This window comes from Phalacrocorax aristotelis, chromosome 5, assembly GCF_949628215.1.
Source record: "Phalacrocorax aristotelis chromosome 5, bGulAri2.1, whole genome shotgun sequence".
Lineage (NCBI taxonomy): Eukaryota > Metazoa > Chordata > Aves > Suliformes > Phalacrocoracidae > Phalacrocorax > Phalacrocorax aristotelis.
In genome coordinates, this window is record NC_134280.1 from 31653354 (window position 1) to 31711395 (window position 58042).

The 58042-nt window shown below is 39.2% G+C and overlaps 3 protein-coding genes across 5 annotated transcripts; 1 reads left to right on the forward strand and 2 right to left on the reverse strand.

Moving 5' to 3' along the window:
- Nucleotides 1-4443: 4443 nt before the first annotated feature.
- MAIP1 (matrix AAA peptidase interacting protein 1) lies at nucleotides 4444-10925 on the reverse strand. The gene is made up of 5 exons (XM_075093854.1): nucleotides 10569-10925; nucleotides 9537-9608; nucleotides 7632-7758; nucleotides 6516-6666; nucleotides 4444-4705 (listed from the first exon to the last, which is right to left on the reverse strand). The coding sequence occupies exons 1-5, from the start codon at nucleotides 10902-10904 to the stop codon at nucleotides 4627-4629; spliced, it is 765 nt and encodes a 254-aa protein (XP_074949955.1). The 5' UTR covers nucleotides 10905-10925; the 3' UTR covers nucleotides 4444-4626.
- Nucleotides 10926-11168: 243 nt separating this feature from the next.
- On the forward strand, nucleotides 11169-20530 carry TYW5 (tRNA-yW synthesizing protein 5). Of its 3 annotated transcripts, none has more exons than XM_075093850.1 (8): nucleotides 11169-11286; nucleotides 12083-12237; nucleotides 15282-15351; nucleotides 16233-16277; nucleotides 16802-16939; nucleotides 17851-17938; nucleotides 18453-18569; nucleotides 20156-20530. In XM_075093850.1, the coding sequence occupies exons 1-8, from the start codon at nucleotides 11200-11202 to the stop codon at nucleotides 20410-20412; spliced, it is 957 nt and encodes a 318-aa protein (XP_074949951.1). In that variant the 5' UTR covers nucleotides 11169-11199; the 3' UTR covers nucleotides 20413-20530. The 3 variants fall into 3 exon arrangements, with proteins under 3 accessions (XP_074949951.1, XP_074949954.1, XP_074949952.1); XM_075093853.1 differs by having other exon boundaries at nucleotides 12083-12218; XM_075093851.1 differs by lacking the exon at nucleotides 18453-18569.
- Nucleotides 20531-24212: 3682 nt separating this feature from the next.
- C5H2orf69 (chromosome 5 C2orf69 homolog) lies at nucleotides 24213-32825 on the reverse strand. Its single transcript, XM_075093848.1, has 2 exons — nucleotides 32436-32825; nucleotides 24213-31132 (listed from the first exon to the last, which is right to left on the reverse strand). Exons 1-2 carry the CDS (start codon nucleotides 32736-32738, stop codon nucleotides 30293-30295), a joined length of 1143 nt encoding a protein of 380 aa, XP_074949949.1. The 5' UTR covers nucleotides 32739-32825; the 3' UTR covers nucleotides 24213-30292.
- Between the last annotated feature and the right edge of the window lie 25217 nt (nucleotides 32826-58042).

Consider the following 58042-nt stretch of genomic DNA (forward strand, 5'->3'; position numbering starts at 1 on the left):
TCAACTTCAATAGGAGGACTTTATATAAGGAAAAACATATGTAATTAAAAAATACTTTTAAGAGAGAGTTGTGTCAAGCGGGTTGGGGGCGGGGTGTCACAGTGCTGTAGATGTAGAGTGACTTACTCAACCTCCATCCTATTTGGCAGGACCGTAAAAACCCAAAAGAATAGCACATCAATAACAGAAAAAAATGGTAGAAAGCGGTAAACCCCTATGACTTACTGCGGTCAGTACTCATTGTGCAACTCCATTTGGCCCAGCTGCCTTTCCCTTAATACAATTAAAGCACAGCTATGTAGGCAATGCTTTTTTTTTTTTCCCCTAATAGCCAAGTACCTTTTCCTGTGCACAGTCCAGTGCTTAGAGACCAGCTGCCACATCCATGCATCAATCCTGTTACACACACTTTTATCCCACCTCATGTAAGCTGGGAGCCACCATGTGACTACAGCCTGTGAGGGATCTCAAAGGCCCCCACCTGCAGCCGGTGTTTTTTGCACATGGGGCAAAAAACAAGTTTAACCACACAACTGAAAAGAGAAGCACAGGACTTGTGAAGTTTTGAAGGAGTATAATCGCTATTGTGACAAACAATATGACTTTTACTACAAAACAGCTTTCCAGCCACAAGACCTGAAAATAATTAACTAAATATAACCTGAAGTGAAGGTAAGGTCAAGCTTGAACATGTCTTAAAAACTGGAGAAAGCTGAATGTGGCCCCCAAATTAACCAGACAATGCTGGGACAGAAGGGAAAGGAACCACAATCAACACGACAAACATGCTTTAAAATGTGAATACAGAACTACAGTTTGCTACTGTCAGACACTAAGGTGCCTGTGTGAATTCAGATATACAACTCCTCTTTCCCTATTAAGAACACTGTTAAATTGCCACTTTAAAATGGGTAGGCACTGCAGAGAGAACACAAGGCACTATCGTTGACTCAATGAAAGCCAGTAAGAGTATCAAGATTTTTTAATAAGACAAGCCTATATTATATAAATAGCACTTAAATGAGAATCAATGCCTCTACCATTTTAGTCTTTATTCCTTACACTCATTAATGCCAGTCACTTCCCAGCCACAATAGCTTTGTGACCAAGGCCATCTACTGGTGAGTGGGGTGTGCAAATTAATGGGGTTTTTGTTGGGCAGATTTAATTAGTGCTTGTCGAGATTCAGACACATGCATTGAAATTGTGCCAGGCAGCTGTTTACAGTTGAGCAGTGTCAGTAATTAGTAAACATGACCACAGTTTTGGATGAACAAATAAATAAAGGCTTCCCAAACTCCACATGAACCTAAAGAAACATGATTTCGCCCATGGGAGAAGAACATGGTACTTTGAATCTTCATCCCCAGTTCAAGAGTAGCCCAGACACCTTGTGACCTCACTGTTCTGTGTAACATGACTCAGAAATGGCAGCATTTCTAATAGAGATATGGATTTTACCCTAAAAATTACTACCAGAGCTGGTAATATTGTTTTCAAGAATTACTGGGGTCCGAATGAGTAAGTCTGCAGGCTAAAACCGCAAATATTTTAAATCAGTATGTATGGGGATTTACAGGCTGTACACCATAATTACAACTGTACTTGTCCTCCTGACTTAAAGCAACAGAAATGGAAGTCAGGCAAGGAAATGGAAGGGAAATAATAAAGCACACCCAAATCCTTACACACTGTGATTTCTAAGGTGATGTCAGAGACAAATCAGCAATAGAATTTAGAAGCACTAGCATGTTGACACAGAGATCCTCACATTGTTCTAGTGTTCCCTGTTTAGCATCAATACTCCTAAATCATGAGACGTTTCTAATAAAGCAGTTCCTTTAGCTCTTTTTCAAAATGCATTAACACTTAAGTTCATGTTATGATTTTTAGAGCAAGGTATCTGAATGGCAGCACTGGAAATCCCTGAATTACAAAACAATATTCTCTTCCCTCTTTGCCTTTAAGTCTTAGATTAGGATGAAGCAAACTTAACTCCTTTTTCCGTGAGAATTTGGGGCAACCTTCATAGTATATATAGAAACGTATTCACTAGGAGCGAGCTTGAAGGCACCAAATTCATCCCTTACCTTAGATAACAGGAGGTTGGGGTAGATATATTTGGCTGGCAACATAGAAACCAGAAGTTCATGTTTTGCCTGAACAAGCAACATGGAAGCAAAGTATTTCCACAAGAGAAAATGTGGATGCCATAAGATGACAAACACCCTTTATTGACTCACTTCAGCTGATTAATTCCTATAATCATCAGACTTATGACACAGAATTTATGGATGGCAGGTAAAAAGGAGGCAAAGCTTCCTGTAAACTTCAATGCCCTCTTCTTGAAGGTGTACATTTGTCCATTCCTTCCAAGCTGGGTTTGGGGTTGTTTTGTGGGTCTTTTTCTTTGGGTGGGGTGGGGGCTATTTCTGAAGCCTATATTAGACTGTAAATCCAGTTTAATTACACCAGTTTCATTCACTGTGGAAGCAAATAACTTTCCAGTACAGTAAGCTTCATAATTTATTAGCCTTTCCGACTTATTTTTGGTACAGTAAGGCCATGGGTAGTTCTGCATCTGATGGAGATTTGTAGTCTCCAGGATAATTTTAAAAATTAAAATTAGAGGGGAAAAAACCCTAAACAACTAACAGCCACTTCCCCCCCCAACCCACAAGACAAACACAACTTTGAAAGAATAAAAATAGTGCATGCAAATTTCCAGTGACAACTCTTTTTTTCAGCAAAACCATGTTATCATCAATTTAGAGCACGTTCATATCAAGTCAATTTTATACTTGTTTTATACTTTTTATATATGCTTTGTATTTTATACAAAACAGAAAACTTTTTTCATTATTAGTTATATAGAAGGGTCTGCTCTGCCTTTGCTTCCAAAAATGGAGCACTCCCTAGTAAAAGGGCAATCCCTCATCAGTCATGACAGAGATTCCTACTTTGATATATCCAATCAAACAAAAAAAGATACTGATAAAGTAACCCAAATTAAAAACTAAGATATACCAGCATTTCTAGGTAGACCTCTGTTCATTGTGAAAGACCTCACTTCAATGTGAAAGCAGACACTCCTGAATATAAAGGTGGCTTCACTGGCTTTTGTCTTCTTTTGCTCTATAATAATGACTTCTAAGTGCATCTGCACACTTCACTAGCGTTCTGCTTGTTTCTCCTGTTACTATGTTAAATATGGCTGACTGCAGCTTCTTGCAGCACGTCCTTCAGTAGCCAAAGACGACATGCTACCATTTAGCATCACTCCAGCAAATGGCCCACAGAGTAATAAACATTTTTCGCTTTGCCTCAAACTTTTCCAGACTGACTGCATACAAAATGGCTATATATAATTTTAAATACAGAATTTTGCTTCTCCCCTGAAGACAAGGCTCTCTTCCAGAGGACAAATCACCGATTCTCCATTATAAGGCCAGGCTGCTGCTGCTAAGGCAGAGCAAAATACGATAACTGTTTTGGCAAGATTTGACATAAAAATTTGTTGATAAGCTTTAAACTTAATGATTTAAACTAATGATTCTCATTAAATCACTGCATCAAAAGAGCTGAACTACAGAAAATTTACTTTTTACTTTTCAACTACAACTACTGTGAATCACAGTAATACTTACTTTACACTTTAAAAATACTGCATGAATCTCTACAGCATGCCTGGGTAGAAAGTTGCTTTATCTTTGAAGTTGAGATAGGGGATTAAAAACCTGTTATGATGATCTCCTGTTGATCTGCATATAAAAAGCTCAAGCTACTTACCCCAGGGATCTCATGTTCCAGAAACAGAGATAATCTGAGAATTGGGAAATTGCTAAATTGCAACATCTATTTTTAATGATTTGTTCATTTCTTCAATAAGCACTTCAGAGGACTTAATTTAGTTTCACTGTTGGGTCCTCTTTTAAATTCATGTTTTCGATTTATTTTTCTTTCATAAACCTCTAAACTTGGAATTGCCTGTATGTTATTGAATTGAAAGGAATGTTGTTTTTATTTTTCAAAATATATATGTATACATCTTTGATCCATTTCCCAGTGCAATGCTAAAAGCTTTTTCTTACTCCAATCTTGTACCAAATACTGATAATGGCTCTAACCTTCTTAATCTCAAATATATTCAAAAGCGAGATTACCTCAAAATGAACTGCTGAGGCTAGACAATCTAAGAAGTCCATCTACCCATATTTCATCTTGCATACTATTCAGTTATATATTGTACGGTCCCTAGGGAAAAAAAGAAACATATGAAAATAACTCGGGCCACCAGCCATGAGAGTGTTGTTTATCTTCTAGTAGTACCATTCCTTCTCAGAATGTAGGAAGTCGACATACCTGTAATACTGGCTTGCATGAAACAGCGCTGTGTAAATGCCTTAGATGAGCATTAGTACTAATTAAACTTGTACTAGCCTGTTCCAGGGAAAAGGATTTATTGTAACGCATATTGTGAATTTCAGGAACAATTCTGGGAAATCAAACATACAAAATTCATCCCTCTTTTGGAGGAGAAAGCAGGAAGGGAAGAGAGACCAAAAAAAGCCCAGTTTGTTATAGCAGAACATTTACAACAATACATAAAAAGACTGCAGAAGGCATTTATTCTAATAGCCTTGGATGCTCAATCCGTGTAATTGTCCAGTCTGGTTTTGCTCCTTCTGTAAATTCCCTTTGGAACCTGGAAAGACAGTAAGTGAAGAGTTGTTAAAATTTAGTAGCTCTTTTAGGATCACCTACAGGAAATCATGAAGAAATATTTTACTTCAAAGTTATTCCTGTAAAAGCTCGTTAGACTCATGCTTATGCCCCAAAATGGAAGATCAAACTTATATCTATAGTAAGATACGAAATGCATGGACTTCAGAGTGCTTTGGTTCAAAACCTACAGATAAGATTAAGCAGCAACAGCAAGACCCTGATATCAAGAAAGTATCCAGTTTTCATAGCAGTAACTATGAATACAGCTTTGTGGCAGATCTTCATCTCTAAATAATGGGTTTCATTTAATGGGATGGTAACTGTATTGTAAAGGGAAATCACATGCTACACATCCTACCTGCAAATTTTCATTTTTACTGAACTGTACTTCAAAAGACAATATATTTTCATAAAAACATTGAAGATCAAGCTAACAGTAATACTGAATCTCCCTGAAAGAAATTTCTGCAGTTGTTGATAGGAAAATGAAAGCATCCATCCCTATTTTCAAAGAATCTTCCTTTAGTTGTCATTAATGTCTTCCTCCCTAAGCACATCAGTTCTGACTGCTTGTCACCTAAAGGGAAGTCTGAGCTTCAAGCTGAGTATTCAAGCTCCCAACCTGCAAACTGGGGACAAGAGCAGTATAATCTCATTGCTTTGCAACTACATGCAGATCCACTCCTGGAAATTGTCTTCTCCAGACACCCAAATACTTAACACTAGGCTTCCAAGGCCTGTAGTATCTTTGCCCATTTCAGCTTAGGTTAGCACTGTAAATAGCAGAAGAAACATTTACTTGCAAAGATCTCTTTGATGAGGATTAGGAACAGGTATTTAGGGCTTTAAGGGGAGGCTCTTGAGGTTAATGGAGCGTCAGAAGCCTCCAACTCTACAAAAGATGCTGAATTCGGCTAAGTGATGGACCCACAAAAATCCATCCAGGCAAAAAGCACTGGTGTCCTCAGTGTGTTTCCTTTGTTTCAGAGCTCCTGATCACCTAGACCCCATAGTCTCTCCATTTCAAACGTGGGCATAAAAGTCATTAATGATATTGCATTTCTCTCACAAAAATCCACACTTTTTCCGACTTCTGAGAATGTTATTTTCAGTACGTTTTGCTAACTATGCAGATATTTCTGCACTGCTTTGAGATCAGTTAAGTAATACAGATCTTACAAGCTTTTCTATAAAAATCCATCTAGCTAATGTGTGCATTGAGGGCTTGGATCAGAGTGGCATGAATTATCTGAACACCAGGTGATGCCTGCTTTGTTCTGCCTTTCTGCAGAAAGCATTTTGGTAAAGAATTTCCTCTTTCATGAGCTACTTTTTCAGTTAATTGCTGCTATGACTTTTGTGCAGGAAGAGAGAAGTCAACAGCACCACACTTGACTGCTTGGCTTGACTGCACTGCTGTTACTTGTGCTACAAGAAATGGGAAACAAGGACTGATACTGGCCTATTTCCTGAAAGCTGTCGCAGAATAGGAAATGATCAGAAACCTCATTCAGTGCTTCAACTGTTGCTTTTCTTGACAGAGAAAGAATTCCCATTAATCTCAACTCAGAAGCAAGGTAATAACATAATGACTTTAAGGTATATTTAAAAAATTTGGCCTAGAATAAAAACTAGAAAGGTGGATGAGAACTGAGATTAGAATCATGGTAAATTAAAACATACCAAGTTCTGCACTGGCACAGTGTGAATGCTTTCAGTTGCCAAACTGCTTTCCGCACAGCCAGCCCATGTACATGAAGGGGGGGGGGGAAGAGGACATGTAAACTTACTCATAGTTTGCTGTTAAAAGATGTCTTTTTTCTTTTGTGCTTTCATCTCCAAACACAATCTGGAAAACTTTGGTTTCACCTGGTACTTCATCAGGTAGGTTAGCACCATTCAGATACCAGAAACGCATCAGAATACTAACAAACTTCCTTCCTGTTGGAAATAAATCAAAGCATAAGGTAGACCTCATTTTTCTCAATGGCCAAATACTCCTATTTGCTATCTAGCATATATTCTAGTGAGACCCTAGAAGAGCAGTTGCCTTCAGCCATAAAGAATGCAAGATATAATAACAAACAATAAAGCTATTTAAAGCCATATTCGTGCTGTTTAGCAACAATAAAAATACACTCTGTAAAAAGGTATGTATTTTATCATGAGTGTTGTGTGACACTACATAATTGAACAGCATGAAGAAACGCTGGTTACCACAAGGTCTAAAGCCAACTACTGATGCTACAAAAGTATGTAGAGTAGTTGAAACTCCAGAGCAAACTAAGAAGAAAAAAACCTTCCTATCCTCAAAGCAGGAAAAAACCTCACTGGGTCTGACAATTTGAAATGCTCATTGGAAGACCCATGGTTAAACTATAAACCATCTCAACTGTGTCCGATAGTGAACTGAGCACATAATGGCAGTATTTAACCAGCTCAAACAAGAAAAACCTGTTTGAGCTCATCACTAGCTTATTAAAAAAAAAAAAAAGAAGTCCTAGAACAAAGTATATTCCATGAAAGCTGAATAGAAGTGAAGACAGCAGAATTTATGTAATTATCCAGCCTTCACTATTCTTCTTGGAAGATACATTTTCATTGCTGAAGCAACAGCTTTCTGCATATAGGAGAATAATTGTTTTTGAGTAGTTTGAGATTGCTAAGGACTAATAATGTAAAAATCTAAAATTACAAAAGAGAAGGAATGAGCAAGACCTAAACAGAAGTCCAAACAGTACCTTATTTACAATAACCTCTCAGGTTCTAGATGAACTAGAAACAATAAAACAAGGAATGAGAAACAGTACTCAAAAAAACACATCTGTAAGGAGGATGCCTGCTTAGTAGCAAAACCAGGAAACAAGGCTGCCCATTGCTGAAATCTTTTAGAATTCTAAACATACCATCATCATCATAGTAAATGCGAACATCTCCTTCTGTTGTGTACATGATTGCATCAATGTCAGCTGCTAAAGCATCCCTGTGGTTGTCAGGGAGCAAAGAAATCTTTTCCTTCAGCACCTGAAGTACCTAAATTCAGAAAAACTGTCAGTTTTTCATTAGGAAATTGAAGTAACAATCTTTTCTGCTGCAGTTAATAAAATGAACTATACCGCTAAAACATCCACACAACATATTCAACAGCAGAAGTGAAAAAGCACTGGGAAGTTTGAGCACTTCCAAACCCTAATTCAGCGACATTAAAGACAACCCATCTAATGGTCAAACCAATGAAAACAAAGTGTTTTCAAAAATGTTTAGAAAAAGCTACTATCAAAACAGAAGTTGCAAAGCAAGGCATGTAAGCCCAGAAACGACCAGTTAAGCTTGCGTCCACAATCATACTTACACTCCTACACTCTGCCTTCTCACTGCTGATTTCTCACTATGTGTATATTCTTTAGCTTTTGATTAAATTATTTCTCAGTTACCTTTCATTAATTTCTTCGAAAATCAGTTCCATTACCACTAAGTCTATCTTTGTCATTTTGTGATCCACATTCTCATTAAAAAAGTTCAAACACTTGCAAATCAGAAAAGACTGAAAAAATCATTGCTCTGGGACTTAAGTACCATACTGCATTCACATCCATGGTATTTGAGTGCCCTAAGACCAACAGAGTTGTGTTAAGTAGAAAAAGGGTGTGTTACACAAACTGAACAGAAGCACCACCTCAAACTCCACATGAGAAAGACATGTCACAAGGAAGGATGAAGCTGTACAGTGCTTATTTTTAGCTCATACGCAGTTTTTGGCCTAACTTGAGTTGCCACACTTTAATAACAAACAAATCCAGAGGCCACATGGAAGCAGGAGATCTTCACTAGAAGACGTTGGTTTCTAGTACATTTTGCCAGTATAAAATTCACTGGCCAAAGCAACAACAAAGTAGTATGGTATCACAGCCTCACCCACTACATGCTCGGGTTACATGAGGTCTCTGGATCAATGTTAACGTGATCACCTGAAGAATTTAAGATGAGCAGAGGAAGAGGAGATGCTCTTTCAAAACAACTGTAAGAAACAAACTCACATTTTATTGCTATCTCTCCTCAGAGGGAGGAGGCAAGATTGTCCATTGGGGATGCACTAGAACAGCACCAAAATTTCTGCTGCAAAGGCATGGGTGGCAATAGGGCAGGCCAAGCCGACAGCCAGTAAGAAGGCAGACATAGACCTGAAGTATCTCCTCCACTTGACTCTGATGCATCTGCTACCTCCGTCCCCTGGGAAGGCCAAGACAACTTCAGCAATTAAAAATTCATAAAAACACAGAATACACAGCACTGATGTTTAACCAGCCAGCTCAGCCATATTCCTAAGACCATGACAGAAGACCTTTTGGCCTTCCAGACAAAACCAGTAACAGCTGTATGATCTCCTTGGGGGGTGGGAATGTATTAGTGCAGCAGGGATGAGCACAAACCAGTTTCTTTCTTCATCAGAATTCTGGTGCACAGACTGAAAGCGTCAGCTATCTGCCTACACCAGCAGAAGTATGCAATTCTGCCTGCCATCCAGAACCCACCACCTTTGAATCCCTTCGCAACAGGTCCTTACGCTCAATTGCAAGAATTTGGAGGTTTTTGTTTTGTTTTGTTTTTTAAATACAGTAACTTTAAATTAAACTTCATGCTTTGAAACCAAACATAAAAAAGCTGCAGGACAAACAATTGCCCTGTTTTGCATTACACTGTTTTTCCCAAATTAAACTAATCTGGCAGTATTTGTAGAAAATGGAAGGCTGAATGCATGTTGCTTCATCATAGAAAATCAATTGCTAGAATAAAAGATGGAAAGCATTTACCTCTGCTGATACAAGTTCCTCCAGCAGGTCAAGTTTACGCTGAGACAGCAGCTTTGAAACCACAGAAAAGGCCTACCAAAACAACAAAAAAAGGAGAAATACATGAACAAGTAACACTAGGCTGGCTTATTTTTCAGACAAATCCATCATTATATGACAAGCTACCCAAATACTCAATGATTTCAGATTTAAATGTTTGTAGAGTATATCACCATTTAGATGGACGCCCTCCAGCATTAAAAATATTATTCCATGAACCAATAAAAACATCAGGTTTCTTTTCAGGATCTCATTTAAAGCATCAAACCTTTTGGTAACAGGCAAGTGAATGCACAGCTTACTAAAAAAAGGTATTACAGCAATCTATGTAAGGTAGTTTTACTCTCCTTTTGATAATTCAAATAGTCTTTGTCTTTCCCTGTAAATATTTTGTTCCTCTTCCCCTTTCCCAGCTCACCTCCTAGTTTCAGTCAAAACTGAAGCTCCAGTTTACAAAATTTCTTTACAAATCTGGTCTAGTCTCTGAACTTCAGGAAACTCAGCTCCCCTTTCCCCCTTCAATTCTGCAGGTATAGTTACATACAATAACACCTCTACATATTCACATAGTGTACTTGTGAAATGCTGACAGAATGTATAGAATTTTACAGCAAGTAAAAACGGAGTCTCCTGAATTGTTCTTAAGCATTTTAACATTCTGTCCCGTACCACTGGCGTGTTGTTTAGGGCTGGGGTTTTTTGTTTAAATGAAATATAATAACCGAAGTTTCACAGCAGGTAACTATAATGTTTACACGATTAACTCTTGAGATCAGCACATTCTGCTGACAAAGCTGACCGGGTTCATAAATTTGGAGAAACAGGTATATGCGGCAGCTCCGTGCCCGCCTAAGCTTTGTCATTTTAGGAAAACCAGCGGAGAGGCGACAGGTTTTCCCTTGAAGCCTCCAAAGCATCTGGCAGCACCCTTCTCCGCGCCGCTCTGCCTCCCCGCGGCGCCGCACCGAGCCCCGCCGCCCGCCCGGCGCTCACCTGCTTGGCCCCACGCGTGAACTCCTCGACGCTGAACTCCTGGTCGAAGTAGAGGCGGATGAGGAGGTAATAGAAGCGAGTGCGGAGCCAGGCGAGGGGGCTGGTGATCCTCACCACCACCACCCGCCGCTGCGGACCCTCGCCCTCCGGACCCTGACCGCCGGTGCTGGCGAACCGGGCGGCGGGCGGCAGCGGGCGGAGCCCGCCCGGAGGCAGGGACCAGGTGGCGGCGGCGGCAGATAGTGTGGGGAGAAGCGGAGGGACCCGGGCCGCCACCGGCCCCGCGAACGCGCGCGCGAGCCACCGGCCGCGGCCCGGAGCCGCGCGTAGCGCCATGATGATGTCCGCTCTGCCGGCCCCCGCCGCGCCCGCTCCGGCGGGAAACAGAGCGGACGTCGACGGTTCCCCCACCGCGGCAGGGTGTCCTCCGGAGGCGGTGGAGGTCCGGGCCGCCGGCGGTTCTGAGTCGCGCTGGCTCGGAGGAGCGCGCAGTGCTCCCCAGGACCCCCGCTCCCGGGGCTAGCCCTAGGCCGTTGCTTAGCGGGAGGGCGCGGGGAACGTTTCTGCGCGAGCTCTTCTTTCCGTGGGGGGGAGCGGCGGCAGACGGACGCGTGTCAGCGGCGCGGCGGCCATGGCGCGGCGGGAGCAGCCGGTGGTGTCGGTGTCGCGGTTGGCTGGGGTGACGCGGGAGCGGTTCCTACGAGAGATCTACCCCCAGGTACGGCTCCGCTTCCTCGCCTGGGCGCAGCCGAGCGCGGAGGGCGGGGCTGGAGGGCCGCGGCGGGCCGCTGGGCGCAGGCCGGGTGCTGCGGGCGGGGCCGCCGCTGGAGCGGGCTGCGGCCGCGCGGGCCGATCTCTGCGGGCAGATCTCTGCTGAGCTGCCGAGATGCTGTGGCAGCTGATCGCGCTGGCAGATCACTTTGCTCTGACAGTGGTTAAGAAAAGCATGATTGCTGTTCTTCTTGCTTTGTCGCCAGTGCTCCTTTTTTTCTCCAAGGTCCCGATTCAAAGCCAAAGCATCTTTCTGCTGATTTATTTTGTGTGCACTGATTCAAAGCCGTTTGTGGTTATCAGCACCAAGGAGCCTTAATATAGGTGGAAAGAGCTGCTTTCACGAGCATATAGCACCACCAGAGCTCCCAGACTGCACCTTAACTGTATGGTCTTTTGTTTGTTTTCTGCTAATCTCTGGCCAGAACGACTGAAGCTATTCCTTTGCCTGGCTTAATGGCGCCAGCACAAAGTGAGTCTTAGAATTGTCTTTGCCTCTCTGTATTCTTCTTCCTCCTGCTAGGAAAGAGCATGTAGATAGAGAAGCAGTCCCACGATTTACTGTGTTTTGTTTCAACGCTCAGCATTCTGATTCACTTTGTTCATTTGTGAACAGATCAGTGTGACTTTGTGTAGCGGCTCCCAGCATTCAACTGACTTGTTTGCGTGTTTGAAAAACTAATTTTTTCTTTTTCTGCTGGATGCTGTGATTATTTCACCATTGAATTTGTTCTGTTCCTTAGAGAAAGCCAGTAGTGCTGAAAGCAATGGAACTGGGCACTTGCACAACCAAATGGACAGTAGATTACTTGAGCCAAGCCGAAGGATCCAAAGAAGTAAAGATTCATGTTTCTGCAGTGCCACAGATGGATTTCCTCAGTAAGAACTTTGTGTATAGGTACTTCATTCCAAGGCCTCTTTGTATTTTAAAGGCACGTGCTTGTAACTTGCAGGCATACTTTGCATCTGTTTGAAGCTGAGGGTGAGAGTATGAAGATACTTTGTGAAAACTTCAAATTAAGTATCAACGTGCTGTCCTTGATTTATTCCACAAATATCTCAACACTCTGAATAAATACTTACAGGGTGGAAGGAGGGGCCAAACAGGGCCTTAAAAGTGATGGCGTGAAGAAGTGTTATAAAGGTACTTTCACAGAGCACTCTTCTAGGAAATTCGAGTCTGGCATTTGCTGGCATTAATAAAAAATAAAAAAACCCCCACACCCCAAAATCGTTGATACTGATGATACGCTATTTTTTTCTAATTATATGGTTATAATTATATATATGTTTATATATATTATATATATGTTACTGAATAGTGCTAGTTTCTGACTTGCCATGTGTCTGAACCTCTTTGAATGCTGGCATGTGGCAGGCATGCTTGCTATTCCACTCTAGAGGGATGTTACTGATTAAAACCAAGCTCCTTCCAAAGTTAGCACGTGCAGTTCTCGGAATGTTCAAACTACAGGATACCACACATTTCACCAGCTCTTTAATCTTGATGTGGGTCACATAAACTCTTGATCCCCTCTGAAGTTCTTCTCATGTAGCTGCCAAAACATTTCATCAGAGTTCATCTAATCTCAGTCATTGTGTTGCTCTTCAAGGGTAAATGCCTTTATTTTAATTGTCATTTGTTTTCCCCAAGAGGGAACAAGATGTGTTCAGACTGTTATACCTTTAAGAAGGCAGAAGCTTATGCTGTAAGTGTAAGCAAGCTATAAGTCTCTATGAGTGGAGCCTGTTGCTCAGGGGAAAAAACACATTATAATCATGCTATATGCTGCTCACTGCATAATGAACTTTTGAATCTTTGAAATTAGGTCATACTTGAATGACTTGGTCATATCTCCTTTTCTCTGCTCTATTTTGCTTCTTTTTATAACACCTCTTACTGCAGGTTCACATACAGTTGATCCAGCATGCTGGTTTTAGCAGGTTTGTAGACAGTCATGCGAAGGTGCTCTGATGGTGCTTCATTATAGCAGGTGTTAGGACTTTCACCTACTTCACTTGGAATTCAGGAGGCTTTTGCCCTTTCCTCAGCAAGCCCCTCATTCTAATATGAAGGTAGAATAAGTAGAACTAAAAGACCAGAAACACTGAGGACTTCACATGCAGTTCCATGATTTTAAACTGATGCATGCAAGTAGTACTGCAGTCCTGTTGTAAGTTGCATGCTCCTACCCTGTCTTTGCGTTGGATCTGGAACTCATTCAGCCACGCTGTGATGTGCTGCAGAAACCTGAATGTTTTTCTGCTGTTTTAGCTTTGCTAGCAGGTTCACCATGAGGTCAGATGTGTGCCAGTGCTAGCATAAGAGAGGAATGGGATGACCAGGGTAGACAGCTAGGGCAGAGCTGTGGCAGCACCAGCATGCATCACTTTAAGCTGTTGTGGAGCTGTGGTCTCACCTTCTTCAGTAGAAAATGTAAACAGGTGTTATAAAACAGTTCAGCTGAAGTCAGAGGGTTGGTTTTTGTTCGTTTATTTTTCTGTTGGCTTCAGTGGTTGTTGTATTTGACTATTACAAACAAGCCTAAAGCATATAGAGAAGTGGTCTAAGTACTGTCAGATGCAGGTCACATTATGGTAGAAGGGATAACAGAATCACAAAAAATTTTGCTTGAGGGTAGTTTCTTTTTAGCCCTGGCTAGTTGGTGGTTGCTCTGAAATTTGATGTTTACATGCAATATATTCGTTATCCAGTGACACTTAATGAGTTGAGATGGTGAGTTGAATCATCATAACATTGAATTCATCACATAATGTTCATGACAATGAATACATGTCCTATTACTACTTGTGCTTAGTTTGCCATTCAGTTATGAACTGATGCCAAAATCTGTAATGCTTACGAAAACCTCGCATTATTTAAATAAATATCTAACACTTTTATTGACTTCAGAGGGACAGGCTCTAACACCCAGTGATTCTTTTTTAATCTTCTGAAGTTGTGTTTAATAAATTAAAGGAAAACTGTAAAGGAACACTTGAAAATAACAAGATTCCTGTGTTTTGCTCAGCTGAGGTAGCACATATATAAAAAAAATCAAGATAACTGAAATAAATTTTATAGATCTACAAATGAAGATAGGTATCTGTTTTAATTCACAAACTCATAGCAGAAAATGCAGATATAAACATATGTACATGTAGTTTTCCTGATGCTGAGCTTTTCTGCAAATTTATAAAAATTGACAGTAAACAAGCCTAAAAATGACACACCATTAGAGAAATAGTCTAAGCAGGTACTGTCAGGCGTTGGCCACAGTTTGAGTCTGTTTTGACTGGGAGGAAATTTCTTGCGCTGTGACTCAAACCATTCAGACCTCTTAAGCTCAAGAAGGGATCTTATCGAAGTGAATAAATAGCTGATGGAGGGAGTAAAGAAGATGGAGCTGGAGTCTTCTCAGTGGTTCATAGTGACAGAACAAATGGCAATGGCACAAGTTGAAATACAGGAAATTCTGTTAAACTGTTTTTTAAAAAAACCCTCTTCTACAGTGAAGGTGGCCAAACACTGGAACAGGTTGCCCAGAGAGGTTATGGAGTCTTCATCCCTGGAGATATGCAAAACCCAACTGGACGCTGTCCTGGGCAATCTGCTGTAGTTGACCCTGCTCTTGGCAAGGGGGTTGAACTCCAGAGGTGCCTTCCAGCCTCAGCAATTACATGATTCTGTTTGGACATATATTGGGAACAATTTAATAAAGCAGAGAGGTTTGTAAATGCAGGATTTCTATCTTGGTAGAACTCTTCAAGCATCCACTGCAAACATTGATTAGTCACCATGTTTAAAAAAAATAAAAGTGGCATATTGCGTCTTCAGTTATACTAGATATGGTAAGAGAGCTTATGATTTTAAACCTGGCATTTAGACCATGTGTTGATGACATTGATTCATTGTATAAATTATAAATATTTAAATTTCAGAACTCTGCCTTTTGATGTATTTGTACGAAGAGCAGCTGAAGTCAAACACAAGGAGTATTTTCTTTCTGAGGTAATTTCCTTAGTGTCACAGTTTCTTCTGTCAGTTTTTTTGCCAGTATATGGAGGGGAAAATGATGAATTGTAATTTAAATCCTTACTCCAGTAAAGCACTTGATCTTAGATTGAACTGTTTTGTGTGGCTTGGAGCCAAGGGAAAAAAATGTGGGCAGAAATAAAAGTTGTTTTGTGTCTGTACAGTGTGGTTAACTTCAGTCATCCTGTTTCTGTTAACCAAAACTGCTTACATGAGCAAAATTTTCAGCATAAAATTTAGAAATCAAACCTTGCTTTAGAATAACAACTGTATCATTCATGCGTTTTGCAAGAAAATGTCATGAAGGTATTTCAGAGTCTGATTAAATCTGCTTTCAAAATACAAATACAGATTTATTGTAACTTAATTTGTGAGTAGCAAATGTGTGGCTACCTTTACGTATCGGTGGTTGAACTAGGGATTTTTTAGTTAACTGTGATAAGGAAGCAGTTTTGAATGCAGCCATGCTCTTCACCTTTTATGCTACATAGGACATTGTAAGTTTTGAAGCCAGTTGAAATATCTTCCTGTATCAGTGTTCTGAAGAACTTAAAGCAAATTCAGATTTTAATTTGAATCTGTTCAGTAACAGCAATGCTGGAGCAGTTGACAAGTCTCCCCCCGCTTTACTCTTCTAGTCTCAGTTAACATTTTTTCCCATTTCTTGAGATGAACAGCAGGGAGCAGTAGAGGAAAGGCAGTATAACAAAGTAGCTGAATTTGTAAATGCCATTTATTTGTTCTGTATTTTAATGAAGCCCTGCATTAGTTTAATGAGAAAATACACGCTTTTTGTTTAAGTGTGTTTGTAATTCTTAATAAAAACCAAAGCAATTCTCTTCTTGTGTTCTCTTCAGGATGAAAAGTACTATTTGCGATCAGTGGGTGAAGATGCTAGGAAGGTGAGTTGCTTGAGATTACAGTTCTAATATTGTAAAGTTGCAGTTTAGGAATATTTTAAGAAGCCTATTGTCATCCACTGGCTGTGTGGTACAGGCATACAACTTGTTTATGGTCACTTGGCCTGTGAATCTGGCTGGATTTAGGTCAGAATATTTAATCCTAAGTATCTAAAATAATTGCTGTTATACAAGAGTTTAGCTGATCACTGAAGAGTACATTCCTCACCTCCCATTCTTTAGCTTTTGTTGTAAACGAATATAAAAGGACTCCTGATGATCTCTTGCTACTTCAGTGTGATTTCTAGCGGCCAGGGTTCAAAGCAGCTCTCTGGCTGTTCTTATGAATATCGTTGACCAAGTCAGTGCTGAAAGGGTGACCGGGCAAAAAGCATTGCTATTTTCAGCTATTCACCAATGCTGAAGTTCCAGCCCTGTGTTTCATGTGATAGGAAATGATAGTGAAGTGCTCCCTTATTTTAATGTGCATATATGGTTCTCTAAGGGTTATGTCCTTTTTGTTTCAGGATATTGCAGATATCAGAAAGCAGTTTCCTATTTTGGCAGAAGATGTTCAGATTCCAGAGTATTTTGAGAAGGATCAGTTTTTTTCTAGTGTCTTCCGCATCAGCTCAGCTGGATTACAGTTATGGACCCATTATGATGTAGGTAATATATGTGTTTAGCATAAAATGTTGCAGATGGCATATAGAGTTGAGATATTAAGGTGCAAACCTCTGACAAGGATCAGTTAATGACAAACTTCACATATTTTGAAATAGTGAAATGAATCACGTTCAGTGGTACAGTGAATTTTAAATAGATGTATTATGCGGGCATACTATCTTACTGGTTTTATGTCCAGTTCCATACTTGTAAGATTAAATGATGTGTGAATTTTTTCTCCTTTTTTTTTTTTACTGTTTTGAGTTTCAGTTAAAAATCTGAAACACAGTAACTTTCAACATTTTCATCTTCAAGATTACCTTAATTTTTTTATTATAATGGCCAGATTGTTGGCAATTGTACAATGATTGTGGTGGTCTGTTGCTGCAGTGCAGTAGATTCCAAATAAGATTGTCTTCTAACATTGTGCAGTGTAATTCTGAATAAATTTATTTATAAGAAAAAGTTTTTTGCATTATAATTAGGAAAAAGAATCCTTTATCAACAGAAAGTCAGCAAAATGAGGTAGGAGTAACACTGAAAAAGAAAAGGAATCCCAAATATGTTTTATAATATATTTTGCTGGTTTATATGTCTAGAGTATGGTATGTCTTTGTGTTCTAAGATGGAAGAACTTGATTTCTATTTAAGGAAAAACACAAAGTTGTTGGAAAGCAGTATTGTGTTTCCAGGTATCCTATTTGTCAAGAATGTGCAGCTAAGGGGATAAAGTAACTCACATTCTTGAGTTTTTTAGATTAACTATATGTGGAAGCTCTTTTAGCTAATTCTTAAAATATGAAGGTCTTACTAGTTCCCTCTTTTAAGCTAATAATATTTTAGATTATTTGCAGGCTACGTATTAGTTCTTAACTCTTGGCTGACATCTCTCTTACTATGCTTATTCCAGGTAATGGATAACTTCTTAATCCAAGTAACAGGGAAAAAACGAGTTGTTTTGTATAGTCCTCGAGATGCACCGTATCTGTATTTATCAGGTATGCATGTCATCTAGTTCAGAGTTTGGTGATCATAGTTGCCTTTCCAGCTCACAAGTGTTGCACTGTGGAAAAAAAGTCACTAACAGACAGCTTGACGTAAAAGAAGTCATTTAGTCCCTTAACTCTGATCCTGTTTGTTTTAGTCAAAGCTAAGCATTTTGGTTGGGCAGGTTTAGAAAGTTGCAAAGGAGCACAGCAGCTTTCTGTCTGGTTCTTTCTTCAGCACCTAACTGTGGAGGAGTACAGTGTTCTGTCTGGATTCAAACTGGTGTTTTAAATGTCAGGGAAAGTGTCTTTTAGTGTTAATAAGGTTGCGGGAACAGAAGAAATATACACAACAGGAGAACATGTCTCTTCAGTAAATGAGGTTTGCCTGGTTTTTAGAAGAGCTACAGAACAATAAACCAGTATTAAATTTGATTCACAAACTGCCATTTCCAGCAATGTGATAATGCTTTGTTACTGTTGGAAGTGTAGGAGTGTTTATTCATTATTCTGAAAACTTCCCTAGGAACTAAGTCACAGGTGCTGGATGTGGATAACCCAGACTTAGAGAAATATCCCCTTTTTGTGAAAGCCAAGCGCTATCAATGTTTTCTGGAAGCAGGAGATGTGTTATTTATTCCAGGTAAGTTACAAATAGTTCCTGACCATATTGTGTTTATTTTAAACAGTTTTGTTTGCGATTTCTCATTTCTATGGATGGCAAGAGGTTACTAAAGCATTTCTGTGTTATAAGTTGGAGCATCTGAAGACACTGGCAAAACTTGTCTACTTCTCCCAACTGTACTAATTAGCCTAATAAAAGGTATTACTATATCTACCTACAAATCTTACCTTCCCTCAAGATTACACGGAATGCTTCTGAATTTGTGTCTTAATAGATTAGCATTATACACAACTTGTGAATTCCGAAACTACTTCAGTGGGCTGAGTTTTCTGAAGACAGAATTTGAGTGAAGTACCATTTCTGTTCTTCTGTAGCTCTGGCACTTAAGAACCATGAAGCACGTGATTTGATGGAATTTAGGGTGGTACTGTTACTCCTATTGAACCACTCCTGCTTGTTATTAATTTTTTATTTTAACTCATCATGAACTTGTGGCAGATACCTGTTCTGTTGCTTTTAATATTATCTGGGCAATATAAACAGGCCAGTAAACGAGAAGGCAGTAGGTTTTTAGGAAGTTTTAAAATAGATTCTTGGCCTTGGACTCGTTACTTAATTTTGAACATTTGTGTTTCTTTCTAAAGAAACTTTTGGCTACGGTTAGTGAAAGGTATGACACACTGTTGCTAATGTCCGCATACATAATTTCTGTTTTGTTCTATGCAGTACAGATACTAGTTTGTCTTTGCCAGTATAAGTGCTGGTCCAAACTTAAGACACACTTGGCACTCTTAAAAATGACAGGGGAGTATAGCTATTTTTGAGTACAAAGAATGGTGCTAGCTTTGTCAGCATTCTGGAATGCGTATCACTGAAAAAATGGTACTTTCTTTGACAAACGTGTGTTTATTATGGAGAAGGTAGCAGCAGCCCCTCTTAGTAACCTGAAAGAAACTTCACGTTCATTTCTCAGAATAAGCTTTTCTATGTCTTCAGCACATACAAGCAACTAAGCTGCAATAAGTACGGCATTCAGTCTTTTGGCTTAAAATTGAAATAGGGTAAATACACCATATTAAACTTATTTTTAAAATGTACTCAATGAGGCAAAGATGTCTTTGCTTCCTTATCACAGCCATGATGATTCAACTGCAAAGAATCATGACTTTACTATGAAGAGATAAGCAACTTGCATGGGTGACCTGGCTGATGCTGGCGGTTTACATTAGTGCTTGGACAATCTGTGCAAGGTTAGGGACTAAATCTATGAAAACAGATACCTGGAATCAGAGTAGACATGAGTGAGGTGAACAGAGAAGTTGTTTATTTTAATCTTAGACATGCTTATCATTTGCTTGCATTTGAGTATCTCTTTATACTTCAGCAATTGTTACTTCTGTGTGAAGTTATGGATCGACATAAATGTCTTGAAGAACTTCTTAAATTTGGTACAATGCGATATATTCAGGGATGAGTATTTAAACAACAAATACAGAAGCTGAGGCTTCTTCTCAACTAGATTTAGTTTAGGCAATTCTGACAATTGTTATGAGTCATGTGGAAATTTCAGATAATTTTCATTTTAGACACTGTTCTTTCTACAGCTCTGTGGTTCCACAATGTAATTTCTGAGGAATTTGGAGTGGCACTGAATGTCTTTTGGAAGCACCTTCCTGCCGAGTCCTACGATAAGAGTGACACTTATGGAAATAAAGATCCCATGGCAGCCTCTAGAGCTATACAGATCTTGGACAGGGCCTTGAAAACACTTGAAGAACTACCCGAGGAATACAGAGACTTTTATGCTCGGAGAATGGTGTTACGCATACAAGAAAAAGCCTATCGGAATGATTATGGATAAAATAACATTGCAATTCATCAAGCTTCTATGAAAATAGAAAACTTTATGTTAATATAGAAACTGTCCATGTGCACATATATACACTTTCCGTAAGACTAATAAAAACTATGTTGATAAACTTTGTTATAGATGAATGTTTATGGTTCAGCCTCAGCTGGCAACTAAACACCACGCAGCCGCTCGCTCACTCCCCCCCACCCTTGTGGGATGGGGAAGAGAATCGGAAGAGCAAAAGAACTTGTGGGTTGAGATAAGCACAGTTTAATAACTACAATAAAATAATAACTATAATAATGATTATGATAATGACAATAATGTTAATATAATAAAATGGAAAAGAAAGGGAAAGAAAGAAAAAAAAAGGGAAAAAAACCCACAGAAACATGAAGGATACAGCCACTCATCACCCGCTGACTGACGCGGCCAGTCCCCGAGCTGCGATTGCTGCCTCCTTCCCCCGGCCAGCTCCTCCCAGTTAACATACTGGGCATGATGTTACATGATATGGAACATCCCTTTGGTCAGTTTGAATGCGCTCTCTTAGCTGTGCCCCCTCCCCTCCCAGCTTCTTGTGCACCCAGCAGAGCATGGGAAGCTAGAAGAGTCCTTGACTAGTACAAGCGCTACCCAGCAACAGCCAAAACATCTGTGTGTTATCTCAACATTTTTTTCATGCTAAGTTCAAAGCACAGCACTATGCCAGCTAGAGTGAAGAAAATTAACTCTATCCCAGCTAAAACCTTGTAGATTTTTTTTCCTTGCTTTTCATCATGTGCAGTAAGTGCAGACTGCTTGATCTGGAGATGGTCTCTCTTCTACAATGAGGCATACAATTGCAGTGCCTGCACTTATAACTCTCTTTTTTTGGAGTGTTGTACTTAAATTTGTCTGAACAAAAGTTTTTATATCTGGGCTGGGCTGACAGCATGCTTAGAAGTAGCTGCACGTTTTCCTGAATGCTACCTCATTTACTAAAGTTTAGGAAAGCCGTAGTGGTTTCTGAGGACGCCCAAGAAAGCCATTGCTGGTGGTTGTAATGGTTATGGTTTCTTTTTGAGCAATAGCCTGGTAGTAAGTGTGGGGAGTTTCTGCTTTTGTGGTGAAACTGAGAGGGGGGCGTGGGGAAAAAAGCAAAAGGTAACCATGCAAGGTTAAGCTTAGAATTGTGCAGCAGCTTGACCACGAGGTGAATTACTTATGCCTTTCCTAGCTGAATAAGCTATTGTGCAGTAAACCCTGTGTCACTGCCCTGGTGCAGTCAGGCAGCATTGCTGTTTCTGCAGCTGTGAAACACTTGCAACTAATGTGCCCACAAATCCATCCTGCTACAGTCCTAGAATCTGAAATTTAAGTTCGTAGTTCTGGTGTAGATGTAGAATCTATTGGGAGCAGTGTTTGAGATGCATTATGTTACCATATGAAAGGGGGCTGCATCACACCTTTTGGAAGGGAGCTTGTTGTAGCGGCGTTGTAGATAGCTACTTTTCAGCAGATAGCAGTGCTTACAAAGATTAGGTGAAATAAAGATGGGCATCTCACAAAAAAGGTAGGTTGTGATTGTCCCTCTGAAATCCCTCTGATGTTTTTACTTGTGTTGTTTGGGGAACAGAGCACTTATCTGACTTAGGTCAGTCTGTTACTTCTAGCAGTTTTTGATAACACTAACTTCTCAGAAGCTCTTAGACTAAATAGATATGTAATGTTATTAAAGTGCTGGAAGAAACTTTCTCCAGAAGAGCAGGAGATTGCAACACTGTGCAGATTGTTCTTCTAAACCTGTTCTTCTTGGCAGTTCAATACAGTGAAAATAGTCTGCTACCATGTGAATGGGCGCCCAGCCATCTTAATGAATAGGCATGAATGGAACCAGCCAAGCAGTTCTGATGGGAGTCATTGTACGTTCTGAGGGTAGCATTTAAATTTGGGATCACAAACAGGTCTTCCAAAATTTTTGTTCAAAAACGAACAAGGATTGCTTGTACATACTGCTGAGACAGAAACTCTGTGTCTGCTAGGCTGGGGAAGCCTCTTGTCTGTTGGACTGGTAATGTCAAGGGCCCCACCTGAACTTCAGAGGTGTACAGAGCCTATTCTTTGAGTGTTAGGTCTGAATGGGGAGGCTCAGAGAGCCTGCAGGGCTAGAAAAAGCTGTGTTCCAGCATTGCGCCTGCACAGCTATCTCTTAACTCTAACCATCAGCAATTTCTCAATATACTAGCACAGAGAAGTAGCGTACTGATCCTCATTCTGCCTTTTCTTGATTCCCCATTCCCAAAAGAAAGTGCTAGCTTGGGGTCAGCAGGCCCCCTCAACACTCAAGTATAAATAAGGAAAGCTTTGTGGAGCAGCAATCAGTGTATGAGTGATCTGCTTATGTCTCGGCTTGTGAAAAGTGCCTGCTGTCCTCCAGCAGGAGGCTAAGAGTCATTTGGGGCTCTTGGAAAGAGAAGAAAGTAAAAGGAGGAAAATCCTGTAGGTCAAATGCATTCACTGCTGTGCCACCTAATGTTGATACTAAGATTTTCAATAATACTTACTTCATAGTATGTATGTAAAAAGCTTAAATAAGATCTGTCAGGCCACAAGTGCTCAGAATGCTATTTTGAATATTTTTCAATCCCCTTTTTTATTTTGTAAGGGAGGCTATTAAACTATTAATCTAAACACCTTAGGCGAAATGAAACCCTTGCATCCCTCAGTTGCAGTTGTTAGTGCTGAGGTAGCCCAGCAGGAAAGCTGCAATAACTCACTTGTTTAGGCTGGCATGAAGTTTGGGTTGGAAAGCGTGTATTTGACTGGAAAGAGAGGGTCATGCTGAATCACATGTGTGCCAAGTGCTATAGCAAGTGCAGCTATTTTTTCTTCACACTACCAACTTTAAAATGAAGCCTTATTTTTATTTTTATAGGTCAGCAAATGAGGTTATCCCACCCTTATCAGCTGGTGGATAACCCAATCCTGCTCATGCTTCTCTTCCAGTGTTCTGTGAGAAATCTCTGCATGATAGTGTGGGATTTTTTTACCCTCCCCATGATCCCTTTGGTTTTTACGTCTCTAAGACTGTCACAGTAAACCCCACCAGATGTGATGTAAGTGCATATTCAAGAAAGATCAACAGAAACTGTTCTATGCAGATCAGCGGGAAGACCAGCACAGTAATTGTTCTGTCAGGACACCCTTTTCTCCCTTTGAATCAGTTTCTTCAATTTCTTATTTAGTAACATCTATAAAACAGTCCTGAAATGCTATAAAAGAAGAAACCAAGCCGTTTAAAAATGTATTTTCTTAGTTTGAGCATAATGAGACTAGTAATAAAAATCTTGACGTTACTGTGTTAAAAAAAAATTACTTGGTGCTTTCTAACCACTGTGCCGCCTGGTGTGAAACAAGCAGCGAAGTGATGAATGAATGGTGAACACATTAAAGGAATAACTTCCAGGTAACATAGGGAGATACAAAGAAATGGAGCCACTGCCATTTTGTGCAAGTTTGTCCTTTAGAGAACTAAAGCAAAATGGGATCATGCCACAATAAAACAGATGAAGTTGTGGTAACAAGTAGTAGAAAAATAAACACTGGCCATCTTAAGCATTTAAAACAGCCACTTCAAACAGTGAAGTATTTCCTTCAACAGAGGAGTTAGGTGATGCAGACTGCCCGGGACTGAAAGATAAGTTCAGATATTTAAATATAGACAGTATATAAAACCAGCAGTTTAAACCTGGCCTACCCCACACTTTGAATTAGTCTAAAAATTTGATGACTGAGGCTTTCAAGATTTAAGTTCATTGCAAATCAACACCTGGAAAGAATTATTTATTCTTGGTCATACGAAATACAAAGGTCAACAAATAATTTCAGAAGATAAATGCTTTATACATTTTTCTTAATGTGGCTGCTGTGGAAAGAATCAAGTGAAAAAACTGACATCAAAATATTCTCTTGTCAAACCATTAAACAGGTCACTAAAACTCTGCCTATCATGTAAGTGCTGAAGATCTGATGTACCTAACTTCAGAATGTTTCTCTCTCCAGGAGCTACACAGGGTCTAGGTTCTTAATACAAGTGTCAAGTTAAATGCCTAATGTGAAAGGGTTTGACTTGATCATGAAGGATCAGAAATATATTTGCAATCCTTTTTAAATATGCAGGATGAAACTATTTGCCTCATTTGTGCGGTAGACCCACAACAGGACTTGACTAAGATGAGGATGATTTTACCATAGTAGAAGTTACATTGCAGATAGTGCGATCCAAATACGCATTACATCACAACTTAAAAAAAATTCCTGTACAGACTTGATTCTTTTTAGCTCTGGCCAAAATATATCTTTCCGAACCTAAGACATTTAGATGTTTCCATGCAGACAACACAGACGTTGAAGATACACGTTCTGAGACAGTAACTTTTACAAGGGATTCTCTGTAAGTTAGTGTCACACAATAACCAAAGATTCCAAAGTTACTAGAAGGACAGATGACAGTAAAGTTGCATGTGAAGATTTCCTGTTTTGGTCTGGGTCAGACTCTAGGAGTGGAGATAGATTCTGAGCTCTGCATGTGGTAATTCCTGAGCACAATGATCTCTTTTAAGTGGCGATTCCTGAGAGGAACAAGGGCAGATTACTTCCTTTCCAATTGTTCAGATCTGTTCCTAGTCAACATTTTTAAGAGCAGATTGAAAACATTAAAAGAACTGCTCAACCATGTAAAGTGTACAGCTCCACATCCAATGCTATGTTTGTACAAAAATGCTCAGGAGCTATTGCTTGCAATAACAACGCAGGTCACAGTAACGGACAATTTTTGCTGTACATGAATTGCTTACAACTTCCATCACAAAAAAAATCAATGTATTTCTCACGATGGGAACGAGAAAGAAGAGCTATACAGATAGCCTGTAATGGATGCAATAGCTTTATCTGACACCCAGGCTTGGGAGTATTGCTTAGAGGGCAAACTCTGGTGTGGGAGATGTGAAGAGCCTTGTTCTGCACTTCAGCACTGGTATGTCTCCAGAGGGTTTTCTGTGTCTTGCAGCAGTGCTTTCTTTAGAAACAACTCAGCTCTGAAGTGCCAAGTTTAACAAAGAAAACTAACAATCATGCCTGCAAGTGCTCTCTGAAAGCTTACTAAAGGAAGGAAAATTTGTTCTGAACCTTGAAGTAATGGCATTTTGCTCCTTTTCAAGTGCATGAGATGTTTATACACATGAATGAAAAACAGATAAGAATATATTTTTCCCTTTTGTTCTACCAGGTGCTTTTCTGGTCATTTGCTTAAGTAGAATTCAGAGCTTCTTGGGTCACTTGGAAACATGTAATGAAGCCCTCATGACAGGAAAGGACGACAAAGCCATCGCTACTTTATAACTCGCTCTACTCTACGTGCAAAATGAATGCCTGAATCAGTTTTATTGTGGTGTCTACAGTGATGTGGAACAGCTAATCCTGTGCAAGTGTTTTTTTGTCAGCAGGAGTGAATTATGCTGTTAATACCGATAGCATGAATTTAGTCAGAATCAGTATGTCTGGCATTGCGAGAAGCAGCACCTGTCTCTGCCACAGAGACGTTCTATGATGGTGGACTACTTGCTTAATGACTTCATGTCATTTTATTTGACTTAAAAACAGTCACCTTGCATCTGAACAGAGTTAAGAGATCTGCAAGACCAACAGAAAGCCAGCCTTGCAAGGCCTTAGGGTCTCCATCAGCAACATTTAAATGTGTCTAAATTTTCATCAGGTTATGAGCACCAAAAGTAAATATTTTTTTCTTTCATCTACCATCTTTTAAAAAAAATGAAATGAGATTTCAATATAAGGTTAAAAAGATTTTGAAGAAGTAACTCAGAAGGTGATTTGATGAGACTGTCTCTTGTGGATTGCAGCCTGAGACATCCGCCGTTGCTTTTGTATTGCATAGGGACAACAGACACACAATTCATGTTTGTGGATTCTGCTTGGCAGTAATGTACATAAAATAGTGGCTCGCAAACAGAGCACACACACTCCGAAGTTTTTACTGTTCTTTAACTTCTCTCTTGTGTTAACTAGTAAGACCCCATGTAATTTAAAATAAGCATTCAAGGTAAATGGATGAGTATACTTTAACCTCAGTGCTCAACTTTCAGACAACAAATATTGTTTATCTGGAGAGACAGTGAAGTAACTATTACCTTAGGAAAGACAGCATTGTAAAAAGCACCATAAGAGGGAGGTAAAAACAGGTGACATTTTCTTTATGCAAATAGATCAAAACGGACCTGTTGGGAAAACTTGAGCACATGATCATGCGCAATCATTTTTATCTGCGAATACCAACAGCTGTAACATCCTAACTCCTGAACTGACTTTGCAGTCTTAGTTAAAATAATTTCTATGAATATTTCATTACATAGCACTCCTGTTAGTTATCTCAATCAGCAACAATGTTAATTCAGTAAGATAGAATAGCTCACGATAAAGTGCTTGTGCTACCATAAGGGAGGCAGCAGGATGTTATCAATGGGAGGACAGAAAAGATTGCTCCTTTCAGCAACGCGTTAAGATTTGGACCCTTAATCACCTTCCAAATTAGGGGCTGATACTAATTTACGCAGTAGCATTTACAGAGGTGTGATTAAATTAGTCCTAGATAGGAAGAAGGCTACCAAAGTTTCTAGTATTTAAGATGCACACAAAATAAAATCATTTAAGTCATACAGAATCTGGACAATTTCACAGAATGGAACCCTGTTTTAAAGGAATTTAACAGGCATAGCTTAAAACATTTTAGCATTTCTCAAAATCTGGAGAATATCTTGTCTACTGTACAAGAAACAAGTTTGTAATATAAAGAATACCAGATATTACATACTACATCGTACTAAGTACTGTGTAATGTTGCTCACTCCATTCAAAAACAGAAACGTCTTGAACTAAACCACTGTAAGTAAGGACAAGAATCACTAACTTTAGGCATTGACATCTAAGCTTAATAAAAACCACTTTACAGTTAATGTTGAAAAGCAGGCATATACAAACTACAGCCCATAACTCAGAAATGTTCACACCCTTGAGTACTTCACGCCAGCTTTCCCATGTATGCAAGATGCCAGTAAGCTGTTCTAGCATTACAGATGCTGACTACACAAATACAACGCCTGCCTTGAAGAAAAGCTATCAAATAAATTTGTTTTTTTTTAAAACTAGGTCTTCACAAACACCTGATAAAGCTTAATCCACAAAACTTAACTGCACATTCCTTTTTTAATGGTTTTACATTCATATCAAAGTGGTTTCACCCACCAGAAATAGTTTATTTTCTACATGTTTGCAAAATTTATTTTGAGCATGCATTGTAGTGAATGACAGAGGCACATTCCAGCAGAGTACTACAACTGTTCAGAGAATGAAAACCAACCGGTCTTCCCTCCACAACATGAAGTCTCAAAACAAGATCAATTTTACAACAAAGTGCTTATTCTTCAAATTAATACAGCAACACTTGAGCCTATTTTATTTAATAGTTATTGTAAGCAGCCTACATCAAACAGGTTAATATTAGTTTCATACAAGAGCCATCCAGAAACTTCTGAAGACAATGTCAGTATTTTACTGTTTCCAAAAGCTTGCAACAACCTACTCCTGCTGTTTCAGCTGGCACAGAATTGTTTAGAAATTGGTCTGTGATCTGCACTGTTATTGGATAGGTCAAGTTTTAGCATACTCAAGTTAGCCTGGTCAGTCTGAAACTGAAATGAGAGGGAGCAAGATTAGTGGGGTGTTTGGGGTTTTCTGTTGTTTATTTTTTTAAATTTTACTTTATAATAAAAGATATTTCAAGCAATTTGTAGGCTTTCTATTAAAACCACTATTAGGTGACCCATATTTCCTTTACAGAAAAAAGTCCTCACATGTGGTGCAACTGCTATCAAAAGGACCGAAAAAGGGCAACAGCCTTCCTTGGAACACATAAGCAAATTGTTGTAAGCCCATTAAGAAGGTAATCAATAAACAGGGTTGAACAAAGTCTCCAAGAAACATTTTTTTTAAAAAAAGCTGATGGAACTAGATTTCAGATTCTTTTTATAAAAGGTTAGAATTAGTTTGCATTGTTGCACTGTTTTTCCATCATTAAAATAGCTTATATCCCCTTTTGATCAACTAGATACGTTAGTCTAACTATTATTGGCAACAGAGTTCCCATTCACATTTTAAGGTGCACACTGGATGCATAATCCCACTGCCCTTAATATTTTGAGTATTACAAAAATTTTCTTAAGAGTTCAAGACACTTTTCTCATTCTTCAGTGATCACCAGCATGTGGACAACCTCTGCAAGAGTTGTGAAAATACTGTCTCCAGTGAACCTTGTAAGTTTTAATGATGCCAATAGAAGAAAGATGACCCAGGACTTGACCTCCACAGTGTAAGAACCACAAGAAGCAAGAAGCAGGGAGATGTTGCTAAGGGATCAAACATAGGAACACAGTTGAATAAAATGCCTTTTTTTCAGAACTGAGCCACATTGTGTAATCTCCAGTGTTTTGCTAACTTGCTTCTGTATTCCTATACTTCAAGGAAATCCAAAACCATTTAAAGCTACTGGTTCACTGTTAATAGCTGCACTTGTCTTTAAGAGTGATTCTAAGATTTATTTATAGATAAATGGAAAAAGTTAGTTACAACAGTAGAAAAGTTCCACTAATACCCTCAGTTGTCCATCTTTCAGTAATTCTGAAAAACATTCAGGTTTGGGGCCTGAACTAGATTACATCTTTTGTATCCGATTTGCCCAGCTTTATTTTTAGAGGTTTTTTTCCCCCCCCGTAAGAAAAATTAGGCTCTGAAAATAGGTTTTGGGTGGCTCTAGAAGCAACTACTGCAATGCATTTAAAGGAGATAATACTTCTGAAAACGGAAGCATTTTGAAACAGCTACAGTCAACATAGTCTAAAAATTTTTATGCAACTTGTAATACGTTATGGACTTATGGCTCAACTTAGATCAACATCAATGCAGCAATTATCAGGAAAAACCTCACCAGTCCAAGTCAGGGATAAAGACACCTCTTGACTTGAAAATACAGATATTACTGCTGGTCCTTACAGAAGTTAGTCAAAGCAATGGCAAGATGTGTTGAAACTACACCCTCATCAACATTCTTGGTCACTTAACATAGCTATGTCAAAATTTTCAAGTCCCCAGGTGAAATGGCTATTCACTAGCAGATACTACATAATGAATTAATGAAACTTTATAGCCACAGAAAAGGCAAGGCGCACATAAGGAAGAAAAATGGATTGGCACTATTATTCCAAAGGTAAGTATTTGTGACTTTGTTTCAATTAGGAGAAATATTACAAAACTGGAAGATTTAATTAACTAATTAAAACAATTTTCACCGAAATACGTAAATAAGATTGTTCTAGCAATCATAATTTTCCTTAAGCCAAAAAACTAATGTTCTATCTGTTATTGACAAAGACCAAAGCTTTTAACCCTGGAAGCTACTAAACTGAAGTATCCAGATGTTTCAAAATCTTGAGTACTGTACTTTAAACTCCCATTAAAGGCAGTACATGATGCTAGACATCCAGGACTAAAAATTTTGCCAACAGGTTGACAATAAATGTTCACATTTAACATAAAACCATGTACAGGATAGTTCTTCATAACACTTTTTTCCAGGAATCAAATGACAACAGCTTTTTTAGGTATGGGGTCCCAATCCTCCTTCTTAAGCTACCAAAATTTAGAGTATCTATCAGCAACACAGGACTGATTTAGTCTTCTCTTCAGAAAGCATCTGCTCGAAGTTGTAAATCTAGATGACAACATTTACAGTGTCAAAAGTGCTTTCACAATTAATATACTATTCAGATACATACAAGTCTCAGAATACTTCATGAACTCTGAAATGGTTATCTAAGGAGGGAACGTCATCAGCAAAATGTAGTTGATCATTTATATCCACACCAAAATCTTCAAGTATCTGGACAAATTTCTCATGCTCTCTCCCAATCCATGACCTCATTGTGTCAAAGACTTGGTATGGCGTAACATGAGCATGAACTTCAATTCCTGTCTGTGCAAGTTCTTTCAGCACTTCAGGGTAAGTAACCCAAGTATTGCTTCCTCCTGAGTGACCACCATCCAACCAGTAAATTGCTTTTATGTTTTTTAAGAAGGCATCTGTATTCTTGTCTTTTTTAGCTTCCTTCAGCTCATAAAGCAGCTGGTTCAAAACCACACAACCTTTACTGAAGCCAATCAAAGTGAACGACACTGCACCTACAGCAGACGGTATAATGACGTTCATAGCAGAATTATTAGAGCATTCACAGTCTCTCTCTCCTTCTGTGGATGAGCAGCCATTTGTTGCAGGAACAGACTGTGGCTGTATTTTACAAGCAGCTATTTTTGCATCTTTTCCGACACCATGCACAATTTTCTGGGACAGCAGAATATTCTGAGAGAGTTTGAATGCATTAACTAGCAACGCATGGAGATGCTTGAAAGCTCCAAAGTCAATGCTGTGCTCTGGTGCTCCAAACATGTTGCTCGCCACAAAGTTGTCATAACAGCTGAATTTGTGCAGATGCATTCGAGAACACTTTACAACCCAAATAAAGCTATTAGGGAACCGGCGAGCAAGTATGGTAGCAACGTTTTCAAAACTCCAGTGCTCCCACTGAAAGTTTTCTGGGTGGCAAGACATGATGTCATGATAGTTCTGAAAATTAAAACAAAAAACAAACATAAAAGATGCATTACTACATTGTGAAACTACTTCAGCTCTGCCTAGTGTACTTATTAGAAAGGACCATAACTAACAGAGAAGCAAGCGTTAAGGAGGTACTCACTTGCTAGGCTTCCATAACAAGAAACACATTAAAGAAACTGGCATATTTAGATTTATTTATTCTATTTTAATATTTTTACCACACGTTTTTAATACCCCCAAAATGAACACAGTGAGAATAAGCATATGGAAGTATTCATAATTTTTGTTGACTTCACTCCAAGAGAAGATTAAGGTACTTAACTTAGTATGATGCAGAATACATAATTTGACTGTATTATTTCCATCTGCAGAAATACCGGTTATCTTATTACAGACAAACAACAGACTTGAAACTTCACAATAAATTTTCTATTTTTTATACAGGGGAAAAAAACCCTCTCATTCAGCTGTAGGGAGTCTTTAATTCCCTGTGTTCACATCCCTCCAGGGCAAAGGTGGAAAAAAATTAAACGCCAAGTCATGAATGATCCTCACCTCTGAATTCATAATGGCAGGGAATCCTAATTAGCTTATTTTCTTAAGAAATAATAAAGCCATACCCAGGAATGGTAGTCAAGAAGTTGGGGTTTTTTTAGGGCATTCCAATCCTTAAAATGAAAAATCCACAATGTTCTCCATCTTTACAGAAGGGGAAAGCCTTTTCTCAGAACAAAACGACACTACCCCTGCTTTTGAGAAGCAACGCCTTTTGAGAGTAGCTGTCCACCCAGAGTATGTCACGTTACAGAGGTCGGCCACACGTTTAGGGATAGCACTTCAGAGTCCCGCTTTGCAGCTGCCCGTCAACTCGGGGACGGCGCGTGCCGCCTTCGGGAGACGCTGCGGGAGCGTCGGCGCCCGTGACACACCGGCAGGCCGCTGCTGGCCGTCTGCGCACCTGCACGGCGGCGCGGGGCCAAGCCTGCCGAGGACAACTTGCCACCTTAGGATCTGATCGTCTCCCTTCCACTGAGACGCTCTGATACGACTTCGGATACCGCCGTCACCGCCAGGAATGTCAGTCTCGGGCGGCACGACAGAAGACGACTCCCCCTCCGCCGCTGCCTCACCTCAGGGCTCAAGCACGGCCCATTCCCGCTCCGTTCACCCGACGGCGGCGGGCAGGCAGCGCGCAGGAGATGCTTCCCGCCGGGCAGAGCTCCGACTGGCCGCGGCGGGATCCCCGCCCCCAGGCCCCTCCGCCGCCTGCCGCTCCCACCCGCCATTGCTGGCGGCCCTCGGCCCGACGTACCTGCACGTCCCCGGGGAAGTAGACGACGTGATGCTGCGGCGGGGCCGGGCCGCGCGGGGCCGGCGGCAGCAGCAGCAGCAGCTCGTTGGCCCGCTGCGGCTCCGCGCCCGGCACCTCAGGCAGCCGCAGCCAGGGCGGGCTCAGCCGCGCTGAGGAGAAGCCCGCACCGCCGCCGCTCGCAGGCCCCGCGGCGCAGGCGGCCGGCGCCCCGCAGAGGCTCATGCTCTTGCCCAGGCAGAGGGCGGCGGGGGCGACGAGCCCCCGCAGCAGCGAGGTGGCGGCCAGCAGGCAGCGTCTGCTCATGGGAACACCGCCGGCCGCCTTCCCTCCCGCCCGTTCGGGCCCCGGCCGCGCACCGCGCCTGCGCGCTGCCCCCGCCTACCAGCGCCGCCCGCGGCCCCCTCCACGGACCCGGCAGGGGGCGGTGCACGTGCGCGCCGCGTCTAACGGCTGCCCACCTCGGCGCTGACGTCACCGAAGCCTTTAAAATGAGCGTGGCGGGAAGCAGGGTGTTGCTAGGCTGGCGTCGCGCGGCTGGCAGTGTTCTCCCTCGGGGCGCCCCTCACAGACTCCTGGTGCTTTCTCTCAGTGCTGTTCTGGGTGCCCGTGCTCCCCCGCTGGGGTCGGGCGCTGGTCTGTTCCCGGGTGCCACCAGGCTCTTCTCCCCTCAGGCTGTATGGTGCCCAGGTGAGCCTCTGCCTCATCCTGCCCTTGCTAAAGCAAAGTTGAGCTGACAGTGCCCAGCTGGTGTTCTGTCAGTGCTGCCTTAGCTTGAAAAAAGTGCTAGGCTGATAAACCTTGAGGAAAGGCAGGCCAGTAGGTACCTCTGAATTACACAGCGTGACTGTAGAAGGCCTCCTGCAGTGCAGTAAAACCCCAGATTGTGTTGCTGTAGAACAGCTACAGCACCAGGGTATCTTATACTCCACATAGAGCAGTTAATTTCAAAACAAAGAAGTACATGGATTTAGTTATTTTCTAAGGGTGTTGGCTGAATTCTTTTTAAAAGCAGTGTGCTTTTAAAATATGCTTACTTTGGTTATAGTAGTACTCTTAGATCAGAGGAAAAGCTTTCATGTGTACAATTGTGAGAAACTCTTCATTTTACATGGCAAGCAAAGCAAGGAAACAGACCTTTCCTTTTTTCTTAAGTATTCCTACTTGGTTTCTCTAGAATTTTCCTATTTCATCTGTTCATTCATTTGTTCTATTTTCGTAGTCTAGTTAAAAATGCTTGAATGCAAACCTGGGAAACTACCAGATACCAAGTCTGACTAATTGAGTCAGTTGTGCAAGAAAGCAGAGTTAATTGAACAGTAGTTGCATAATCAAGTGGCTTGGATCAAACTATTAACTGCTTATCTTATTGGAAAATTCAACAAATGAAAAGGAAGTATGGTGATATTAAGGTTATTTGTCATTACAGCAAGCTAGTAAGAAGCAGAGTACTTTGAAGTGGCTTGTTTTCTAAGTATAAATTCTGGCCTGTGTGTTTTTGTGCAGCCTACTCATAGAGATTCAGTTTGAGCAATTATGTGTTTGTGGTCTACTCAACACACTTGTATTTTTCATGGGTATGTCCTTGGGCTTATGCAAGCTCAACAGTTCTTTCTTCCCGTATTCTAAAGCTCATCCAAAGCCTTTTCCAGAAAGCAGACCTTGTAATTGCAATCCACATACAACCTCAGAAGAACATTGCATTGTGATGTACACTTTGAGATTTCATTGTTTATTTTATGTAAGTAATACATATTTTTCTTTATTGCAGAAATCAGAAGAAGGTCGATGCCTGGTCCTCTTGGTGAAGAGGGTAAGATGTTTTAAAGGGTGTTTTTTCACTTTGTGTGTTTATAGGGATAACAGGCTAATAAAAGTTTTTGGTGTCTCTCTGTCTTATAGATGTTTTTTAATTTGAACTGCTTATTTTTAAAGTTAACATTACTATTTCTTGTATGAAAATTATCTTTTATATGGTTAGAGCTTTTTTCTCAAAGCCTGAAAGAAAAAAAAAATCCAACTTTTTGCTCACCAGCAGATGGTGCTGTGCGGCATAGTTTGAAAAATCTATCAGAACAGCCATCCAATTATAATTGCTTTCATGTCTTGGGAGCCTGATGTTAGAGGTGCATTTCAGCAATGCTTTCCTTTGTTTAGCAGCTGATTAATATAGGCAATATTTCTAATACCTTTACAGTAGAACTAGTGGTCAGTTCCAAAGTCTGTCTTTGGAACTGGAATTCCTCTGGGAATTCCTGCCTGTGCTCCCAGGAGTTTAAAACTCTGAACAATTTAAAACCATAGAGTGGCAGAGGCTGGAGATGGTCTAGACCAACCTACCTGCCCAAAATAGGGTCAGCTCGAGCAGGTTGCTCAGGACCATGTCTAGCTGGGCTTTTGAATATCCTGTTCCAGTGTTCGATCACCCTGAGAAGAAGAAAGGTGTTTGTTGATGGTTAAACACTTTCCAGTATTTCAGCTTGTGCCCGTTGCTTTGTGTCCTGTCACGGGACACCACTGAGAGGGATCTAGCTCTCTTGTCTTTACTCACCGAGTCAGGTGCTTGTACACGTTGATAACATCCCCCTGAGCTTTCTCTTTTCTAGGCTAAACGGTCCCAGCTTTCAACCTCTCCTTGTATAACAGATGTTTCTGTCTCTTAATAATGTTGGCAGCTTTTCATTGGACTTGTGGCACTATGTCCATGCCCCTCTCATAGTGGAAAGTGCAGAACTGGATACAGCACTGGCGATGCCACATCTGAGTAGAGGGGAGGCACCACCTCTCTTAACTTGCTGGTGAAGCTTTTTCTAACACAGCCCAGGATGCTGTTGGCTGCCTTTGCCACAAGGGCACATCGCATGCTGTGTATTTATCACTTATATGGCATATTTAGGATTTTCCTGTAGCATATATCATCTAGGAAGTCTCAATGTTTAATCTGTTCACATAGCCAGCAGGATAACAGACTCCAAATACCTGCTTTGAAGAGTGGTTTTTTGGACCTAAATATATATATATATATCAGTATAGTTGAGACCCACAAAATAAGTCAAGTATAAGAACTTAGGATGCTTTCTGATGGAATTACAGGCTATGTTTAAATAAAAGGTAGAAATGGATGCCTGAATTATCTCCTAAAGGTAGGCACATAAGCCAGTAGTTTGGTTTTTTTTCTGAAAGGAGTTGAGCTATCTAACATGCCACCTGTATGTTTTAGAGATCAAACTATGAAGAAGATCCAAATCTGTCTGTCACATACTCAGATACTTGGCTTGACTACCTGGAGGAGCAGTAGTAAAGTTGGATAATAAAGACATCAAGTAAATGTTTGCAACTGTGGGACTCTACTTCACCATTGCTTCTGCAAAAGGCTGTGGTGTAGCATTGCTTGCAGGAAGGTGGGGCTGTACTGGAGTTAGTGGGGCTCTGTGTGAAAGGAAGACTCATTTAGGAAAAAAGTTAGGGTCAAGGTTCCTAAAAGTCTTGAGGGATTTGGGTTTGTTAGGAGTGCAACTTATTGTGCCTAGGGCCAGCTAGAAATATTTGGGTGTTCACTTTGGAATCTCCCCAAGCAAATCCTTTCTCCTTCTGGTTTGAGTTTTTGGGGTATAGTTGTAGAATGTTTTTTAGATTTTTCTCTATGAGCATGCCCTAAGGCTAAAATCTTAGTGGAAACTCTCACAATGCCTCTGCTAATGAAGTGAATTTAAGGAAAAAATCTCTAGCTCCCTCCATACAACTGTGTGTTTCTCTTCATGCAGGCAGATTTTCTTAAGCCAATTTTGAGCAGTTCTGGTCCATGCCAACACTAAAAGGTTTAATCAGAAGAGCTAATGAAACCTTGTCACTTCTGTTCCCTATTAGGTACTGTGCTAAGGAAATAATAGTTAAGACCTGCTAAATGTATAAGAATAAGAAAAAACACAAGTGATCTGCTTTTCTCATATGAAGGGATATTTTAAAAGAATTGCCCACAAAAGTATGTGGTGTGGTTTAACCCCAGCTGGCAGCTAAGCACCACCCAGCTGCTTGCTCACTCCCCCCCAGTGGGATGGGGGAGAGAATTGGAAGGGTAAAAGTGAAAAAACTTGTGGGTTGAGATAAAGACAGTTTAATAGGTAAAGCAAAAGCTGTGCACGCAAGCAGAGAAAAACAAGGCATTCATTCACTACTTCCATCAGCAGGCAGGTGTTCAGCCACCTCCAGAAAAGCAGGGCTCCATCACGTGTAATGTTGATTTGGGAAGACAAACACCATCACTCTGAATGTCCTCCCTTCCTCCTTCCCCCAGCTTTTTATTGCTGAGCATGATGTCATATGGTGTGGAATATCCCTTGGGTCAGGTGGGGTCAGCTGTCTGGGCTGTGCCCCCTTCCAGCTTCTTGTACACCCCCAATCTACTTGCTGGTGGGGTGAGAAGCAGAAAAGGCTTTGGCTCTGTGTAAGCACTGCTCAGCAATAACAAAAACATCTCTGAATATTCAATGCTGTTTTCAACACAAATCCAAAACATAGCCCCATACTAACTACTATGGAGGAAATTAATTCTATCCCAGCCAAAACCAGTAAAATGGGAGAGCATGAAAATTAGTCCATATCTTAGCCAGAATTCAGATATGCACAACTGCCAAAACAATGAAGTAGGATCTCTTTTGGTTATAGGAAATAATGGTATACATAACCTGTTGCTCCCACTTAAAATAGAAAGCACTGACCTATTCATACTTTCAAAAAGGTACAAGAAATCTTCCACAGTGTACTGTAAATTTTTATGGCAGAATGATTGCTCTGAGTTTGTTTCTAATCTTTGTCATGTGGCTATTGCAATAGGTAAGCAGATTCAACAAACTTGAGGGAACCAGCCCTTTCAAATATCACCCAATGTAGGCATGAAATACTACATTTTGAGGGCCTTTGTCAGCCTGCACATTTGTCCTGTTCTCTGTGATACTTCATTCCTCCATTCTTCTGTTTTCTTATTCTTTACAAGTTTTTGCTTGCTATATTTTCTGTCATTGCAGAAGGAAAGACCTTTTCTTTTCACGTTCTCTTCTTACCACATTTGGTCATCTTTGCCTACAATAGCCCTCCCTGTTTTCACGTACTGAATCAGTCATGAGCTAACCACTGAGTTGCTAGCCTGTCCTGTATGCCTGTGCAGTTCACTGCTCACTTTTTCTGCCTAAACTGTAGGTTGGACAGGGAGGTAAAGTGCATAGTGTTTCTCCATGACTCAGCAGAAGTCTACCCATGTATCTCAGGGAGTTTGGCAGAAAGAATGCGTATCATGGTTGATTAGTAGTGATGAAAGACTTGCATATCAAAATTTATTCCCCTGGAGAGAAGTAATGGCTTATTCACCATTTCAGTCTCTCTGAGCTCCCATACAGACCTTTGTGGCTGCCTGCAGAGTGGTTAATTACTTTCATCAGAGGCAACTATATCTGCAGTTTCTAAGTAGAAAGGGTACCGCTGCAAAAGTAATCTTTATTTACAATCAAAGTACTTTTTCTGGAGTCAGCTGTTTCATTGCCTTTATAGCTCATATATGAATCCTGTTCTTTCATTCAGAGTGTATGCAAACAGCACAGAATGTAATATCATTCTGGTTGTATGTATTTTCTCAGACCAGGAAAATTTGTTGTACTTCGTTTTAATCATACTGTTTAAATTAAAGCATTTTGATAGATACTTCACCAAAATTCTAGGTGAAGAACAACTGTCTGGTGATGTGACAATATTATCTTTAGCCAAGTATCTAGTATTTATGAATTTTTACTTGTTCATATGTAGCAACTGTAATATTTCATGGTACTTCAGAGATCTTCAGAAAAACATGCTTCTTGCCCAAGTAATGTGCATATATACATATTTGCGTATCTGTGTATTATATTTTATATCTGAATTTCCTTTTAAACATTTTTCAGCTGTCTATGCATTCAAATTGCTGGTTTGCATTTTGGCAGAGGATTGGAATAGCTGTGAAAACACCTGTTAAATACTGATAGGAAACTCTTTTGCAGTTGCTATGCAGCTGTGTCTTTCACTATTGAGAGAATGTGCCAGGCTTGGCTCATCATTCTTTCAGGTATACTAACACTTAAAGGACTGAGTTACCTGCCTCTGTGGTGAAGTGTGCACAGAGGAATTCCCAGCAGCTACACAGTGATGAATGGCTATGTCTTGACTCATAGTTTTATTAGCTTATTAGTGGCAACAGTTCAAATGAAATTACAGCTATTATGCTCCACTATAAGTACGAAACAACTTCTGCTGAAGTTCCTACTGGCAGCTCTGCCTGCCGGCATCCATCTTTTGTGTGTCTATGGACATTCAGGAGAGCATACAGTAGAATTAATTCCTCTCTCGGCAATGTACTGAGTTGTGTGAAAGTGAGAATAAAAGATTTTCAGCATGAAAAATAGATCCATGTTCTTCTGTCATCTGTGTGGAGAAGCTACTAAAATAACAGGATATGTGATCTCATTTCTGGTTTTTTTTTCACTGTTGAAAAAATTAGGGTGTATAAAGAATAAAGAACTACTGCTACTGTTTAAAACACCTTTTTCTCTTGTGCTGTTATTCTGTGGAAATTGGTTTTGTTTAATCATGCAGTCTGTCTACCTGTCAATCCTTTCCAATGTCCCTATTGGCCACTTTCAATGAAGAGTAAGAGTTGCAAAGCAAATACTCTGGGAGTGTTGGGAAAACAGCTGAATGAATAGATGAGGATGACTGAAATGAATGCCCCTAGCAAAGGAAAGTTGGGGAGAATTCAGCCTTTACAGCGTGTTTGAAAGCAATAGGCTGAAAATTCAGTATGCATTGGCTTTGCATACTGGAGCCAGCATGTGTTACACTGTCTGGTATAAATCAATATAAATTGGGAAATCTCTTTGGGATTTAAAAGAACACACAGTGGCCCAGGAAGTGGAATAGAAGGGGATTTTCTTGCTAAAAAAAATGGACCAAAGCTCAGCCCCCTAACCATTTCTGCAGTCTGAGGTTTGTCTGGCAGTGAAATTAGGAAATTTTGGCTGTGTATGCTTGTATTTCAATTTCCCTTCTCATTCTTCTCCTTAGAATATTCTGGCTTTGTGGATGGGTACTGCAATGTATTCAACATGAGACTAACTTCTGCCATCCCATTTATTAACTTTGCTGCATGCACAAAAATGAGGTCAGAATTTGGCCTCAGGTGGTATCTTTGCACCATGGGTTTCAGGAATTTATACCACATCCTCTGCTCTAGTTTTTCTTTCCAATAGTGGTCAGAGACACTGCTTGCATGGTACATTACACAGATAGGAAGGAAATAGGTCATCAACTTGAAATTAGTTTTTTTGTCAGAGAACAATATTTGCTTAGGTGGAGCACTGCAAAGGCACAGGACTCTGTGGTAGTTCATTTATTTATGGGATGCTGATCTAAAACGGTATTATTCAAGTGGGATACATTTATATGAAATGAGGGACAGATTCAGCTGTGTGACTTCTAGTGCGTATAGATTCTTCAGCTTCCAGTAATATTCTCCAATAGTTAATGACAATGGAAAGTATGCAACAGGCAACACCGGTGAATGTACAGTATCAGGCTTCTAAAGGCAATTCCTTATTCCTCTTAATGCAAATAATCCTGTTGCAGTCAGTGCATAACTTGGATGAGGAATATCCCTTTTATTTGCAAATAGACTTGGAAGATTTCAGCACATGTAATATAGATACTTTAAATAAAGGTATCTCTCATTACTTAATTATCATTCAAAGTACTTAAGCACATGCTTCTGTTCCGCATTATGTCTTTAAGTACAGGCAGAAAGTTATATATACACTTGTGTGATATGAAGATTTGAGGTTTTTGCTATTTGCTACATACTTGAAATCTTGAATTTTTATCTTCCCCTAGGGCAGAAATGTAGTCAGGTAGCAATGCTAAATACATCTCCAGATTATGTCTGTAACAGTCCGTTTTAATCAAAGCAACTCCTGTAGATGTGTTAGGTAAGAAGATATCTCTTTTTTTTTATGTCCCTAAATCCCTTTTAACCCTTGTGCCAAAAGAAACTTCTGTCTGACTAGAATAAAGATGAGGCTTATTTCCCATTTGTCTGATGTATCTGCCATTGGTTTTCACTTTTTCCATTTGTAGACCTTTGCTATTGCAAGTACCATTATTGAATTCAGACATACTGATGATAGGTTTACTTTTTTTCATATCTTTCTTGGATGTCTTTGACATTGTTGACATTTATTTACAGATCTGACTGGAGTTCTACTGAGTAAATCAGGAGTTAGGAGTCCCTTTTGTGATAATTTTCTAAGAAATGTTAAACACATGGTTTTTAATCAAAGTGGTTACTACTTAATGATAACATTAAACTACCAGCAGAAGGTAGCTATCTAATTCATATGTAGGATTTGAATGCTACCAGTGAGGTGAAAAGACAGTCATCTACTAAAAAGGCACAGCTCTATCAGGTGCTTTTAATCCACCAAGAATTTTACTTAGATAATGGAAATAACTGTAAGTATAAGAATGCTAGCATCTTAGTAGGACTGAGAGTGATACTTTCATAAAGCTAGAAATGAAAAAAAATAGTTTTGATGTTATATGGGCATTAGTTATTTAAATATTCAATAGACTGATATTTTACTACGGTCTTTCGTGTCAACATCAAAACAGCTCTTCTATTCAAAAAGAGCCAGAAATTTTTTTCTTACACTAAAATAGACACATGCAGGATGGTGACATAACTGTTCTCAAATGCATATGATTTTTTAAAAATTAGTCAGGTCTAATATTAAAATGGCACAAAGCCAGTCAGTGGAATTGAGGTTTCTCCTTGCAGAGGATGCTTTTGTTATGGCAGCAGTATAAAACTTTTGCCCTTACTACTCATTTCTTCTTGTTGAAGTACTTGAGATTTGCAGCTCACATAAGTGGTTTTTTTGTCATACCAACTCAAAGTTACTTTTTAAATTCTTCTGTTTGATAAACAAGAAAGACTTGCCTTTTCTTTTTCTTTAAAAAGCATTGTTTAGATATTTGACATGCACAAGCATGGGATATTGATAATAAAGCAATATGTGCATGCCAAGAACCATCAAACATTAACATTCTAACATTCAGTGCTCAAATAAAATAAACTGTTACTGAGTTTTCTTCAATACCAAAACCAGCAGCATAAAATGTTAATTGCGTTCTGAAAAGGTTTTATTTCCCTCCAAATTTTTTTGCATAAATTTCCTAATATATTACAGGCTTTCTTAAAATAAGAACTTGCAAATCTCTTTAAAACCTCTTATCTGAGATCAGATTGGAGGAAAAATATCAAGTTATTGATGTGTTTCCCAAATGTGGATTCATGTGGAATCCATTGCCTTGACTTAAAATGCTTCTTTCCCCTATCCTAGTACTTCACAAACTCTGCATTATCTCACTCTTATGTTGGAATTATAATTCCTCTTTTGTGGAGCAACTAGACCTTTCCTTCAAACAAAAAGTCACTGAACTCATTACCCAAATATCCAAAGTTAAGGGCACCATTTTGCAAAGCAGTAGTTTCAAATGAGTTTAAATTCACTTTAACAAAAGCCAGATGTTTCTAGCATCTTTGTCTGTGGAGAGTCTTTAGTCCTCAGTCAAGAAAACTCTGAGGTAAGACACTCTGCTGTCTGCTAAAACTTTGACTTAGTTACTGGAACAGTGATGAAGCACTGGTTGAATGGTGTACAGTTTTAGCATTGAGATTCTGATGTGTTACTGGTCTGATACATTTTTGGTTAATTAGGCTTATATAGTTGTCCTGGTTTCAGCTGGGATAGAGTTAAATTTCTTCATAGTAGATCATATGGGGCTATGTTTTGGATTTTTGCTGGAAACAGTGGTGATAATGGGGAGATGTTTTGGCTGTTGCTAAGTAGTGTTTACGCTGGCCAAGGACTTTTTCAGCTCCCCATGCTCTGCTGGGTGCACAGAAGCTGGGAGGGGACACAGCCAGGACAGCTGACCCAAACCGACCCAAGAGATATTCCATACCATATGACATCATGATCAGTATATAAAGTTGGGGAAGAAAAAGGAAGGGGGGGACATTTGGAGTAATGGCATTTGTCTTCCCAAGTAACTGTTACGCGTGATGGAGCCCTGCTTTCCTGGGGATGGCTGAACACCTGCCTGCCCATGGGAAGCAGTGAATGAATGCCTTGTTTTGCTTTGCTTCCACTCGCAGCTTTTGCTTTACCTATTAAACTGCCTTTATCTCAAACCATGAGTTGCCTCACTTTTACTCTTCCGATTCTCTTCCCCGTCCCACCAGGCGGGAGTGAGCGAGCGGCTGTGTGGTGCTTGGTTGCTGAATGGGGCTAAACCATGACAATAGTTAAATCTAAAAGTTGTTTGCTGTAAAATAAAGGAACTTAATTTTCTTTTATCCTTTTTCTTCCTTCCCCTTTCTTTGACCCATTTTTCTTTGGTTTTCCTTTTACCTTCTTTCTTCTGATGTAGTTGAGCATCTGATTGTCCTAGGAACTAGTGTGTTTCTTGGGCAAGCTGGCAAGTGAAGTCTCATTTGAAGAAAAGAGGTGTTTTTTTAAGGAAGGATTTCAACTCACTGGTACTGTAACCTGCCCTAGCAATTCTGTCTGCCTTATGAAGACTTCCTCTTATGTCCAAGAGGTAGGAACTGCAACACTTTATTCCATTAATTCAGTGTAGTCAATGCTCACAGCCTAATGTGAAGGCAATTAGTCTATGGAGTAACTCCCATTGAGTTCAGTGAGGCTTTTGAGCATGCTTGCTGAAAGACTTCTAATTCCTTTTGTAAGATTGCCATTCAGACAGTGACAGAAGTGATGAGGTCCATTAGTCTTCATAATTAAATAAAACAGTTTGACTTCGTAGTGAAATCTAAACAGATTATGCTGACAGCAATTAAAACTACAGGAGAGAGACTTAAAAAGTCTTGCTTTCTAGGAGGAAGGTGAGGTGAGTACATGGTCTGAGTTATGACAAATAGCTTATTTAATAGCTGTTGAGCCATTATAGAAAAAATGAAAGACATCTTCCATATGTTTCATATGAGAGCAGGCAGGCATCACTCCTTGCTTTGCAAGTAAATCTGCTTAGAATTGAAAATTGTTGTTCAAGACTGGCATTTATCATTATTTTCTCAGCCAGCACCTCCTGAGAAGAAAACATTGAAAGAGAAGCTTATCTAAGCATTTAAGTTATTTTCCCCACGGTCATGTACAAATATGCAGAGAATTTGGCTAAACTATTGCTGTTGGTTCTGTTTTTATTTTATTTTAGATTTCTATGCGAGTCTACTAATTCATAATTTCATCCTGAATACTTTATGGAAAATAGAGCTATGCTTTCTCCCAAAGAGGGTGAAAATCTGTGCTACAAGGCCCACCACTTAAAAATCATGCAGAAGGTTCTTTTTTTATATTAAAATGTAACCATAAGCAAACTTTTGTCTGGAACAGATTTAATTAACTGTCATTAGAACTTTAGATACATGACAAAAAAGTAAAATCAGTAGTGTTCCTCATTCTAGATCTGAGGCATTCAATGAATGTCTGTTAAACTGATGTGTTTTAATACTTCCGGGCTAATGTTTGCAAAGGAACCTGAAGGAAGATAATTTTCTTTCATTCCATAACAAACGTGAGTAAATGTTTCATGAAACAGAATAACTAAGGAAATGACAAGCAAATTCATACAGGCTGTGTTCACAGAAGGACAGTAGGTCGTCAGGCTGTATCACTTTATCAGAGGATGAAAGTTAATGAAATAGGTTTCATGTTTAGGATTCCAAAATGGTATAAATGAAAGTAAACAATGAGCAAAGATGACAGAATAGTCCGTTTAGACGGTCCTCTTATAAACTTTAGTTACAGCTTCACTTTGAGTGAAGTTCTATCAGTAAAGTTTAATACTGCGGTGGATTCCATAGGATAGTTCTATTATATGTGATAGCTAATATATTTGTTTGTGTTGCCTCTGATACTATTTATCAGCAGATATAGAATTTTCAGTCAGTGTCTTACTCTCTGAATTTTCCACAATCCATTAAAAAAAAAGGTGATCTCTGCTTTCTGACCCTTGACCTTTTACAATGTTAATGGACCATTGATAAGAATCCTTTAGTCATTATTGCTGAATTTTAGTAAATAATATAAATGAAAAAATGCCCGAATACTTTAAAGCTCTTATTTGGAATACTCTTTGATCACTAAGGAAATGCATAAAAATGTCCAAACTAATCAGATTTTGAGTTTTAATTGGTACCTACCACTGCAATAAAATGAAATTGAAGAGTACTGTGAAATCTGCCAATGAATTTCCAGAGCGTCAGGGATTCTGACACTGCCACTACTCAGAACCTGATTTAAGTGGTCTTATGACTGTTCAGGATACATGCAACTTGTTAGCAAATGTAATAGAAACTCAGGCCACTAGATGAAATGAAAACTTGAATGATTACACTGAAAGTTAACGTGAAGAGAATTTTCCACAGTCCTGCTTTCTAGGATGGCTTTTGGGAAGGAGGTCTGTGTACCTGCAGTGAGGTTGAAAACACCTGTGACAGTCATTCTGTTCCAGGGCTTAAAGCTAAAATTCTTAAAACCTAGTAGCTTTTGGTTTGTCTCCCAAGCTTTGCTTTGAATTTTAGGGTTTTGAAAACAAATATATTATTGGGGGGATGGGGGGAAGAGTGAGAGGAAAGGGGCAGGGAGGAAAGATGCAATTCATTTGAAACCACTGTGTTTTATTTTACTTCAGAAAAAGGATATGCAAAGTCTTGTGCCTGTGGAAGAAGAGGCTGGCCAGCTGGAAAGCTGCTTTGCAAAAAAGGCACTCTGGTTCCTGGTGGACATCAAGGTGACCGTAAACCAGCAGTGCACTCTCATGGCAAAGGCTGGTGACACCTTCAGCTGTCCTAGGAAAAGTGTTGGCGGTAGGTTGAGGGAGGTGATCCTTTCTCTGCTCAGCACTGGTGATGCCACATCTGCAGTGCTGCGTCCAGTTCTGTGCTTTCCACTACATGGGACATGGACATACTGGAGCAAGTTCAATGAAAAGCTGCCAACATGATTAAGAGACAGGAACATCTGTCACACAAAGAGAGGTTAAGAGACCTGGGACTGTTCAGCCAAGAAAAGAGAAAGCTTAGGGGGATGTTATCAATGTGTATGAACACCTGATGAGGTGAGTAAAGACAAGAGAGCTAGACTCTTCTCAGTGGTGCCCAGAGACAGGACAAAAGGCAATGGACACAGACTGAAGCACAGGAAGCTATGTTTCAATATAAGTAAAAACCTTCTTCCTGTGAGGGTGTGATGGAACACCAGAACAGGTTGCCTAGAGAGGCTGTGGAGTCTCCATACTTGGAGGAATTTAGAAGCCCAACTAGACAGGGAACAGAGCAACCTGTCCATGCTGACCCTACTTTGAGCAGGTGGGCTGGTTTAGATGTTGATGGAGGCCCCTTCCAACCTTAGCCATCTGTGATTCTCTAATTCATCTCAAGCAAACGCCTCTGAAACCTGAGACAAAGATATTGCAGGGCACGCTGAACGCTGACCTGAAACTAAATCTACCTGTGATAAAAAACTTTCCTAATTCTCTTATTAATTGATCTAAGGGCTTGTAATGACATTCAGGATGCTGTTTTGTTCTGCTAGGAGTTCTATATCCAGACTTCACTCAGATGCCTTTGGAATGAAAGTCCATCTTCAGAATAGCTGGAGATGTTCACAGGTGTCTCTAGCTGGGATAGTCTTGCCCATTTGTGTTTTTCGGGGAGGGGGGAAACGGGACACAAAACAAAACCACAACCAAAATAAAAGAAAACTCAAACCCTTAATTGATTACAGATCCAACAGATAAGACTTTTTCAAGAGGAATTCGGTGCCATCTTGTGAAGTTTTGTTTTTGTTAAATCTAACAGTGGAAGCTGTTTTTTCTAACATGTGACTGATAGCAGTATGAATAGACAGATTTTGGCAGGATGCTTTGCCGGAAGTGGCTGCCAGAAACCCCCACCCACTGAGAAGATGACAGGATGGATATTTTCTGCCTACCCGGATCATGGGTTTCCCAAAGCCTCTGGTTTGGCTGTGTTCAGTTTTGTATGTCCTTAAAAATTCAGAGCAATAATCACCCGAATGTTTCTATGTGTGTATCTCACAAAAAAGACTTATTGGTAGGACTGGTTTTATGTAGTGTTAGCAAACACTACAGAATGTCTCAATAGGAACTGGCAAGGAAACAAATTAATGTTGTCCCACTTTAGTCATTTATAGTAGGCAGCTAAATTCCATGGATAGTCAGTGAAAGGGTGCACCTCCAGATGCTGACTTAGAGACAGAGATCAATTTAGGAGACTGTCTAGCAAATGGATGCCTGATGACAGTTTGGTGTGAACTGCTTCTCTAAACTGCCAGCAATTTTCATTGCATCCCTTACTAAAATGGAGACGCTCCAATTCTGGCGTCTATTTTTAAAGACGCAAATTCTTAAACCCAAGTTAATAAATGAAGCCATTAATGTAGCTAAACTCCTCAGCCCATTTAGTACCAATTTATTTAACCTGAAAAATGCTCAGGGAAAATAAGCAAATATGGTACCAAGCTATCTTTCTCTGTTTAAATTAAATAAAGGTTTGCATATACTTTAAAAATATATCCTCTCAAACTTTGATTTTTATTGAGAATGGCAGTGTTTGGATCCATTTCAAGAAAAGTTATATGTGAATAACTTTCTGAGAGAAGAATGCATGGTTTTCTTCTGTAATCACTGCTTTTAATTTTCTTAATGTACTTTTCACTGTTGTTTTGTCTGAATACATTTTTAGTTTTGCTCTTCCAGACAGGATGCTGCCACAAGCATTTTAAAATCAGACATTAATAGCATAGTTCACAGTTGTTACTGCCAGTGCTCAAACACAAATACTGCATTTGTGTTCAGAGGAAAAAGCAAACATCAGATCTTAATTATGTGCATTTGTGCTTTCTTCTGTGCTTAAACAATCTGGCATAAGGAGTTTACATCAATATCAGTTAACTGTAGGTCTTTAACTATCAGCTGGACGGTTTGCATTGCTGGGGCTTTTGTCCCATTTTTTGCTTGTTGTTTTTAAATGGCAGAATTGCCAGGGAAACTTGAAGCTTTGTATGATTCCTTTACCCATAAGAAAAATACTAGGAGAGACTTTTGTATTGAATGCTTAACTAAAATTAGTCCATTTAGTTGTAGACTGTTTGCAAACCGTGTTTTGGTTTCTTTAGGGGATTCAGTATGATTGAGCAGGCTGAGTGTTAGAGCAGAGATCAGAATTATGGAGTCCTGTCTTCGTTACTGTGACCTGCACTATAACCCCTTCTTCCATTCCTGTTTCTGAACAGACAAATGATGAATGGTTTGTCAGCTCTTTGCAGCAAGGATTGAGTTTCAGTCTGTCACAACAGGACTGTCCTCCTGGCATTTCTAGGCACATTTCTAGTGATGTTATAAAACTTGAAAAAACCTATCCAGGTCATTCTGGCTTTGGATTGCAGATCAGTTCTTGAAAGCTATTATCAGAGTGATTGATCACTCTGATGGATCACTAGAATTGCATCATAATTATTCCTTCCATTTTGTATGGGAGGTGCTGAACTTCAGCACGAGTAAATTCATATATAGACCTTTATTCTTTGCAAATAACTATAAACTAAAATTCTTTATATATATTAAAGGAGATAAGAAAGGTCACGAAGAAAATTCTATTACTTGTTGTGGAGCTTGGTCAGATCTCATTTGTAGAAACAAGACTAGAATTGGGCCTATTTTGAGTTAAGTGCCAGGGAGAGCTCAGAGACCATCCAGCAAGGGCTCTGACCAAATCATTACTCAGAACAAAAGAAATATCAGCTAAACCTGAGAAGAACTATGTGCCATGCAGAGACCCAGTCCTTTATCAACAGAATTGTGGCAAGAAAACCAAGAATGTTGTTACCTGAGATTCCAAGTATTTACAAATTGTACCACTGAACAAAGTAAAACTTCAGCATGCTATTTTTTTGTTTGTATAAATCCACTCATGCTTGTTTCTCATTTTAAAATCTGGTCTAGCATACTAGTATTTTGGTTTAGATTGGTAAATTGTAAACAGTTGAAATGATTTTAAATTATTTTATAGTATATTTAATGGAGAATATGAATCTGATACAGCTGGCAGTGAACGGCAGAAGACTTAGATTTGGTTGACTTGCCCCCTTTTCACATAGGTGGGATTTAGCATTAATCCTTTCAGTTAGAAGTTTGATTATTAATCTATAGAGACTCTTGTGAAAGTTGGCTAAAAAGAGTGTTACAAGCATGAGGTTTTCATTTTGTTTGCAGCTAGCAAAGTTTTGTTAAATGTGCTGTTGTGCCCAAGCCATAGAAATAGTGGCTTTTTTTCTGCCGTGTGAAGTCAAGTCCAGCAAACTGAACACTAAGATCTTTCTTGAGCAAAAAACATTGGTGACTTGGGAGATACAAGTGCTCATTAATTTTATTTTAAAGGTTTGGAGATTGATAAAAACAGAGAATCCATGTTTGAGATTCTTTCTAAAACACAATGATACATCAATTTATTGTTGATCTTGACTGGAGAAAATTATATGCACCAATTATTACTCACCTCTGAAAGGAATTTGGGTAGATATATCTTATGCTCCATTTTTGAGTAGAGCAAATAAGTTTAGTATTTATGAAATCAGTTCATTTTTTCTCTTTCATGCAGAACATGCAACAGGAAGACCAAGAGGCCCATCTTTAGATAACAAGTTATTATTTAGGTGTTACTTTAGAGTATGGACAATGAAGTTGATATGGGTGGATAAAAGGGGACAAACGAAGTAAATCTTGCCTGTTTTCAATAAATGCCTTTCTCTGTACATGCAGAAGACCTTTATTTTTGGCACACTGAAATAAAGGAACAGAAGAAATATCAAAGTAAGAGGAAATTGAGCATGTACATATTGGATATTTGTCGTTAAGAAGTCACTTGGAGAGAATGAACTTTGAGAAACAGAGATAAACTGAACTTAAAATAAACAGTAATGGGACAAGCGGAGGCATCATCAGTCCAGGAACTCTTACCTGAGTCAGATGGGATGCCAGCAGGATAAGTTTGGAAAAGCTAGAACCCAGTCTTAACTTCCTTTATAAATATGAAAAAACATGTAGAAGCAAAAGCGAGGATTTTTGTTCTGGCAAAACTGTTTTTCTAATGATTATAGGTATTGGAGCCAAGTCATATGTAATGAGGTGCAGTGTGACTATGGACACTCAAGACTTGGCTATACAAAGGGAAATGGCAAGTGCTATCCAAGGCAGCAGTGCAAGTGGTTTGAGGCATCTGTGTGTGATAGCTTTTCCTCACAATGTGAAAATTGAACTAACTTGCGGTGTGGAAAACTTTAAAGGTAAGACGACAGTACACTGACTTTGCGTGAATGCTGAGTATATTTAATACTATGTTCTTGAGAACACTTCTTGTATGTCTGTCCTCAATCAGCAGAGGCTTGCTTTAAAGAATTGGCCCACGACAATGGAAAGAAGACTGCTGGGATGGCACTATTTGGAACCGTTCCAGAAGACTGTAAGCATTGTGCATCGTGTGCATTAATGAAAGGCACTGGATAATTTTGGAGGAGGGGAAGCAATTTCCATATTATTTTATAAAATGTATAGAGGTATAATCATATATCTTAGACATATGTATTTTAAATCTCAGCATTGAAAAACTTGCTGTGCTGAATTGGTGAGGTATATGAGTTTAAATAATCCTAACTTGCTGTGTTTGGGGAAGCACAAATGAACAGTGTGAATCTGGAATCATTCCATGTTAATGACTCTGCTTTGTTCCAATGGTTTAATTAGGGAACGGTGTCACATATGGCTATAGAATATCAGGATTTATCTGCCCCTATTTGATGATCTTTTGGCTTTAGTAACAAATAAGAGCATAGTCCTCTTTGGAATGGCTTTGAAGGCATGAGATGAAAATATTATTCACATTATTCATTATTCATATTATTCAGATGGATAAAATTAATATATGCTTTTAGAGTGAAGTTAACTGACCTGCTCAAGATACATTAGCAAAGTGTGTCAGGAGTCAAGAGCATTTAAATTTCCTGACTCCCGGTCCTTCTTTTTACCTCATTTTTTCCAGATCAGTCTACAGGATGATGCTTTCAATAGTGACTAAGACAGTCAACAAAGCTGAAATATTGTGTATTTATTTTTCTACAGTGACATTTCTTCTTGTAAGTAGCTTACTCCTTTAGGACTTTTTGTTTGGGTTTTTTTAGATGAGAGGAAGAAAAAGGGAGTGAAGGAGATAAGTAGGGGGGCAAGTCAAATCTGAAAGAAAACTTTGACATTTCTTATTGATACTTACAGTTCAGAAGAAAACGGACATCACCATAAGTTAACAAAATGAAAATGTATGTATACTGAAAGGAGATTTTTGTTATTCCTGCTGTGAATAGAATGCCTTGGCTAACAATAATTGGTTTCATGTCTAGGAATTGGGTTCTGTGGCCAGGAGGAGTTCAGTTAACAGATTTGTATTAAACTTATGATTTCCTCTGGCCATCTAAAGCAAGAGTTCATATGTTAACACCTACTTCAAATATGTTCATTTGATGATTTACTTTGTGGGATGTAAGATTGTCACTGATGCTTTTTGGAGATGTTTTTGACCCTTCTTTATTTACAGTTTATGTAGCAGTGCTGATTTCTCTGTTTCACAGCAAATTCAAGTTGCTGTCTGAAAATTAAGCTTCAAATCCTGGATGAATATCTGTGGAAGTAGGTCCTGTATGGCCTGAAGATCTTCCAAAAATCTTAACTTGCCTTGAATTATGTGTAGGAATATGGCTTTGTTTCGGAGAATCTGTGCTATGTTGCTGTCATTTATGTATTGCAGAGGATCTTATGAGTCCTGATGAACAAAAAATTCATTATAAATAATCCTGTGTTTAGTAGGCCTCTAAACTAGAGAAGGATTACAGTGAATCAGGCAAACTGGATGCAGTATTAGCAAGGATACAATGACCCAAATAGCATTTTCTGTTTAAATACTGTTAAAGATTCCTCTGTTTTTGTTTGTGTGGTAAACTTTAGACTTTAGGCCTGCTCCTTTTCATTTTGCTCATTAGTTGTGTTTTTTCCAGAACTAAGCAGCAGTAAGTACTTATCAGGGTGTTTAGTAAGATGGAGTAGCATGTAACTGTAATTGCAACACGGACTACAATACAAAAACCCTTGCCTGCTTTGTCAGTAATTTTATAAATTGGTTTATAGAGCTATGTGGAACCTTAATTGCCTCCAGCTTCTCAACATATTGCAAATCCAGAAAATGCAGTGTGTTACTATTCTGGAGTCTCGGCATTTAAGGAGCTGTTGCTTTTTTCATCGCTACGTCAGAGGGAGGCAGCTGGCTACTAACGCGTGAATCGCACGGACTTAGCGTTATCCCCTTTGCTGTCATCTTGCCACCTGGTGGCAAAATGTGGAAGGCTGCAGCTTGTGAAAAGCAAAGACGGTCCCACTTTTAGAGAAACCCTCTCTTCTGCTTACACTGAGCACAGTGGACCGAGCCCTACCTGTTTCCCAACAAATCTAGGCTCTATGTCTCCAAGTGAATCACTTTATTTAAAATACCACAAGCATTTTCAGGGGGATCCAAAGGTGGTAAACATTCAGCTGGAAAGAAAAAGAAATGAGCTTTCCTATCTCTTTTTCTCAATATTAGCTTAAAATGGTTTTGTGCTCTTTGTTTCAGAGAGCTGAGTCTAACTCTGCTTTTGCTGAAGTAAACAGTAAAACTTGTATTGACTTATGGTTTTGTGAATGGTGTGTATATTAGAAATATAAAGTTTACTTCTAATGACTTCAATGTTGTGTTATAAAGTGGTCACATTAAATCTTTTCTGTTAATTTTTTTAAACAGCTACCACATAGTAGCAGCTGAAACACACTAAAACAGTTTCTTGGCGCTGAAACAGACAACAGCTCTGGTGTGTTGGGTAGTACATGGTGAGTTCACAAAGTTCTTTTGTTTTTAATGGCTGCCACTGTAATTTTGAAATTCTCATAACTGTTTCAAAATTAAAATGCAGCCCTTAGTTCACCCTTAGTTCTTTAGAATGTACTAGTGAATCAGTGCCTTCAAAGTTAATGACTAAAAGGTACTACACAGCTGAGACAGGAATTCTCTAAGCCTAGGACAACTGTTCCAGAGACTCTCATGACATCTCTTAAAAACTTGATGTTTGCAGTATTTTGTCCTTTTGCTTTTTTCTGAGGTTTTTTTACTAGAGGATCTTATTTTTATGTAATTTTTAGCTGTTATTTAAAGGTATATTCTCAGTTTTTAATAAGCTATTTGGTATACTACTTCTTGACTAATGCAAGCCTTATCCCTTCCCTAAGGATGCCATTTCTGAAGCAGTTATAGTATGTGTTTTAATTACTACCAGTAGTAAATATATGCTTTCTGATGCAATTTAAAAATAAAGCATGATACATTTTTCCCATATTTCCATAAGTAAGGTTGTATTCTTTGAAATTTGTAATATAATGAAATACGTGGTGTAATACAGACTGAACTTTTGGTTTTATGTGTATGTATAAATATAAAGCATATGGGCATACATACAAAGATTCAAACATACCTCCTTCAGTGAAAACTATTACTACATCACATGCTCAGAAACGCTGCCTTCAGTTAATGCTGTTTTGCTGTTGCTTCTGTTATGATGCTTAATTTTTAATGAAATTAAAATGTAGCTCTTTCTTTATTCTTGGACTGTTTCATATTGAATTCCACAAGGAACTGTGCAAGGGCAACATTAGGTTTGCATTAGTGTTATTTTTTTAGATCATGTACATTTTGCAGTCATTGAGGGCTCAAAGCCCATGACAGTTTAAATAAGGTGGCCATTTAAGTTGTAGGTGTGAGAGCTTTTCAATTGTTTATGTTTGATTTCTGAATAAGAAGATGCTCGTATAATTTGAGTTGAGTGAACTGCTTGTGATGAAGTAGGCTTCACTGAGGTAACCTTGGCAGTGAGGCTGGTGGGATTCATGCCAGTTAATCTGTCTGAGTATATGAATGGGAATCTCCAGTTGTGCACCAAAACCTGGACATTGGCTTTGGATAATTACTGTGTAAGAGGTATCAGATAACTGGATAACAATTATCAGATAGGTTTTCTATTCACCCGCAATGACTGCCAGAAGGACATTCATTCTTCCAAAGCCATATAGTCAGGCTATTAATCTGTTGCATTTGTTTAAGCAAGGCTACAGTGACTTCTCAAAGTACTTAAAAACATCTTCAGCTTGCACACTAGCTTTGTAATTCCACAAACTGCTTAAGCTGACAGGAAGTGATGCTGCTGCTCAAAGAGGTAATTATGCCCTCATACCAACCATTTCACTCTCCCTTCCTCTATTCCAACTCAGCTGTTTATGCACATGGTAAATCAGTTCAGAGTGAGCTGTCTTTAAAAACCATGAACTGGCTTGTCCTTGGATAAAAGAAGCTAGAGAAATTAGAGCTTGTAGCATGAATGATGAGTTCATTTGATCATCATGTGAAAACAGTGATATGACCAATTTTTTGTCATTTGTGTAAGCAACAACCTCCTAAGAACATGATGTGATGATAAAACAGTACTAATGCTGCTCTTAAGGAGACACTCATTAGATAAATTACCTCAAAATGAGTCTTCAGAAAGTGTGCACAATAGCTGGCAATTCAGTTTAAAGCTGCAACTTCTTAATTTTGGTATGGTAAGTCAATGCCCATGGAAGGCACGTGTTAAGCTCGGTCGTCTTAATAATCTAATTAGTCCTCACTAGCAAAATCAATTTTTTTCTTGACCTCCCCAATCACAAAAGCAAATCTGAGTTCTGTTTTTATTTGCTGCGTGTAGGGCTGAAGACAGATGTGCATGCTACACTGCAAACTTTGTGCATTGTAGTTTTATTGGCCCTATTTTTCCAGTATCCTTCTAAATAATGAAAACTCTGGTGTAATACCTAATGTATCAAAGATCAAGTGACAAAACTGTCCAGTCCAATGGAAGCCAGGTATTCAGTTCAAATACTTGTGAAGGGAATAACTCTGCTGTTTGTTTTCGCTGTGATTGGCTGAAGAATACAGACTTTTTTCATGCCAGTAGCAACGGCTAACTGCTTTTTGTGAGTGACAATACAGCAAACCTCTATCTTTGAGTATGTTTGAAACACACTTGCAAGTCAGTCCAGTTGCATCCTAGAATAAATTTCAAAAGTGAGTGGAGATGAAAGCTTGCTTGTTGTTGGGCTATATCCCAGAGAATAAAGAAAATGTTAGGTTGCAGAGGGATGGAGAATAGTATAGGAATTTTAAAATGCCATTGTAGAAAACAGACTTGTATTTACTTGAATTGCTATGATCTGGTTACCATTTTGCAATAAAAAACTAGCGGATTTGGTGACAAAATAAGTAGAAACCACAAAGTTTTTCATAGGAGAGGAGGCTGAAAATATTGTAGGTGTTTAATTTCAAATGAGGGTGAATAAGAAAGTACATGGTAGCCTGAAAAGAAATAGTGACTAGCATAGATTGAGAGGGTAGACAGTCTTGTTTCCCATTTCTCATATTAAAAGGAATCCAGTTAGTATTAAGTGGTGCTCTTAACATTTAAAGGAGCAAATTTATAATTAATCCATGGAATTCTGCTAGAAGGTGATGAACAACTTGAGTCAGAGAAATCTGAGGCTGTTTTGTGGCCATGAGAATTACTGTTCCATTTCAATGTGGAAGGGCACAAAGGAAAAGGATCCTTAGTTTTAGGGGCATGAACAGAATTTATTGGTCTTAAACTTTCACTACAATCACCTTTTCCTGAAGGACTTTGAATTCTAGCTACTACTAGACACAATTGCCTGTCCCAAACTTGTTTGAATTATTCCTATGATAGTTATACATATAAGCATCTAATTTTTATGCACATCCATATCAATTTCAACATGATTGACCTTTATTTCAATGCAAGCAATGAAAATAGTCTATAAAACTGTACCTTTGTGAATTCATATTTTTCTTTATAGTTATATGATCTGGTCTGATACAATCCCATTCCTTCATAATTTTTTATGTATATGTATGTGTATATACTGTTACAAGTATTTGTTATATGTGTCTATATAGGACATATTTTTTTATATATGCATGTGTATGTATATTTAAAAATGTTGTTATTTATGTTATTATGTGTAGCAAAGTGAAAGCTAAGAGAGAATGTGAAGGCTTTCTATATGGAGGAACTAGAGATAGAATAAATACCGAAGTAGGAAAAGTGATTTAAACTGAAAGTGTTGGCAAAGAGCAAAAAGACATGATATGGAAATAAGTAAGTTCTGACAAGAACTTAGTAGAATGCTCTAATCCATTAGAGTGAGGCTTTAGAATGACATTCTTAGAGTAGTGGGAGTAAGAAAACCCTGCTAGTTTTACTGCCGAACTTGATAAATTTGAATGGGATAAGACTAAATCAGCTGAAGATTGGGCCTATAACCTAGGAAGTCCTCTCCCTAGTCCCATATCCCTAAATTAATAGTTTCAAGTGCTACAATATGATGTGGATGTAACATAAAATTCACATTACATATGATAACACTCTTAAATGTGTTAATACAACACATTCAATGACCGTTTCTCTTTAAATTTTAGTGTTCAGTATATTTGTTTTGATAGTATGAGAGAACTGCTAGAAACTATCTGTAAAACTGCTTTGCAAGTTGCCATAGCAATTAACTCGTAGAGTTCTACAGTCTTCCTTTCCTGAGTCTTAATTCTGTTGTATGATTTTTTTAAAATAACAAGCCAATATTTTACATTTTATCCTCATTTTTCTGGCTACTTAGAGAATAGAACCAAATCTTTTTCAGTTCTTGTGTTCCTTGCCTTAACTGTGCTAAAATAGATGAACTGTTCTAATTTACCCGTAGTCTGGATTCCTTCTGTCTGCTTAGATTGTTCATGTACATTGCAGACAGCACAGGGCTTGGCCAATGATTTCAAAAGATCTCTACAACTTGGGGATCTGTTCTTGTGTTTTAAACATTGTCCCTCTGTGTGGCTCCATTTGGCAACACTTCTAAGCTGTATTTCTACTTAAAAATAATAGTTGTTGAATCTTTTTTACTTATCTGCTTTGCTGTTGATCCTTACAATTATGAACAGACAGAACTCAATAAGGAAGCTCTGCTTAGACTCTTCACTTACTGTAGCTTTTCCCAGAGGCCACAAATTAGCACACAATAAAAGATAACTTATCTCCTGTTGTGTTTTCAAATCAACCACGACTGAGGGAGAAGAGACAGTGATAACTGCTGTGTGACAGAGGGGGAGCTGAAACACCAAGGACTGTATTCGGTATTTCTGCTATAGTGAGCAAGGTGGAGAAAGGCTTTTCAGACAGCTCCAGCTACCTTCTATCCTGGGTCATTGCACCCTTTTTCATGGAGACATGGTGTCCTGTGTTGATGTGGAGAGAGTCATTGTGGTATGAATGGGACACATTCCAAGCTATGCCAACTGAGCATGGCCCAAAGACAGTGAAGGGAGAGTCAGTGGGAATTTGAACCTTTTGTTCTATGGAAAAATCCACAAGAATTTCAGGAAGCTTCAGGAAGTTATTCTGGTTGGGAGAAAAACCATCAAAATTCTGAAGTTTCCCACAGAAAGGGACTTCTAGAAAACTAACATTCTTGAAAGCTCTGAAAATATAATTTGTTCTTCTGTTTTTACTGAAATGGAGCAGACAGCTGCTCTCAAGTTCCAGGAGACACCCTGTGAAATCTCACTACATAAACAGGTCACCATAGTAAAACTATGAACCTCAAGATCCCATTCTTGCCAGGTGAGCTGGCAGGAGAGTGGCCAGTGTTACAACAGAACTTTGTTGAACACGCAATGATGTTTCATGGAAATTGTTTTTATGAATCAGTATTTTCCAATGAAAATCCATTCAATGAGAAAATTTCCAGCTATAATTAATTCCTTGTTGTAATTAGAACATTTCCTAAAGGCCCTTCAAGAATTCTGTGTCAAGGTTGAGAACTGAAACAAAACCTTCTTTGGGTCCTTGCCTTATTGGCAAGACATTCCAAACTGCTGGAGATGAGTAAATAGCTGCTTTCTTCTGTATTAATAAGGTGATTAGTGATGACTTTTGCTAGAAAATGTGCATTTAATAGGAAGCCTTCTCAATCTTGTGTGGTAGGAAAAGAACATTAGGTTTTTCCAGTAATCTACTTTGTATTAGGTTCTGTTTAGCAGCCACCTATGAAGGGTCCACAAAACCCAGATGCATTGTTCAATTTTTTATTCTTTAGATTTTCTGTTGAAAGATTATATCTTTTTAGATATCAGAGCTCTAATCTTGTTTTCTAGTAAGCTACTGTCTGTTAGCTGTAGCCTGATGTCTTCTGTAAAATAAAAAATATTTCACGTTCTGAATTTTGGTTCAGAAATGTTTCTTCCCATTGAAGTGAGAGCCTGT

Excerpts from the sequence above, each read along its gene's own strand:
- C5H2orf69 (XM_075093848.1), bottom strand. The coding sequence starts at position 32,738 with ATGAGCAGACGCTGCCTGCTGGCCGCCACCTCGCTGCTGCGGGGGCTC. Across the intron at positions 31,133-32,435 it reads ACTTCCCCGGGGACGTGCAG|AACTATCATGACATCATGTC; the intron begins GTACGTCGGGCC and ends TTTAATTTTCAG.
- MAIP1 (XM_075093854.1), bottom strand. The coding sequence starts at position 10,904 with ATGGCGCTACGCGCGGCTCCGGGCCGCGGCCGGTGGCTCGCGCGCGCG. Across the intron at positions 7,759-9,536 it reads AGGAACTTGTATCAGCAGAG|GTACTTCAGGTGCTGAAGGA; the intron begins GTAAATGCTTTC and ends TTCTGAATTTAG. Across the intron at positions 6,667-7,631 it reads CATTTACTATGATGATGATG|GAAGGAAGTTTGTTAGTATT; the intron begins GTATGTTTAGAA and ends TATTTCCAACAG.
- TYW5 (XM_075093850.1), top strand. The coding sequence starts at position 11,200 with ATGGCGCGGCGGGAGCAGCCGGTGGTGTCGGTGTCGCGGTTGGCTGGG. Across the intron at positions 16,940-17,850 it reads AGTTATGGACCCATTATGAT|GTAATGGATAACTTCTTAAT; the intron begins GTAGGTAATATA and ends TGCTTATTCCAG. Across the intron at positions 17,939-18,452 it reads ACCGTATCTGTATTTATCAG|GAACTAAGTCACAGGTGCTG; the intron begins GTATGCATGTCA and ends AAACTTCCCTAG.